Raw genomic sequence first — 71,096 nt, 5'->3', positions numbered from 1 at the left:
CAGCTCCAGTAAATGAACACAAAAACCGCTACCCGTCCCCAAAAGAAGAGATCCTGAAGGTGTTTTTGAACACATGATCTTTGTGATTTTAAAATTTCCAATGTTTTTATTATTCTTATATTTTTATTGAAGAAAATTTGGAAAGGATGAGACAGTATAAAGAAGAAAATTAAAGACCCATGCCCTCTTTGGAAGTGAATTCTTGGGACAGGTGTGCAGGAGCTGAATGGAGAACTGCACGCCCTCTTCTTTCACTGTTGACATTTTAGAGAATTTCCTTTTAATCTGTTTTTTTTTTTCTCCCCTTGCAGTTATTAGAATCTCCCTTGCAAAGTTGCATGGTGCTTCACTGAGAGACTGAGTGAAATTCTTAGCACAGGGTTGAGCACTAACAACAGTAGATACTGGGACTTCCCTGGTGGTACAGTGGTTAAGCCTTCGCCTTCCCATGCAGGGGTACAGGTTCAATTCCTGATCAGGGAGCTAAGATCCCACATCTTACAGCCCAAAATCCAAAACATAAAAGAAAAATCTGTATTGTAACAATTTTAATAAAGACCATTAAAATGGTCCACATCCAAAAAAACAGATATTGTGCATATTTATGTAGACATTGGATAAAACTGGAGTCATGCTGTTTTATAACCTCCCATCTCCAGTGTTTCCTCATATCTTTAATGTCCTTCAAGAGCATGATATTTAATTTCTGTGCAACCTTCCACCTATGAATGTAGTATCTATTTACCCAATTCTCTGTCACTGAACATTGAATTTCCCATTTTTCCCTGTTATAAATAAGATTGGGATGAAAAATCTTTAATTTTAAGGTACATCCTGCTAGTAGAATGGTTAAATCAAAGCATAACCCTTTTAAAAAGCTTTCGTGCAGACCCACACATACAAAAAAAAAAGTGCAAAAATTCCTGAAGAAACACAGTACAGTTTACTTCCTCAGTAGAGAAAAAGGCACTGACTTCCCCACGCTTTACCGACATCTGGTGTTTTCATTATTTTTTTTATCTTGACCAATTCTATAGGTAAGAAAAGCCGGAATCCTTTTCATTTGTACTTTGGGATTTCTAACATTTTCATAAGGTTTTTGTATTTCCTCGGCAAATTACGTTAATCATCCTTTGCTTCTGGTGTCCCAGGTCAGTTCCTTTCATTGTTACGAGTTTAGCAGGACTTGAAAGGGCTGCTGCAGATGAGGCCCCAAGAGCAGCTTCCTCCCCGCCCTACTGACCCTCCTCTCCCCACATTCCCACCCTCAGAGTGAGCTTTCCTCTGCCCCACCCCCCAGCCCCGGGGAATCTTTGTCATTCAGACTAGCCCATGCTTTTCCCAGGGCTCTGGGAAAGCAACTCCACCACCTTTTGCTGCCTCCCCCTCCCCCCTCAACCCCACATTCCTGCGGCTCCCACCTCCCTCTCACCACACCCTACACATTCACCCCTGAAATTCCTCAAGAAGGCCCCAAACCACAAGGGACCCAGACTGACCTAGTGCTAGAGCAAGCATCCCAGCCCTGCCCGGCTTAGGTCTGAAATGGGGGGGAAGGTGGTGACCTGGGGAGTGGTTCAGAGAAACAGTTGTCCCCAGAGGAAGGCCTGGGGGTGCCAGGCAACAGTGCAGGGTTGTAGAAAGCATGTTTGGCGTGTTGTTTGGTGTATGATGTCTTTCCAGCGCGAAGCTCAAACCCCAGGTCAGCCACTTGCAGGCTGTTCCCTCGCTCTCTCTTGCAGGGTCACCAGGAGGGGGAAATTCCACATGCTGGGCACAGCACCAGGCACACTAGTCGGGTGCGCCTATGACAAAGCCCCAGGGATCAGGTACTACTTCTGCTGGAGAGATGGGTCTTGGAAGGGTCGGATTTGCACTTGTGGCTGAGGGAGACAGAAGGAACAGCTTGAGCAAAGACTGGGAGACCAGAGGCATGGTTGAGCATGTCGTGTAAATGGGGGTACCGAGGAGGCCCCAGGGTCAGTGGTCAGGGCTGATAGGGAAGCTCGGACCTCAGCTCTGGCCATGGACGGGCCCACGCTGGGCTTGGGAAACCTCGATTCTCCTTCCTGCCCGCCTCCAGCTTCTCTCCCTCACTCCCTCGGGAAGACACTTGTGGGGACAGCGGTCAGGCCTGTGCGGGGCAATGCTCTGGGCCCCACCCTGGATCTTGAGAGCAGGCGAGCCTCGACTGGAGGGATCAGGGCTCTAGGGGCTCCCCGAGGACAGTGACTAACACTGAAGAGTCTGAGCGGGCTTCCCGGAAGCAGCGTTGGAGCCGGGCCTGGGGGGTGCGAGTTGGCTAAGCGCTGGGAGAGGGAGACGAGGCGGGCACCGCGTGCAGAAGGGTCGCTGGAACCCCGACTGGCCGGCAAAGCCTGGCTCAGGTGATGGTCTGCGAGCTCCACGAGAGTGGTGTGCGGGCGAGGAACGGAATACAGCTGGTACCCAGAGACGCCCTGGAGGCCCCAAGCCGGCGAGGTGGAGGAGGTGGGGTGAGGAAGGGGAGGTGGAGGGGGCCCGGCACCCCCCGCCCCGCCCCGGCGGGCTGCAGCACGTAGCGCTCGTAGCTCGGCGGCTGCTGGTCCCGGCAGGTACAAAGGAAGAGTGCAGAGGGGCGTGGCCTCCCCGCTACCTGCCGCGCCGCCGCCGCCTCCATTCCCTCCAGGGTTGGGGGGTGTGCCCCAAGAAACGAAGCGGGGGTGGGGTGGGCTGGGGCCCAAGGGCACCCTGTCATTGCCAGGGCGGTCTCCTCCACCCGCAGCTTCCCCTCCCTTCGGCCCGAGAAGGAGGCGGGGTCGCTGTGTGGCCGCCTGGAAGTCTAGGGCCCAGACAAAGGAAGGGGCTGCCCCAGTTCCACAGGGATTGGGGGCAAGGGGACTTACACAAAGTTCCATCCGGTGTTTTGCCGGAGAGAAGAGAGGCCAGGGTCCCCTTTGCACTTGGGCTGACCTCCCTCCTACCCCCGGTCTGAGGCCGGGGACTGTGCCCCAGGCCCTCTAAGGGAGCATTTGACGTACAAGAACCCTCAGGTACACAAGTCTGCGCTCCGGACTGTCTTATCTAGGAGTCAACCTGGATAGGCCTGTCTTTAAGCGGCTCTTTACCCAAGGTTGTCCAGTCCACATCAAAAGAAGCGAGAGGCGCCGATAGAGGTTAGAGGGAGACCAAAGTCTTCTCTAGCCATCCTTAGCTCCACTTCTGCACGTACCCATGCCCAGTGGATGCCCTCGTGGGGACTCACAATCCCGCAAATACGCAGATAACCACGCACGCGGATGCGCCGGTGTGTTGTTCCACAGACCCCGCGTTCCCATGATTTCATACATGCACGTGTGGGTTCCGGCTCCCCACGAGCCACTCAACAGATTCTGCCAGTCAGGGAGGGCTGCAGAATGAACCCTAACTGATACTTTGGGATTATCCTTCCTATTCACTTCCCCGCCCCTCACCTCGCAGCACTTTGTTCCTCCGTGCTGGGCAATTCTGGAACAGGTGGGGGAGGAGAATTGGGCCAGGCTTGTTGGAAATCAAAAGAGGGAAAGTCCTCTGGATGGGAGCGGCTGCCCTCCCCCACCACACCCTCAGACCAGCCCAGTGCAGAGGGACTTCGCATTCCTCATCAAAGCAGGCCAGGGGACCACCCAAGATAGGTGTGCAGGCCACGGGAGAGCAGGGAGCCAAGAGACTAGGGCCCCTGCCAGTTGGAGGGGCGGGGAGGGAGTGGCTGCCTCAGCTTTCTAATCACTACAGTGGGGGAAGCCAGCTGTTCCCCGTGATTGGGGCCCCTCCAGTTCTGCCCTTCTGCTCTGGAGTTGATCATCAGACCGCTCTTGTGCTCACACGCATCTCCACCCCCACCCCTGCAAGCTGGCCTAGAGCCCCTATTCCTGGAGGAGGAACCCTGGGAGCAGCAGACAGAAACTGAGCAAGGCGCCAACTAGCCCCGTACAGTCTCCCCTTTGTCAACTAGAGAGGAGTGAGACCAGGCCCCTGCCCTGCAGGTATCTAGACCAGGAGTAACAGTCACGTACACACAGGCAGGCACGGGACTGCAGTCCAGGTGCCGAGGGCTCAGGACTGGTGTTCAGAAAGGGAGGGAAGCCAGGGTTGGGAATGCAGATGTCCTCAATACTCTCTGGTTTCTTTTTTTTTTTTTTTTTCTCTCTGGTTTCTGAATGAAAAAACAAATGAGTGGATGCATTCAGTGGATAAATGAATGAATGTCCGAGGCCATGAGTGCATTTGGGTGGAAAATCCTCAGCCTGCCCAGGCTAGGAATTCTTGTGGATTGTCACTAGTGTGTGTCATCACCCCAGCAGGCTGCAGCTCCCCAAGAGCCAAGGCAAGGAACACCTGCAGCAACCAGAGGGTAGGAGCAGATTCTTCCCCAGAATCTGGGGTGAGGAAGTGGGTGGGGGTGGGGATGGGGGGTGGCCACAGTGGCAGTGGAGCCTGTTGACACCTTGCTTTCAGACTTCTAGTCTCCAAAACTGTGAGAGCACATTTCTGTTGTTTCAAGCTACCCAGCTTATGATAATCGCTTACAGCAGCCACAGGTTACTGCTGCTACTACTAGAATAGGTTTATTGGTTCTAGCTCCAACTTAGCCAGTCTCCTGCCTCTGTACCTCTCACCTCCTAGCCACATCTGGACTTGGACCCCCAGGCACTTGCACATTAAGCCATAAAGCCCAGTCCTAAGTGGGATGAGACACCTGCCACCCACAACCTAAGCAGAGTCATAACTGCCACCTGCCTCTGCTGGACTCAGCACCAGTCTCTCTGCCCCATTAGACCCCAGTGGGAATGGGAGGTGTTTTGCCTCCTGGGGTCAAGTACAGGTTAATAGGGAAAATATACCAACTTGGGAAAATCAGGAGGTCTATATTTAAATTTAGACCTCTCTATGAACTTGAGCAAGTCACCTGAGCTCTGCAGACCACAATTTTCTCACCTGCCAGATAAACTGCATGACTTTTCTGGGTACATGAAGGAGCAGAGAAAGGGGTAGGAGGGCTTGGGAGGGGGGAGGAAGATAACCAGTGCTGAGAATAAATGTGTTCGAGTCTATGAATGAGGTTTGGCTTCTTTCATGGATTGGATGAGAAGCAGTGTCACACAGGGATTCAAGGCATGGGGTTGGAGGTCTGCATGAGAAGAGTCCATCACAGGCCAACCCAGTCACACCCTTTTCCAGGGAGACTGCTCTGTCTCCAACCCCCCAGCCCAAGTGGGTACATTTAGATCATGGAACTTTGTCTCTTGTGGACAGAATCAACCTGAAGAATCAACTGGAAGAAAGGGGGACCTGCCTGGCAATCAATGACCTGGAGGGAAAAGATGAGATAGGCCACCGCATTTTCACACTTGACTGGAAAACATAATAAGAAAATAGAGACGAAGAAGTTCACAATATGGAGAAGAGCAGAGATCCAAGCCTGATCAAGCCAGTGACTGAAAAGAAAAATTAAAAGAAGTGAGTTAGTAGCTAGCTGGAGAAGGCAATGGCACCCCACTCCAGTACCTTTGCCTGGAAAATCCCATGGACAGAGGAGCCTGATAGGCTGCAGTCCATGGAGTCGCTAAGGGTCTGACACGACTGAGCGACTTCACTTTCACTTTTCACTCTCATGCACTGGAGAAGGAAATGGCAACCCACTCCAGTATTCTTGCCTCGAGAATCTCAGGGACAGAGGAGCCTAGTGGGCTGCCATCTATGGGGTCGCACAGAGTCGGACACAACTGAAGCGACATAGCAGCAGTAGCTAGCAGAATGAGGTGAGGCAGCCTAGGATGGTAGTCAAGTAGTGTTAATGTTGAGCTATAGAAGTCTATGCAGTCCCACTGCTGGAGGTCCTAACATGTCCTAAAGCATTTGCAGGGAAAGGCCCCAGACTTAGAATTAGTAAGCACTCAAAATTTATTAAAAATGCTCTGCAGGCAAGGAGGAAAAAATGCTCACCAACCAGGAACTAAGGACTACCATGCTAGCTTGTTTTTCTTCTTTCTTTGGTTGAGCCACTCAGCTTGTTGGTTCTTAGTTCTCCATCCAAGGAATGAACCTGGGCACTCGGCAGTGAGTATAATACAGTATAGTATAGTCAAAGCTATGGTTTTTCCAGTAGTCATGTACAGATGTGAGAGTTGTACCTTAAAGAAAGCTGAGTGCTGAAGAATTGATGCTTTTGAAATTTATTGCTGGAGAAGACTCTCAAGAGTCCCTTGGACAGCAGGAAGATCAAATCAGTCAATCCTAAAGGAAATCAATGCTGAATATTTATTGGAAGTACTGATGCTAAAGGTGAAGCTCCACTCTGGCCACCTGATGTGAAAAGCTGACTCACTGGAAAAGACCCTGATGCTGGGAAAGATTGAAAGCAGGAGGAGAAGGGAGCAACAGAGGATGAGATGATTGGACGGCATCATCAACTCAATGGATATGAGCTTGAGCCAACTCCAGGAGATAGTGAAGGGCAGGGAAGCCTGACATGGTGCAGTCCATGGGGTCACAAAGAGTCAGACACAACTAAGCAACTGAACAAGAACAACTTGGCAGTGAAAGTGCAGAGTCCTAACCACTGGACCATCAGGGAATTCCCATCCATGCTATTTTCTTAACCTATCAAATCTACAGACTTCTAAGTTCAGCAAGGTAACAGGATATAATATCAATGTTCTAAATTCAATTATACTACTATCGACTACCAATAAGCAATTGAAAACTGAAATTTTAAAAGCATCTTTTTAAATGACATCAAAAACCATTAAAGACTAGGTGATACATTTATCAAGACAGAAGTAAGACATGTGCGCATGCGTGCTCAGTCCTGTCCAACTCTGTGACCCCATGGACTGTAGCCCTCCAGCCTCCTCTGTACATGGAATTTTCCAGGCAAGAACACTAGAGTGAGTTGCTATTTCCTACTCCAGGGGATCTTCCCAGCCCAGGGATCAAACCCTCATCTCTTGTGTCTCCTGAATTGGCAGGGGGATTCTTTACCAACATGCCACCAGTTATCTATTGCTATATAACGAACTACTCCAAACTCAGTGGTTTAAAACACTAAACTTTTCCTATGTCAATTTCCAGAGATCAGTTTAGCTGCTGGATGATTCTGGCTAAGGGTCTCTCAGGAGGTTGCAACCTAGATGTTGGCCAGAGCTGCAGTCATCTGAAGGCTTGATATGGCTTTTAGCAGGAAGCCTCAGTTTTGCATCACATGAAACTCTCCACAGGATTGCTCACAACATGACAGATGGCTTCTTCCAGAATGAATAATCCAAGAGAGAAAGGGCAACCCAGTTAGAGAGCCACAGTGCTTTTTATGACCTACTCGCCAAAGTTCCACAGTCACTTCCGCTTTCTTCTCTTAGAGCAAGTCTAAGTCTAGCCCATTCTCCAGGAGAGGGACAGTCATCTCCACCTCTGAAAGGGAGGTACCTCAAATAATCCGTGAATGTATTTTTACAATGACCATAATCAGTACACTGGAAACAATAAAACATTGCTGAGAGAAATTTTTAAATGAAAAGATAAGGCAAGCTCATGGATGGGAAGAGAATATTGTTAAGACATCACTTCTCAGATTGATCCATAGATTCAACATAATCTCAATCAAAACACCAGCAGGATATTTTTATAGAAATTAACAAGCTAATTGCCAAATTTATATGAAAATGGGAAGGTCTTCACATAACCAAATGAATTTTGTAAAGGAAGAAAAGTTTGAGGATTAGGCTACTTGATTTCAAGACTTAATATAAAGCTACAGTGGTCACTTTGATCTAGGGATAGACGTTGATGGGATGTAAGGATAGATATGTAACTCAACGGACTGAAACAGAGTCCAGAAATAAATCCACACATATGTAGTCAATATGTTGTGTTTTTATAAAAGGTCCAAGGCTCCAAAACCACTGCAGATGGTGACTGTAGCCATGAAATTAAAAGACACTTGCTTCTTGGAAGAAAAGCTATGACAAACCTAGACAGTGTATTAAAAAGCAGAGACATCACTTTGCCAACAAAGATCCATATAGTCAAAGTTACGGTTTTTGCAGTAGTCATGTACAGATGGGAGAGCTGGACCATGAAGAATGCTGAGCACCAAAGAGTCGATCCTTTTGAATTGTGGTGCTGGAGAAGACTGTTGAGAGCTCCTTGGACAGCAAGGAAATCAAACCAGTTGATCCTAAAGGAGATCAGCCCTGAATATTCTTTGGAAGGACTAACGCTGAAGCTCCAAAACTGTGGCCACTTGATACAAAAAGCTCACTCATTGGAAAAGACCCTGATGCTGGGAAAGACTGAAGACAAAAGAAGAAGAGGGCAGCAGAGGATGAGATGGTTAGATAGCATCACCAACTCAATGAACATGAATCTGAGCAAACTCTGGAAGATAGTGGAGGACAGAGGAGCCTGGCAGCTGCAGTCCATGGAGTTGCAAAGAGTCAGACACGATTCAGCAGATGAACAAAAACAACAAGAGAATTCAATGGGGAAAGGATAGTCTTATCAACAAATGGGGCTAAAACAATTAAGTATCCACATTCAGCAAAACGAACCTCAACCGTCACGTCAAATGCAAAAATTAACTCAAAATATGTCACATAAGTCATATGAAGTTTCTAGAAAAAATGTAGGAGAATGTAGGAAATGTAGGATTCTAGAAGAAATGTAGGAAATGTAGGAGAAATGTAGGAAATGTTTTATCTTAGTTTATGCAACTGTTTCTTAACTTGGGGCAATTTCCCCCTGGGGGACACTTGGCAATGTCTAGAGACGTTTTTAATTGTCACAACTGGACAGGCGATGCTACTGAGTTAATGGGTAAAGGCCAGGAACGCTGCTAAACATTCTACAACACACAGGATAGCCTCCTACAACAAAACATTTTCTGGCCCAAAAATAACAACAGTATTGAAATTGAGAAACCTTGAGCTAAAGGAAAGATTTGTTTTAAGGCACAAAAGTCAGAAACCAGAGAATTTTTTAAATGCATAAATTAAACTTTACCTAAAAAGCCAACTTTGGCTCTTTGAAAGACACCATTAAAAAGGCAAAAGGCAAGTCACAGATGGGTGAAAGTATTTGCAAAACTTATTTCTGATAAAGGTCTTTTATCCAGAATATGCAAAGAACTCTTACAAATAGGCAAAGAACTCTTACGTAAGAAGACGACCAATTTTTTAATGGCTGAAAGATTTGAACAATACCTTGCCAAAGAAGCTGTATGAATGGCCGAGAAGTACACAAAAAGATATGAGTCATTAGAGAAATCCAAACTTAGATCACAATGAAATACCATTACACATCCATTGGCATGACTGACCTTTTCTAAAACTTGACCATACCAACATTGGCAAGGATGTGGAGCAACTGGAAGTCTCATACACTGCTGGTGGAGACATAAAATGACACAACTTTGGAAAACATTTTGGCAGTTGCCAGTAAAGATAAACTATACACGTACATTACAACCCAGGACTCCCGTTTTTAGGTATTTACACAAGAGCTACTTACCAAGAGAAGGATTTACCTAGACTTACAAGTGAATGTTGATAGTAACTTTACTCCTAACAGCCCAAAACTGAAAGTAACCTAAATGCCAATTAAGTGGGAAATAGCTTAACAATCTGTACTACGTCCATACGTTGAAATTTACTCAGCAATGAACAGAAACAAACTACTAATATACACACGAATATAAATGAATCTCAAAATCATTATGCTGGGTTAAAGAAACCAGACCCACACAAGAATGCGTATGGTATAATTCCATTTATAAGAAGTTCCAGGAAATTCAAAATTACAGTGATAGATTAGTAGTTGCCAGGGGCTGAGAAGAGGAAGAGAGAAGTAACTTCAAAGGGACACAGGAACATTTTTCTATATCTTGATTGTGGAAGGGTTACACAACCACACACATTTGTCAAGACATCATATTTTATACTTGAAACTAGGGACTTTTTATCTATATAAGTTTTATCTAAATAAAAACTGTTTTTTAAAACTACAGGCTTCTTTTTAATACCTTCTCCAGATTGGCCTTGTGGTCAGCAGTGGAGGAGGAGCTTTATAATACTGAGGTAGGAAAAATGACAACTTGGGAAATTTAGCTAAGAAAAAGAAAGTGTTTTTAGCACTTTATCAAAATTTTTACATATGAAAGTAGTTCTCTTATATTGTACATTTGAAAAAGTTTACTGTTTTTTTCCAGTAAAATATGTATTGGTTATAGTTATTTGTCCAGTGGAGATTACTTACTAAAGATCTATAGAGGGGATCATAGATCTTTTGTCCAGGGAATAAATCAACTAAGGATCTCTTTGTTCACTGAGATTTTGGACATTTACCACCTGACAGGAAGTTCTTCAATGAGAGAGGGCCTGCATTCCTCATCTTTAGGGGCCCACCTCCATGTAGATCGCCAGAAGCCCATACTATAGGGTCTTTGCAACAGTCATGGGATTTCACTTACTGCACCTTACATACTGTTATTATACAAATGCCCCCTTTGTCCTTTGTTTCTTGACACTAAAAGCTTGTCACTAGAAAAGGGATCAGAGTTCTAATCTATGACTAAGGGTCAGGTTAAGATTAAATTGAGGATTATGCTCATGGAAAATCTAATTGATGTTGCTCCTAAAACTGTGCTCAACACATAGTGCCAAGTATAAATGAGTCACATAAATAAATGAATGAAAACTGGTTTTAAAAAAAATCTGTTAGTTGGCTTTAGGTGACTCAAATAATATCACTAAGAATGAGGAAGGGTCTCTCCCTCTTTCTGCACTCATCTCTGTAGTGTCAGTCAACAAATCTTCCCACCACCCACCATCATTCTGCTAAAAGCCTCCTATGTGTGGGTGCTACGTTGCTTCAGTTGTGTCCAGCTCTTTGCGAACCCCATGAACAGAGCCTCTGTCCATGGGGATTCTCTGGGCAAGAATACTGGAGTGGGTTTTCATGCCCTTCTCCAGGAGATCTTCCTGACCCAGGGATCAAACCCACATCTCTTCCATCTCCTGCATTGGCAGGTGAGTTCTTTACCACTAGAGCCACCTGAGGTTAGTAAAAGTTGCACAGGGGTTGACTGAAAGTGGGCTTCCATTGTGGCTCAGCTGGTAAAGAATCCACCTGCAAGGCAAGAGACCTGGGTTCAGTCCCTGGGTTGGGAAGCTCCCCTTAAGAAGAGAACAGCTACCAACTCCAGTATTCTGGCCTGGAGAATTCCGTGGACCGTATAGTTCATGGGGTCACAACACGACTGAGCGGCTTTCACTTTTGCTTGACTGAAAGTAATTTAAATGTTTAAATTTTGTTTTGCACAAATATCAAATGTTGGTATAATTATATAAGAACCAAGCAGAACAGACTTTGAATTAGATTAGGAGTAAATAAATGCTGGGGCTTGGACTCAGTCAGATGATACGTCCTTGCAGAAATAGTTTAACCGCTCTGAGTTTCAGTTTCCTTTTACGTAGAACAGAGTTAGTGATAGTAGCATCACTTCACAAGACTATTGGGAGGATTAAATTAAAAATTCCATATAGGGGCTTCCCTGGTGACTCACTGGTAAAGAATCCACCTGCCGATGCAGGAGACGTGTCTTCGATCCCTGATCCAGGAAGATCCCACATGCTGCAGCCCACGTGCCCTAGAGTCTGTGCTCTGCAACAAGAGACGCCACCGCAAAGAGTAGCCCCCCTCGCTGCAACTAGAGGAAAGCCTGTGCAGCAAAGAAATCAAAAATAAATCAACATTTTAAAAATTCTGTATAGTGTTTAGCCACAGTACCTTGTACCTCATAGTAACCGTCCAATGTGCACTTGCAGTTACGATGAAGACATGGGGTGAGGGATGCTGTGTAAAGACCAGACTAGCCGTGACTACTCAGGACTGCCATCAGATTTTTTTAAACAGCGTCATCGAGGTATAATTGACGTACAATAAAGCAGGTTCAAATTATACAATTTGGCCAGCTTTAACACATGTATGCACACTTGAAACCATCACCACCACCACCAAGATAATGAACCTATCTGGCACCTCCAAAAGTGCCCTTTCTTCCCTCCACCACCCCGATCCCAGGGAACCCCTCATCTGCTTTCTGTCACTGGAGATTAGTTGGCATTTCCTAGAATTTCATATAAATCGAACACACACCTTACGTGCTCTGTTTTTTGTGTGTTTTTTTCGGTCTGACTTCTTTCATCCAGCTTGTTTTGAGGTCCATCTGTGTCACTGCAGGTATGAACAGCTCCTCCTTCTTCATTGCTGAGAAGTACCCCGTTACAACAGATATATCACAATGAATTTATCCAGTCAGTTGGTGAACACAAGGATTATCTCCAAGTTTTAGTTATTACAAATAGAGCTCTCAAGATTGCTTTAACATGTCTTAGGGAAATACGTATGAGTAGAATTGCTGAGTTATAATGTTAAGTAAATATCTCTATAAGAAAGCTCCCGGCAGTAAATGTGAAGTTTCTTTGGAGAGGGGTGGGAGGCTGGGGATCAGGGTCAGGGGTCTCTTACACCTCCTTCCCATCTTCTCAAGCTCTCTGCTCAAATCCAGTATTCCACTAGGGCCTTTCCCTGCTCAGAGACATGCTGTCCTAACAGCAGGAGTTCCCATACCTGAGTGAGCATCAGAATCTCCTGGGAAGCTTTAAACAGCATAGGTTCCAGGGTTCCACCTGAAACCTATCACTCAGAATATTGCCTGTTGGGACCAGGAATCTGTTTTTTTTATGGTTTTTTGTTTTAATCTCTCAGATAATTCTTCTGTGTAAACACGTCCAGGAACTTCCCTCCTACTGGAATGAGTTTAAACCTAGGACAAGACATTCATGCTTCGCCTCTCACCTAAGACACGCAGCCTAAAGAAGAGGGCCCCAGACATGCTCAGGCTCTCTTACCACCAAGCTTTCAAGCTTTCACTCAAGTTCACCTCTCTACCTTCCCCCTTCTCTACCCAGGGGACTTCTACTAGTCCTTGGAGACGCAGAGAAGACCATTTCCTCCTACCTCAAGCTTTCCACCCCCATCCCCTAGCCAGCCAGAAATTTCGTCATCTTCTTGAGTCTCCCAGCACCATCATGACCTATATATCACAGCATCTGTCCTTGTGCCCTGTAATTACAGTTAGCCTTCCAGTCCACGGACTCTGCATCCACGGCTCAACCAACCACGGATCAAAAATATTGGAAAATAAAAACTCCAGAAAAGTCCAAAAGGCAAAACTTGGATTTGTCATACACTGGCAACTATTTACATACATTCACATTGTATTAGGCATTATAAGTAATCCAGAGATGATTTAAAGTATACGGGAGGATGTGCAAATAGGTAATCTGCAAACGCTATGCTATTTTATAATACATAAGAGACTTGAGTAGGAAATAGATGGGGAAACAGTGGAAACAGTGTCAGACTTTATTTTGGGGGGCTCCAAAATCACTGCAGATGGTGATTGCAGCCATGAAATTAAAAGACGCTTACTCCTTGGAAGAAAAGTTATGACCAACCTAGATAGCATATTCAAAAGCAGAGACATTACTTTGCCAACAAAGAAGGTCCGTCTAGTCAAGGCTATGGTTTTTCCAGTGGTCATGTATGGATGTGAGAGTTGGATTGTGAAGAAAGCTGAGCACCGAAGAATTGATGCTTTTGAACTGTGGTGTTGGAGAAGACTCTTGAGAGTCCCTTGAACTGCAAGGAGATCCAACCAGTCCATTCTGAAGGAGATCAGTCCTGGTGTTCTTTGGAAGGAATGATGCTAAGGCTGAAACTCCAGTACTTTGGCCACCTCATGCGAAGAGTTGACTCATTGGAAAAGACTCTGATGCTGGGAGGGATTGGGGGCAGGAGGAGAAGGGGGCGACAGAGGATGAGATGGCTGGACGGCATCACTGACTCGATGGACATGAGTCTGAGTGAACTCTGGGAGTTGGTGATGGACAGGGAGGCCTGGCGTGCTGCAGGTCATGGGGTCACAAAGAGCCGGACATGACTGAGCAATTGAACTGAACTGAACTGAAGAGACTTGAGCATCCTCTGGTTTTGGTACCCACAAGGGTCCTGGAACCAATCTGCTGCTGATACCAAGGGAGGATGGCTCTAATAATGCCTCTGCCAGACAGTTGGCATCAGCAGCCTTGTTTAAACTTTCTAAGAATTCTTTGAAAGGTCATGGTGATGACGATGCAGAGACAGATTAGGTGAAAAGTCTGCTGCAATCCTTCTACATGTGTGCTAGGCTCTTAAACCCTCACAGCAGACAGGTGAGGTAGGTACTGTTATCATCAGATCCATGTTAAAATGAGGACACTGAGGCCCTGAGAGGCAAATGGTAGAGGATCTAACTCAGGAAATGCTCCAGCCCTTTCACAGAGAGGGCCACTGACACTTGGGGAAATAATTTGCCGCAATTCACCATTTTCTTAAGATGCACAGTCATGCTTTCCACCCAAGAGTCACTGATCCCACAAGGCCCCTGTTTAAACCTTCCACGAAACAATCCACAAGCCAAGCCCTTCTTCCTTGGCCTTGTGACAAGGATTGTTTTCAGTCTGGGGCTATTACAAACAGGGTTGTTACGAATATTCATGTACAAGTTCTTGCATTTCTCTTGAGCAAATAACTGAAAGAAGAATGGCTGGATTATATGGTAGGTGTAATTTTAACTTTTAAAGAAACTGTTTTTCCAAAGTGGTTAAATCATTCTACACTCCCACCAACAACAGAGAGTGTTCTAGTTGCTCGGCATCTTCACCGGCACTTGGTATGGTCAGTCTTCCTTAATTTATTTTTTAATTGGAGCATAATTGCCTTACAATGTTGTATTAGTTTCTGCTGAACAACAGTGTAGATCAGCTATAAGTATACATATGTTCCCCCCCATTCTTGGGAAGATACAAATATCCAGCCGCCTCCATCCCACCCCTCTAGGTCATCACAGAGCACCGATATGAGCTCCCTGTGCTCTTAAGAGATTCCCACTTGCTATGTGTTCATACAAGGCAGTATATACACGTCAGAGCTACGCTCTCAGTTCGTCCCAACCTCTCCTCCCTCCGCCTCCCGTCTGCAGTTCTGTTCTCTATGTCTGCATCTTTATTCCTGCCCTGCAAATAGGTCAGTCTTTTAAATTCTAGCCATTCTAAAAGATCTGTAGTGGTATCGTATTGTACTTCAATTTGCATTTTCCTAGTGACTGCGATATTGAGTTTCTTTTCAGATATTCATTAGCAATGACATATTTTATTTGGTGCAACGTCTGTCCAAATCTTTGCCCGTCTTTAAACTTTTGTTTTCTTGGTGCTGATTTGTGAGAGTTCTTTATATATTCTGCAAACAGGTCTCTTGCCAGATATGCAGTCTTGTTCTCACAGTCTGTGGGTTATCTTTTCATTTGCTTAACCGTGTCTTTCTAAGAGTGATGAAAGTGAGTGAAAGTGAAGTCACTCAGTCGAGTCCGACTCTTTGCGACCCCGTGGACTGTAGCCCACCAGCCTCTTTCCTCCATGGGATTCTCCAGGCAAGAATACTGGAGTGGGTTGCCATTTCCTTCTCCAGGGGAACTTCCTGACCCAGGGACCGAACCCTGGTCTCCCGCATTTCAGGCAGATGCTTTAACCTCTGAGCCACCAGGGAAGCCCCTCTAAGAGTGGTAAGTTTTAATTTTGATAAGTCAAATTTATCGATTTTTTAATGGATGGTACTAATTTATCTCAGCAATATTTTATCATTTTTAATGTATAGACCTTAACCTAAATATTCTCATATTTTGATTCCACTGCAATTTTTTAAATATCTATTTCAGACTACTTGTTGCTAGTATGTAGAAAAATAACTGATTTTCATATGTTGATATTGTAGCCTACATTCTAGCTAAACTCACTTATTAGTTTTAGTGCTTTTTTTTTTTTTGGTAGATTCATAGGATTTTTTACACAGGCAATCTTATTGTCTATAAACAGTTGTACTTCTTCCCTTCGATATTATTTGCTTTCTTTTTTTCTAACTTTATTTAAACTAGCTATTTGCCTGCTGAAGTTGTCCCACAGTTCGCCAAAATCTTGGGTTTTAAGTATTTCTTCTCTGCGTCTCATTTTGCCTAGTTTCTATAACTATGTCTTCAAGTTTACCAATCTGCTCTTCTGCAGTGACTAATCTGCCATTATTTCCTTCCAGTGTATTTTACATCTCTGACATTGTAGTTTCTATCTATAGAAGTTTTATTTGGATCTTTTTTAAAATTAAAAATTGCTTCATTTAAAATTAGAAGTGCTACCTTTTTGTTTTTGTTTTTTTAAGTTGATGCATGTCTCTACATAGTTAACCTTTCTTCTGGTTAAACACATGAAATACACCTGTAATAGCTACTTTGGTGTTATTCTCTATTAATTCTGCCGTCGTTGTCATTCTGGGTCAGTACCAATCGATTGATCATCTGTTCCTTATGGGTGGTGTTTTCCTGCTTCTTTGCATGCCTAGTAATTATTGACTGGATGCTAGACTTTTACCTTTTGGGATTCTGTGTATTTTTTTATTTCTAGAAATAATCTTAAGTTTGGTTCTTGGAAGTAATTATGTTACTTGGAAATAGTTTGATCTTTTTGTTAGGTGGGACCAGAAATGTGTTTTGTTAGGATTACTTTGTCCCCAGTACTTAGCCAAGACCCTTCTTAGTACTCTAAAATGGATGTCCTTAGAATTATGAGACTTTCCACTCAGGCTATCAGGCTACGAGGAACAGGCGCTATTTCCCAGGCTTGTGTGAGCTCTGAGCACTATTCCCTCTTATCCTTGTAGGTGGTTCTCTCCCCAGCCTCAGGCAGTATCTAGTTGATTAACACTCAGTTGAACAGTGGAGGGGTACCCTCTGCAGATTTCCAGAGCTCCTACTCTGCATCGCTCTTCTTACAAACTCTAGCCTCTTTGGCTTCCCCCAGATTCCCAGCTATGTCTCCTTAATTGAAGAGACTGCCAGGCTCTGCCTGAATTAGACCATACGTGTGTCGTGGCTTGGGAACTTTCTCCAAGCAGAATGTCGAGTCAGTCAAAGAACTCACCTTATTTTTCTTCCATTCTCTGTGATCACTGTTTGTCATCACCTGATGGGCAGTGTCTTGAGTGTCCCTTTTTGTGTGTGTTTTGTTGTTGTTATTTCAGATGGGAGGATAAATCTAGTCTCTGTTACTCCATCTTAACCAGAAGCGGAAATTCCTGTCATCAGAGTTGGCCCTGGAATCGGTCAGGGTCAGCTCTGAGCCGGATCTAGGAGGTTTTTCCTTCCTTACACCAGGTGAGACAGCTGGCCCCAGGGAAGGGCTAATCCTACTATGCTCGCCAGCTCTTGGGCCCTGGAGGCCAACCAGAGCAGTTAGCCAGAGAGAGGAGGTAACCAGCACGCCCCATGGGACGTCGAGCTGGGGTATCTCATTGTACTCTGTCAACAGAACGATTCCTCACTGAGAACTCCAGGGCCTTCCCTCCCTCTCACCATCCCAACCGTAGTCTCTGGCAACTCTGACCTCTTCTCTGGTTGCTGGCCTCACCTGGCCAGGGCAGGAAAGGATTGGCACCTGCAGCCTCCCAGCTGGCAACATTAACTACTACCTAGCAACAACAGGAAGAACTTCCTTTTTAGAGCAGCTGCCATTTTCCTGATCCAGGGCTGCTTAGTAAGAATGTGAGGCTGGAGGGGGTAAAGTGACTCCCCTAAGGTCCCAGAGCTGGAAGGGACAGAATTGGGGTTTAGCACTTGCTTCTAGAGACCTGATGTCTTCCCTGCTAGGAAAGAGCCCTGAGAACTTTCTTAGCCTCTGGGTCTCCCACTTCATTTTGGCTTGGGCTCCTGTGTCCAGTTCTGACTTGTGTCTGCCTCTGGTCCTGAAGCCCCATCTGGAATCTGCTTAGTTATGGAAGATGACATGGGGGGAAGTATGACCGGATACATACTGGCTTTGTAATCAGACATACCCAAGTTCAAATCCTACTTTCTAATGATGTGAACTTAAGGGAGTCACGTACTCTTGCTAAACCACAATAACGGCTTCTACAGAATCAAATAATGGTATTACTTCACAGTGTTGAGGTAAAGATTAAATGAGATCATATCTAAAAAGTACTTACTGGAGTTCCCTGGTGACCTAGTGGTTAAGATTTGGCCCTTTCACTGCCATGGCCCAGGTTCAATCCCTGGTTAGGAACTGAGATCCTGAAAGCCACAGTGTGGCCAAAAAAACAAAACAAAACAGATGTGCAATATATGCAGAGTTGGAATTCCTAAGAACCAAAGAAGCAATGCTAGAATCAAAACCACTATAACGAAAATGAAGAACGCCTTTGATGAGCTCATTAGCTGGCTCGGCATAGCTGAGGAAAGAATCTCTGAGCCTGAGAATATTTCCATAGAAACTTTAAAGACTGAAAGGCAAAATGAAAAGGGACTGGGAGAAAATGGGCAGAACAGCCAAGAACGCAAAGAGTCAGACACAACTGAGCGACTGAACTAACTAGCTAACTCAGAGACAACGACAAAAAGTATAACGTGCATGTACTAGGAATACCTGAGGGAGAAGGAGAGAGAGAAAAAGAAGCAGTAATAGAAGGACTAAGGATTGAGAGTTTTCCCAGATTAATGTCAGACACCAAGCCACAGATCCAGAAAGCTCAGAGAACACCAAGCCCAATAACTCGCCCCCCAACCCCGCCCCCTGCCCCCACCCCCAAATCCCTGCACCTATTGTATTCAAACTACAGAAAATCAAAAATAAAGGAAAAAGTCTTGAAAGAAGCCAAAGGAAAACAACACCCTATCTGCAGGGAAGCAAAGATAAGAATTACATCCAAATTCTCCCCAGAAACCAGACAAGGAAGAAGAGAATGAGGTGAAACAGAGGGCTGGGGGGAAAAACCCACACACTAGAATCTGTATCCTGTGAAATTTCCTTCAAAGCAAAGGAGAAATAATGACTTTCTTAGATAAACAAACACTGATAGTCTTTGTTGCCAGTAGACCTGTCCTGCAAAAAATGTTAAAAGAACTTCAGAGAAAAGGAAAACGATACAGGTTAGAAATTTGGACCTGCATTAAAAAAGGAAGAGTATCAGAGAAGGAATAAGTGAAAATTTAATTAAATTTAAATTTATCTCTTTTTAATTGATCTTAACAGGTAACAGTTTCAAAATAAAAACAGTAACAATGTATTTGATGATAATAACATGTATAGATGAAATGAATGACAGCAATGATACAAGGGATGGTAAGGAAGAATTAGGAATATTTGCTGTTATAAGGTACTTGCAGTACTGTAAAGTGTTATGTGAAGCAGTCTTGGATTAATTGTAAATGTATATTGCAAGCTCTAGGGCAACCACTAAGAATATTTTAAAAAATTATAATTGATATGCTAAGAAAGGAAAAGGCAGAAAAAGAGTGGAAGACAAAAATAGGAACAAAAGACAGGAAATAAATAAAAGTAACAAATATGGTAGATATTCATCCAACTATATCAATAATAACCTTAATATTAAAAGTCTAAATATATCAGTTGAAAGAGACTGTGAGAGTAGATCAAAAAAGAAGACCCAACTACACGCTGCCTTCAAGAAACCCACTTTAAGTATAAAGATATGTATAAATTAAAAGGTTAGAGAAAGATATTCCATGCTCACACTAATCAAAAGCAAGCTTGAGCAGTTATATTGATTTCAGCCAGAGGTGATTTTAGAGCAAGAAAAGTTATCAGGGATGAAGAGGGGCATTACATTGTGATAAAGGAGTCCATTCTCCAGGAAAACATAATAATCTTTCATGTGTACATACTTAACAACAGGGGCATCAAAATGCAGGAGGCAAAAACTGAAAGAACTGCAAAGAGAAATAGATAACTCCACTATTACAAATGATGACTCATCACCCCTCCATCAGAAATGGATGCATCCAGTACGCAGAGAACCAGGAAGGACAAAACTGAACTACAAAACATCATCAGTCAGCTGAATATAATTGATATCTATCAACGGCTTCATCCAACGAGAGTAGAATGCACATCCTCCCAAAACTCACACGGAGCATTCACCAATATAGTCCACACCCTGCCCCCGTGAAACATACCATCACAAATTTAAAGCAATAAAAGTCAAATAAGATCCACTCTCAGGCAACAATGGGATTAAACTAGCAACCAATAACAGAAAGGTAGCTGGAAAATCCCAAACTACTTGGATATTAAACAACACTTCTAAACAACACATGGGTCAAACAAGAAATCTTGAGCAAAATTTTAAAATATTTTGAAATAAGTGAAAATGCAACTTATCAATACGTGATAGTCATCAGCACTACGGTCATTCTCTGGCTGCAGCCCTGCGCCAGTCATAGCTGAGCTCACCGTGACTGTCATGCATTGGATCACTCAGGTGCCAGCTCCCAGGTCGAGCTAGTTTACTGCATCTTGGTCTTCTCAATTGTCCCTGCTTTCAAAACTCAGCACACCTCGGGCTGGAGTCCACCTGTGTTATCACAGGTGGAGAAGAAAGTTAAGGACCTCCTTACTGCAAGCGTTTCTACAGACAGTTGATGTCGTAATCTAACAATGTAACGGGCCACCTGGTCCAGAGAGTGAGCGCTGTGTTCTGGTAGAGGTGGCAGAGCAGTCTGAACAGCTGCCAGCCACTCAGTTAAGGAGGGGATGCGGCATTGAATAAGGCGTGGACTGTGATCTGTGGCTTTCCTTCCAATTGTAAGAAGCAGGGGGTTCTAAAATTCTCCATGATTCTTAGAATTTACCATCCTTACACTTGATTATTCCAAGAATCTTCTAAGATTATTAACTTTTAATGTTCTCTGAGTCTCGGGTTTCATAAGCGGTCCTAAATGAAATAAGGTATACAAAAATTATTACTTAACACGTGGCCCAGAATCCTTCTTGGGAAGAGGAGGAACTATGTTTCTGGGGAAATGATTTAATAAGGGCTTTGAGGAGAGACCCCATAGAGAGCCTGGACTTCTGAGGAATGAACTGGAAGGAAGCAAGGGAGGGAGAGAGGGTGGGGGAGAGAGATGTCAGGTGGGTGGGGAAGCACATAACCCATAGTACTCTCTAGACGCCAGTGGGCTGAGCTCCATATGATGTGGAAGATTCCAAATCCTCTGTAGTTGGGAAGAGTGATTTTATTTTTCATACGAAACCTAAATAAAATTCTGGGTCTCATCACATTCCAGTTAGTGTTGTCCAGGACAAAGCCAGCATGCTTTGCTGGAGGCAGAGATAACAGGGGTGAGTGTGAACGCCCTGGAGTTTAGCAGGTCTCTCTAGAGAAGGTGGGGCCTCTCTGTGTGGTGGGGTAGCCCTCTAGGGGACTCTGTTCCTATCAAAGATTATGTGGACATCTCTCTCTAGAAGCACAGAGTGCACAGCCTGAACAGCTGAATGTGACGGCCCTGGCCGGAGACATTAAAGGAAATTTCACCTCCATCTAAAGAAACAAAGAGACCGGCCCAGCTAGTATTCAGGCTCTATGTTTTCTTTGGAACTTTCCTGGTGGCTCAGCAGTAAAGAATCCACCTGCAATGCAGGAGACATGGGTTCGATTCCTGGGTCTGGCAGATCCCCTGGAGAAGGAAGTGGCAACCCACTCCAGTACTCTGGCCTGGGAAATCACGTGGACAGAGGAGCCTGGAAGGCTACAGTCCATGGGATTTTAAAAGAGCTGGAGAGGACTTAGCGACTAAACACCACCACCACTACCAACAGGTTTTCTTCAGGCTCTATTTTTAAGGTTGTCAGATCCTGCGGTTCTATGACTCCAAGAATCTGAGAATACAATACAGTTTACAATTCTAAGGCAACAACCACTTACCACCACAACCAGGGCTACCATGCTGTTGTTCTGTCGCTCAGATGTATCTGACTCTTTGTGACCCCATGGACTGCAGCACTCCAGGCTTCCATGTCTTTCTTTGCTCAGATTCATGTTCATTGAGTCTGTGATACCATCCAACCATCTCATCCTCTGTCGTCCCTTTCTCCTCCCGCCTTCGATCTTTCCCAGCATCAGGGTCTTTTCCAATGAGTCGGCTCTTTGAATCAGGTGGCCAAAGTAGTGGAGTTTCAGCTTCATCATGAGTCCTTCCGATCATTATTCAAGGTTAATTCCTTTAGGATTGACTGGTTTGATTTCCTTGCAGGGGGACTCTCAAGAGTCTTCTCCAGACAATGTGCCAAGCACTTAATCTGCATTGTCTCAATTAACCCTCAAACCCTATGAGATACACATTACTGTCTCCAATTTGCAGATGTGGCAACTGAAGCACAGAGTTAAGTCATCAGTCCTGGGCCACAGTGGCAGGACTGAAGCCAGGTATTCTGACCATGGAGCCACCTTACCTCTCTGCCCTCTACTGCTAGCATTACTACAGGTACCTTTTGTCCCCCACAGCCCTTTTGTCTGTGAGGTGAGCTTTTTTCCAGGTCTTGCCCCAGAGATCTGGAACACAGACCTGAGGTCTGAAGCATGTTGTGTTGAGCTGAGTCCTATTGAGTTGTGTTGTCGTGTTGTGATAGGTGGCATTGCATTGAATGTGTTTGTCCCCATTGGACTTTGACCCCTCCAGGACAAAGACTGAATCTGGTTCAGTTTGGGGACTGGTGCTTAGGTAAATGTCCATAATACGAGTGACTAATTAGCTCAGTAGGCTCTGGAAGTGAATGCTTCCGGCCAATTACCCTGAGATCATCGTCCTGTGAGCGTATCTGGACAGGGGCTGGTGAGGTGGGTGCACTCCCAAAGGCACCTGAACGGGTGAAGCCAAGCCAGAATTCATCCTCAAAGGACCTTGGAAAAAGAGGCAGGACAGACCCTTGAAGACTTCGCATCTCCAGGTCAGGAGTAGATAGAGGGGAACTGGAATCAAGTTGAGGAGGGAGCTCACTGAGCCTTCCCTGGCAGTCCAGTAGACTGAGCTCCATGTCTCCACTGCAGTGGTACAGGTTGCATATCTGGTTGAGGAACTAAGATCCCTCTTGCCACATGCTGTGACAAGGAGCCTGAGGGGAGCCTCATGTCAGGGGAGGTTGGGCAAGAAAACAGCCCCAAGTGCCCCCGTAGCCCATCTTTGCAGATAGCCAGAGAAAGGAGGTTTCCAGAATGTGAAGGTGCTGGAGCCAGTTGCCCTCTCTTCCTTCCCTGTAGCTTCATCTCCCTTTAGGGCCAGGGGACCATCTAACGCCCAGCCTGGCTCATGGGAACTCTTCTCTAGGGCTGGACTGGCCCTGACTCCTCTGCGTGGGCTGGAGTCCTGCCATGGACCTCCTGAGTCTCTAGACACACCCTAGTTGCATCTGCTGAACTTCAGCCTGCTCCAGATCAAAACCCAGGAGCTCCTGAAGTTCCTGCCTGCCTCAGCCTCTCTTTCACCTTGAGTCCTGGAAATGCCCAGCTGCCCTGAGTGGAGCCAGCTCTGCAGCCCAGCTGCCCTGTGCCCACCTCAGTTCTTCTACCCAAAGATGCTCGCAGCTGCCGAGCCACCTGCTCTTGCCCTAGGTTCAGTTCAGTTCAGTTCAGTCGCTCAGTCGTGAGGCAACTCCTCCCTGGACTATGTCTGGACCTCTTCACTGGACGCTCTGCCTGGCCTCTCCGACACCAGCGCATTCCCCCACACCAGCTTCCACACCATGTACTCAGATGCAGCTCTGACCATGTCCCTCTCCTGCTCACTTCCCAATGGCTCCCCATTACCTATGACAGAAAGTTCTATTTCCTTAGCCCAGCATTCCAGGCCCTCCATTCTCTCTGTCCCTTGACCCTTCTCGGTGCTACAGCCATTGCGAACATCTTTTCACGCCTTCTTTACACTTGTTCTCACTGCCTGGCACATTTTTCTGAAGTTCCTACTCATTCATTAAGCATCAGTCCTACCCTGGTTCCCCCCTGAGTTTACAACACCTGCACACAACTCCGCAGCGGCCATAATCGCATTGTATTAGAGCTTTTCATCGTGTTTGCTTCCCCAAGCACTGGGAGTTCTATGGGAAGCCCTATTTTGCCAACAGCTTCACCCTTGCTGTCTGGCACCTGGTACGCACATGCTGAATGAATGAGGGAAGAAATGAATGGATGGCAGTGAGTGACAGTGACACCCGCAGCACCCACCCTGGTGATGGTGTGGGTGGGATGGAGTGAGCAAGGGAGAGTGGTGAAACAAAAGGACAGGACCAAAGCATGAAGCCAAGGAGGTCGTGGCGACACCAGCACCGTTCTGAATCCATCTCTCTGCAGGGGTCCCTCCTGTATGGGTAGCTGTGAGCTCTGAAATCCCGGGAATCCCTGTAATTTCCTCCTGTTTGTTATTTCTGCTGCCCCTGTGAGGAGATGCCCAGGCCTTACCCAAGGATGTTGCCTTCTTTGTGGGCGGCAGGGTGGGATGCAGGGGGACATCACATAGATTCCTCCTCTCCTCAGCACCAGGACCCTCCTAGCAGGGGCCACCCAGGGACGGCTGGGAGATGGGCAAGCAGGGTCTGAGCCACATAGGAGAGGAGACTGGGCCTGTGGGACAGGGGGCACCAGGAAGCTGATGGGATTTGGAGGATGCAACCACTGCTGCTTCTGTCTAGGCCCATGGGTGGGTCTCCTGTCCAAGCTCTCTTGTAGTTAGCCACATTCCCAATGCACTCTAAGCTCCGTAAACTGAGGGAGTCAGAACAGATGGAAAGTTCTCTAGGAGGACACAGAGTGTCCACTTTATTCCCTATATCTCCAGGACCCAGCATCATACCTGGCAAATGGTAGGGTTCAGTTCAGTTCAGTCACTCAGTCGTGTCTGACTGCAACCCCATGAACCACAGCATGCCAGGCCTCCCTGTTCATCACTAACTCCCGGAGTCCACCCAAACCCATGTCCATCGAGTCAGTGATGCCATCCAACTATCTCATCCTCTATTGTCCCCTTCTCCTCCTGCCCTCAATCTTTCCCAGCATCAGGGTCTTTTCAAATGAGTCAGCTCTTCTCATGAGGTGGCCAAAGTATTGCAGTTTCAGCTTCAATATTAGTCCTTCCAATGAACACCCAGGACTGATCTCCTTTAGCATGGACTGGTTGGATCTCCTTACAGTTCAAGGGACTCTGAAGAGTCTTCTCCAACACCACAGTTCAAAAGCATCAATTCTTTGGCACTCAGCTTTCTTTACAGTCCAACTCTCACATCTATACATGACCACTGGAAAAACCACAGCCTTGACTAGACAGACCTTTGTTGGCCAAGTAATGTCTCTGCTTTTTAATATGCTGTCTAGGTTGGTCATAACTTTCCTTCCAAGGAGGAAGCGTCTTTTAATTTCATGTTTGCAGTCACCATCTGCAGTGATTTTGGAGCCCCCCAAAATAAAGTCTGACACTGTTTCCACTGTTTCCCCATCTATTTGCCATGAAGTGATGGGACCAGATGCCATGATCTTCGTTTTCTGAATGTTGAGCTTGAAGCCAACTTTTTCACTCTCCTCTTTCGCTTTCATCAAGAGGCTCTTTAGTTCTTCTTCACTTTCTGCTATAAGGGTGGTGTCATCTGCATATCTGAGGTGATTGATATTTCTCCCAGCAATCTTGATTCCAGCTTGCGCTTTCTCCAGCCCAGCGTTTCTCATGATGTACTCTGCACAGAAGTTAAATAAGCAGGGTGACAATATACAGCCTTGATGTACTCCTTTTCCTATTTGGAACCAGTCTGTTGTTCCATGTCCAGTTCTAACTGTTGCTTTCCTGAGCTGCATATAGGTTTCTCAAGAGGCAGGTCAGGTGGTCTGGTATTCCCATCTCTCTCAGAATTTTCCACAGTTTATAGTGATCCACACAGTCAAAGGCTTTGGCATAGTCAATAAAGCAGAGATAGATGTTTTTCTGGAACTCTCTTGCTTTTTCCATGATCCAGTGGATGTTGGCAATTTGATCTCTGGTTCCTCTGCCTTTTCTAAAACCGGCTTAAACATCTGGAAGTTCATGGTTCACATATTGCTGAAGCCTGGCTTGGAGAATTTTAAGTATTACTTTACTAGCATGTGAGATGAGTGCAATTGAAGGGTGGGAAGCTCAAATACTGTGTTGAACGGGTGGATGGATGGACAGATAAATGAATGGACAGAGAGAAGGAAGGTTGTCTTTCCTGAAGCCAGAGGGCTATAGGGCAGTGGCATCTCCAAGGTCCATCTCTGGTTGCAAATGTGAGCATCAGAGCGTGGATGTCCTTGGGAAGGAGTGAAAGGCTGGGGATCAAAGTCAGGGGTCGCTTGCACACACACACACACACACACACACACACACACACCATCCTCTCAAGTTCTCTGCTCAAATCTAGCATTCCAATAGTGCCTTTACATGCTTGGAGACACCTCTTTCCTTGGCTGGGGTTCCCATAACTGGGTGGGCATTAGAATTTCCTGAGGAGCTTTAAACAGTACAGATTTCTGAGCCCCACCTGAAACCTACCACTCAGAATATTGCCTGGTGGGACCAGGAATCTGTTTGTTTGGTTTTTGTTTGTTTGCTTGTTTGGCCATGCCTCAAGACTTGCAGGATCTTAGTTCCCCAAACAGAGATTGACCCTGGGCCTTTGGCAGTGAAAGCACAGAGCCCTAGCTACTAGCCAGCCAGGGAATTTCTGGATTCTGTGCTTTTAAAACATCTCAGGTGATTCTGCCAAGTAGACAGGTATAGGAACTTCCCAGCTACTGGTGTGAGTTTAAACCCCAGGCAAGGCATCCTGCACCTGGCACCTCCCCTCCCCCAGGGCAGCCTCATGCCTTGCCCTCCACCCCAGATATGCAGCCTAATGAAAAGGCTTCACATTCCCAGGCATACTCAGGTTCTCTCACCACCAACCTTTCACTCAAGTTCATCTCTCTGCCTTTCCCTTCCTCCACCTGAGAACTTCTACACATCTTCCTTTGAGGTTCAGAAAATGCCACTTCTCCCCGGAAGCCTTCCACACCTATTTTCCAGCCAGTCAGAACTTTCATCTTTAAAAAAAAAAAAAAAAAAAAGAACTTTCATCTTCTTCCTGAGTCTCACAGCACCACCCACACCATCAGAGCACTGTCACTCTGCCCCGGAATTATAGTCAACCCTCCAATCCACGGGTTACACATCCATGGCTCAACCAATGTATTTCAGGGAAAAAAAAGAAAATGGCAGAAAGTTCCAAAAAGCAAAATTAGAATTTGCCACATGCTAGCAACTATTTGCATAGCGTTTACATTGTATTAGGTATTATAAGTAATGTAGAGATGATTTACTACATCTGGGAAGACATGCGTAAGTCATATGCAAATATTATGCCAGTTTATATAAGGTACTTGAGCATCCTCTGATTTTGGAATCCACAGGGATCCTGGAACCAATCCCCTGTGGATACTGAGGGATGTTGTATCCAATAATGCTCCTGGAAAACTGTTTGCATCTATAGCCTTGATGAAGCCTCCCAGGAACCCTTTGAGGTAGATGATGACAATGACGACGGCAGCAAAAACTGATTTTGTGAAATGCTTAGCACCTTCTACATATGCGGCTAGACCTTTGAAGTTTCACAACAACTGGGTGAGCAGCTACCATTATTATCAGGCCCATCTTACAGATCGGGGAACAGAGGCCCAGAGAGGTGAATCCACTTGCCCTGGGTCACACTGGTAAGTGGTGGAACCAGGATCTAACCCAGGAAATGCTCCAACCCTTTTACAAATGAGGACACTGGCACTCAGGGAACTATTTGCCCAAACACACCATTCTCATAAGTGGTGCCAAGTTGCTTCAGTCGTGTCCAACTCTGTGCGACCCCATGGACTATAGCTCTGTCCATAAGATTCTCCAGGCAAGAATACCAGAGTGGGTTGCCGTGTCTTCCTCCAGGGAATCTTCCCGACCCAGGGATCAAACCTGTGACTCTTAAGTATCTCCTGCATTAGCAGGTGGGTTATTTACCACTAGCGCTGCCTGCACAGTCATAATTTGCACCCAGTAGCCTCTGATCCCAGAGCTCCACAATCCCATGTGGCCCCAGTTTAAACTCTGCTAAGCCATCCCCAGATCAACCCTAATCTTGGCCTGTTCCAGGCTCCCTTCCTCTTTCCACAACCCCTCACCCTTGAGACCTGCCCTCTCCTCTTCCCGGCCTGATCTGCCCTTTGATCTCATTTCTAGCCAGCCTGCCCCACCTCGAGTTCTCTGGAAGGAACACCCAGCCCTTGCAAAGGCCACAGCTCAGCTGGCAGGCACAAGTCCAGTGCCGCTAGCAAGCTTTTCCCTGTCACTTCCCCCTCCACATTCCAGCTGGGGAAGGCTGAGGCAGGTGTGGGGAGTAAGCATCCTCCTCTCCCTGGGTCTCAGTTTCTCCATCTGTCGGGCAGATAATGGCAGGGCTAAAAGAAGACCAATGACCACGGGGTAAAAGGCATTGTAAACTCTGGTGGTCTAGGCCTGAGCATCTCTCTCCCAGGGCCTGGTCAGGAGGGAGGGATCCTCAGTCTGCCTGGAACCCAACTTGGCCACCCTGGCTGGCTGTTACCTGCCCACCTAACGTCACCGCAGCCTGCGTAACAAACAGGATCACAACCAAAGCATAAACATAAAACATACTTTGCAAAGTAATACTCCATAAGTAAATTATAGCAGTTACTAAATGAAGGGCCCTGCCTCCCTCTGGGGAGACAGCAGACTAAAGCCGACGTGTAGCTGTACAATCAGGTACCTTTCTGGTGGGAAACTTGGCTCTCTCAGGTAGGTCTCCAGCATAGCCATCCCGCCCACTGAGAAGGACCCAAACCATCTAGAGGGCGACTGCTGGTTGTAACTGTAGCTATTCTGGACACAGGTTGCAAAACTCTTTCCCATACATGTTTCTCCTCCAGCCCTTTACAAAATCTATAAAAGTTGCTGACATGGGCTTTGTTTTCAGGCTGGCTTGAGCTCATTTCCAGCTCTGCCACTTATTTGCTGCGTGATCTTGGGCAAGTCATTTCTTTCCTCTCTGCCCCACTTACATCTGCAAAGTGGGCAGAATACACATTTATACTTATTTAATACCCATAATACTGCAAAGTGGGCATAATACATAATATACATAATAACCTTTGAGGGTTCCATGAGAGTTACAAGGATCAGACATAGAGGAAGTAAATTATAATCCTTAAAGCTCTATTACCCTCATGTTCTAGATGAAGAATCTGAGGCTCCGAAGCCCTATTACTTGCTCCACAGCTAGTAAGAAGCAGGGCTGCCTTAGAGTCCAGGACCCCTGTTTCCACACAGGAAGGTGTGCCTCAGTTCATGAATTTTTGAGGCCAGGAGGTAAGGCTCGGGATGCTCCAGGCCAAGGACTGATCTCTTTATACACCTTTCCTTACAACCCTCCTTAGTCATAGCTGGCCAGGTCCCAGATCTCAGCTTCAGGTCCTCCAGAGTGGGTCAGAGTGGACAGGGTCAGAGTCAGGATGGGCTAGGCAGGTGCAGTGGGTGGGGCCCTGTGCCCTGTGTGCACCGGAAACCCTGCAGACACAGGACAGGAAAGCAGCAGGCTTGTTGCAATTGATCTGCCCGTGATGATGCAGCAAACTCACCTCCACGGTCGGGAGCTCAGCTGTCAGCCCTGTGTTCCTTTTTACAGCCTGAGTCAGCAGGCAGAGACACACCGCATGGCCCTGCCTTCGAGCCTGTGGATTTATTAGGGCTGCTTCCCAGAGAAAGATAAGAACTCTTCCTAAGGATCTGGCTCTGGGCGATTTACTTTTAATTTTCGCTTTGAAGACAATGATGAGATACCATTTCTCACTCATCCAACTGACAGAGATTAGAAAGATAAACCACACCCAGGATTGACCACAGGATGGTGAAGAGACTGGTGCTTTACAGTCAATGGAAATGCAACATGTACTACATTTTTGAGTTAGACAAGGCTGTGGTCCTAGTGTGATTAGATTGACTAGTTTTCTGTGAGTATGGTTTCAGTGTGTCTGCCCTCTGATGCCCTCTTGCAACACCTACCATCTTACTTGGGTTTCTCTTACCTTGGGCGTGGGGTATCACTTCACGGCTGCTCCAGCAAAGTGCAGCCGCTGCTCCTTACCTTGGACGAAGGGTATCTCCTCACCGCCACCCTTCCTGACCTTCAACGTGGGATGGCTCCTCTAGGCCCTCCTGCACCAGAGCAGCCACTGCTCCTTGGGCATGGGTTGATCTTCCCGGCCGCCGCCCCTGGCCTCAGGCGCGGGGTGGCTCCTCCAGACCATTGCCCCTGACCTCAGACGCGGGGTGGCTCCTCTCCTGCCACGGCCTGCGCACTCAGCGCTAGCGGCTGCGACGGCCGGCGCACTGGAAAAGGTCAGTTTTCATTCCAATCCCAAAGAAAGGCAATGCCAAAGAATGCTCAAACTACTGCACAATTGCACTCATCTCACATGCTAGTAAAGTAATGCTCAAAATTCTCCACGCCAGGCTTCAACAATATGTGAACCGTGAACTTCCTGATGTTCAAGCTGGTTTTAGAAAAGGCAGAGGAACCAGAGATCAAATTGTCAACATCCGCTGGATCATTGAAAAAGCAAGAGTTCCAGAAAAACATCTATTTCTGCTTTATTGGCTATGCCAAAGCCTTTGACTGTGTGGATCACAATAAAGTGTGGAAAATTCTGAGAGAAATGGGAATACCAGACCATCTGACCTGCCTCTTGAGAAATCTGTATGCAGGTCAGGAAGCAACAGTTAGAACTAGACATGGAACAACAGACTGGTTCCAAATAGGAAAAGGAGTGCGTCAAGGCTGTATATTGTCACCCTGCTTATTTAACTTCTATGCAGAGTACATCATGAGAAACGCTGGACTGGAAGAAACACAAGCTGGAATCAAGATTGCCAGGAGAAATATCTATAACCTCAGATATGCAGATGACACCACCCTTACAGCAGAAAGTGAAGAGGAACAAAAAAGCCTCTTGATGAAAGTGAAAGAGGACAGTGAAAAAGTTGGCTTCAAGCTCAACATTCAGAAAACGAAGATCATGGCATCTGGTCCCATCACTTCATGGCAAATAGATGGGGAAACAGTGTCAGACTTTATTTTGGGGGGCTCCAAAATCACTGCAGATGGTGACTGCAGCCATGAAATTAAAAGACGCTTACTCCTTGGAAGGAAAGTTATGACCAACCTAGACAGCATATTCAAAAGCAGAGACATTACTTTGCCAGCTAAGGTCCATCTAGTCAAGGCCATGGTTTTTCCAGTGGTCATGTATGGATGTGAGAGTTGGACTGTGAAGAAAGCTGAGCGCTGAAGAATTGATGCTTTTGAACTGTGGTGTTGGAAAAGACTCTTGAGAGTCCCTTGGACTGCAAGGAGATCCAACCAGTCCATTCTGAAGGAGATCAGCCCTAAGATTTCTTTGGAAGGAATGATGCTAAAGCTGAAGCTCCAGTACTTTGGCCACCTCATGTGAAGAGTTGACTCACTGGAGAAGACTCTGATGCTGGGAGGGATTGGGGGCAGGAGGATAAGGGGACGACAGAGGATGAGATGGCTGGATGGCATCACTGACTCAATGGACGTGAGTCTGAGTGAACTCTGGGAGTTGGTGATGGACAGGGAGGCCTGGCGTGCTGCGATTCATGGGGTTGCAAAGAGTTGGACACGACTGAGCGACTGAACTGAACTGAACTACATTTTTGAAGGGCAATTTGGCAAAACTTGAAAAATTTCCCCCTCCTTTGACCCTGTAATCCCCTTCCTACAAGGATTTGTACCTAGTTTTTGGTACTAAGTCGACCTTCACAGAGATGTTTATAACTGCTCCCAAAATGAAAGCAATTAAATATTCATCAGTTGGGGATTGGTTAAATCAATGATGGGCTATCAGTGAGTCATTAAAAATCAGGCTGGGGAAAATATTTACTCACAGAGAAAATGCTCATTACAGATTAAGAGACAAAGCAAGTCATATCCAGAATGATTTGCACTGATATGAGCAGGCATGGTAAATTTTTCTACACCTGGACATGCTCTTTCAAAATGCTCCCTCTTGGCCCCGGCCGTCATGCTGTAAAGGAAGTCCAGGTTATCCTGCTGGATACGGAGAATGCAACACTGTGTGTGAAGAATGGGCCTAGCCAAGTACCCCACTGAATGCAACTGCATGAATAATCTCGGCTGGTCATGGGGAACAGAAGTGCCCAATTCCCTGTATCAAGAGAGATAACACATCATTGCTGTTTTATGCCACTGTGTTTTGGGGTGCTAATTCTATAGCAACAGATAGCTGAAACACCCTGTCTTTCATTTCTTAGATTTTCAAAATGTGTACAAATCGCTAGAACAGAAGCACCTGTGTCTGAGCACCCAGACTATTGTGCAAACTTTGAAGGCAGAGCCTTAGGGGACCCCAATGACTGAACCTCTACTGCTGGCCAGTCACCTGCAGCTTTCACAAGCATGGTCACGCACTAGGTGCTTAATAAATATTTATTAAATAAGTCAATAAATGTCTTAGTTAACACACACTGCAGCCAAGTGCGGTAAGAATGATCGTTTTATTATTACTCAACTGATACTCATTCATGAGAGAAAAATCAGAAAAACGCAGATATTACAAAAGAAGAAACGAAAAATTACCCCTAATTCTCCTACCCATAATTTCAATGAACATTTATCATCTCTGTAGGAAAGTCAGTCACATTACATGTGCATGTTTACTTTTTAAACTGTGATACACATACTCTTTTGTGACCCACTTTTTCCATTCAAAAATATCTTGACTGTCTTTCCATGTCAATGAACATATATCCCTGTTTCACAGCATTTTAAACAGATGCCTGTGTTTGCCTGTGGGAGTCACACACCCTTCCTCTGCCCCACCCTCCCACAGACCTGAGTCCTGCCAGCCTCGTACATTCCCTACGGCGCCATCACCTAACCATAGCCAACAGGACCCAGGACGAACATCTCATCCAAACTGACCCCGTCTACTTTCCTTGTCTAGAAACTCAGAATCAAGACCAGGAGAGAGTTGAGCCAGCCTTGAAATCGTCCCAGGTAAATTCTGGCATTGTGTGGTGGTCATATTCTGCCATGTGGGACAGGACACGCCTGTCTGTGAAGAGAAAGAGAAAGAAAGCAATAAGGAGGGATGCCGACCATCCTGGCAGCGGTATACTCTGAGTCCCAATCTCAGTCAGCATCTGACTGCACCCCACCACTGTTTGTGGGACACCTCTGTATCCCTTAATAAAGTCTCCTTTATTACCTGAAGTTGCCTTAAATATATTAACTCTGGCAACCAAAAAATTCCTAGCAATCATTACTCTAAGGAAACAAGGAAGAGGGGACTCTCAGCCACAAGACCAGGTCTCTGGAAACCAATAAAAAGAATACACAAGACAGAAGACGATTGCCCCAGCACCTTCTATAAGCCACTTTTCAAGTGGGGGGACCAGACTGGAATGCCAACTGCTCGAGGGGAGGGCTCCATAGCCGAGCAGTCAGGGCCTCCACTGAGACCACGGCCCCCACCTTCCAACCTCAGCAGCTAGCATCTGTTGGGCACCTTCCATATGCAGGGCGTGTGCGCGTGGGACATAGATGCACGTGGATGTGTCAAGTTCCATAGGTGGCTTTAGGCAAGTCACAACCACCTCTCCAGCTTCAGTCTTCTCATCTGTGAAAGGGTTGAACAGCACAACTCTAAAATCTCTCCAGCTCTCACATCTACTGATCTAAGCCCATCCCAGCACTCCAGGAAGAGGGCATATATAACAAGCCGCAGAAGTGGCATCAGACTTTCCAAACACCTATCCACTGTCTTCTGTGAGCCTGCCAACAGCCCTGCAGGGCTGGACTCAGCAGGCCACTCGTTGGGATGTGGAAATGAAGAGGCAGAGAGGTTAAGCAATCTTCCTGAGGATATACAGCCGTTGAATGGAAGAACTGGAACTTAAAATCCAATTCAAAGCCAGCTGCCCACAAATGAAGGATTATTTGACCTTTGTTCTCATGGTTTTGTTGTTGTCATAATTTTAAAGACAAGGAAAGCTTATATTTGGTACCGAGAGTCGTCAAATTCATAGTGACAGAAAGGAGAATGGTGTTTGCCAGAGGGCTGGGGAGATGGACAGTGGAGAGTTATTGCTTAATGAATAAGGAATTTGGGCTTGGAAAGATGAAAATTTTTCATAGATGGACGGTGGTGATGGTTACACAACAGTGTGAATGGATCTCATGCCACTGAATTACTATATGCTTAAAAATGGTTAAAATGGTAAATTTCACGTTATATATACTTTGCCACAATTTTTTAAATGAGGAAACCGAGCTCTAGCAGGATAAAATAAGTAAGAATAAACCCACTAATGCGAGTTCTGTGGACAGACAGGGTTAAATTCTCAGATCTGCTATTGGCTTATTTGCTTGACCTGGGGCAAATTTCTCTGAAACTGTGCCTTGGTTTCCTCCTTTATGAAGTGGGATAAAGGCAATATTTCTAGGACTTGTGATGAGGGTTAAAAGTGACAATTTTACATCAGTCACTCAGCTCTGCCCCTGGCACACAGCAAACTATTGACACACACCACTTATCATGACAAGGCTTCTCAACCCAGAGCTAGAAGGGCCTTGGAAGTCACCTGTTGCAACCCCTTCATTATGAAACCAAAGAGACTGAGGCTTAGAAAAGGACAATGACTTGCCTGAAGTCACCCAGCAAGCCTGTAACCTCCCAGAGTGGAGTGAACCACTGCCCCCTGAGTTCAGGGATGTCCGCCTCCAGGCAGACCACAGTGCTTTTTCTTTCTTAAGAGCTAAACTGCCATGGGTTTGGGACATTAATTTAAAGCCTCATGAGGAAGGGAGAGCTTCTCCAGGTTTTCAGGTTCTCACTTTCCATGTTCTAAAGTGTGAGTCAGCTCCGGTATAATAGGGTGAGTCAGCCAGCTCCTCGGTGATGAATGTACGTGTGACTGCCAGGTGGCATCCAGGTGGGGCTGGGGGTGGGGAAAGCGGGCACAGCCATACGTCAGTCGGGCCATAGCCGCTCACTCAGGAGGTGAGCTCTCTGCCTTCTTTTGAATCCAAATTGCTGCATGGTGGTGGTGAAGAGGTCCAGGTCTCACGCCTTCCATTTGCTACCCAATTCCTCCTTTGGTGTAATTTCAAGCAAATGGCTTTAACCTTGGTATGCCTCAGTCTATTCACCTTGCCATGGGTACATGAGTAAATCTGTTCTTGACCTCCCCATGAGGTGTGAGGAGGACCCAAGGAATGACATTCGAGAAGGTGTTTGGCACAGTTGAAAAGTTGCACCAGCATAAATGGTATTATTTCACTGGGAGTAATAAGGTTCTAAGACCAAAACAGCGCCCAGCCAGGCTATTTGTTTTTCCCATCAGTCCTTAGAGAATCTCGAAGAGCCTCCAGTCTCCTCGCTCTTCCCCAGGGTGCCAACCTTAAAGGAATATGTACTGTGGGCTAGACTTAGAGACTCTGGGGAATCCTCCCCAGAGCCCCACAAGGTAAAGATGATTCTGAGTCCCATTTGACAGAGAGGGAAGTGAGGCTCACAAAGAAGCAACTCATCACAGATGACACCACCAGCAGGATGGAGCTGGGCTACCAGACTTCTGGACAATTTCAGCACTGGTCTTCTCTGTGGGCTCAAGGAGGAAAGCTCCTGGGGAACTGCATCAGGTCCCCTCCTTCCAACTCCAGAGACCCCCAAGAAAGTAATACATGGAAATCGAAAGAGGTAGATCCCTGACACCCTGCAGTAAATCAGACTTTGAGAATGTGAACCACTGGAAAGAATACTACTGCAGTTACATTATCCATGTGTTATATACCAGTCGCCCCCACGATCATTTCCTCATTTCATATTTTCATTACATTTTTGAGGTAAGTACTGATATTATTCCCATTTTTACAGTTGGGGTAACTGGTGCTCAGAAAGACTGAGTAACAAGCCCAAAGACACACAGCTAGCAGATTTTCCTCCCCAACCTGTGCTCCACTCACTGCCTATCACTGTCCGCCTCCTCATTCATTTATTCTTTGCTCTGCTCATTTATTAAATATTCAGAGCCTCTTCCCTGTCCTAAGTAACTAGCTGGACAGAGAGAAGACAGGTATGCCTGAGCCCTTATCCCAAGGAGGTCATCATCTGCAGAGAGATACGGCTCAAAGAATTTAATCTCAGGGATAAAAGCCAGGCCCTGGCGCACCACTTGTGCCCGTGCTGGATCAGGTGCCCGAGCAGGTGCTACAGGTCGGAGTTTTTGTTGATTTTTTTTTTAATCGAGGTGCTAGAACTCACACCTACTACCTATGTCAACTTGAGCCAATCATTTCACTTCCCTTAAGTCTCAGTTCTCTCCTTTAGAAAATGGAGTGAAAAAAAGATTCATTTCACTGAATTCTTGTTGGGATTAAATTAACTGGAAGAATATTGTACTCATTCATTCAACAACTATGTATCACATCCCAGAGTGTGTCAGGTATCATCTTGGGTCCTGGGGATGCTAGAAGAAGCAGAAAACAGTCATTTCCTTGGAATCACGGAAAGGTCTTTTTAAGCTAAAAAAAAATTTTTTTTAATTGAAGCATAATGTGCATAATGTAAAAATTGGAACTGTCCAACCTGATGAGTTGTCACAAACTGAACACACACATGGAACCAGCACTCATTGCAAAACACCACCGGCAGGGTCAGGACTAGGGCAAGTGAGACACTTACCTCCTGAGTAAAATCTAAGGGGGTGCCAAAAAGCTCAGTCATCAAGACAAATAACGTTTTAATGCAATATTTTTTAAAAATCAAAACTAATGCCAAAAAAATTCATGATGACAGAATATCAAAATGTTAGGTAAAGACAGGATTAGTAACAATGCCGTGATGAGTCACATGAAAGCTTAGGGCAAAGGGAAATATCTGTAAGGCCGATCCTGCCTCATTTGCCTCACCATAGCCCCAGCCCTGATCACCAGCCCCGCTCGTGGTCACTACCATCCCTCCAAGGGTACCTATTATCCAGACGTCTAATCCACGGATAAGTTTTGCCTGTTTTTGAACTTTGCATGCACTAAACCGCACTTATTTGCATTTGGCTTCTTTCACATCTGTGAGCTGTAGCCACATTCTTGCATGCCAGGGAAAGATGCTTAAAAAGGGAAATGATGCGCTGGCTGAGTGTTTGAGAGACCAGAGAGGTGGCAGGTGGGAGGACGAACAAGCAGAGCTATAGCCAGGCCAGTGGTATGAAAGAAGGGGATGGAGTCCAGTGCCTGTTTTGGAAGGGTTGAGTCCACAGGGTTACTGGGTATTGAGGAGGAGGGAGAAAGAAGTGTCCAGGAAGATGTCAGATCTCTGGCTTGGCTATTTGGTGAGTAGAGGAAACGTCTCTGCGGTGGGGACCGGGAGAGATGGGAGAGGGTGATGATTTTAGACTTAATCATGGTGAAGGCTAGGAACCTGTGGGGCATTCAAAGGGCTGTCTTGGAGGCATCTGGACAGACAAGCCTGGTGCGGGAGACAATGGGGGGAGTGTTCCCTCAATATCCCCCAGCACTGGGGGATAGGGTGGTGGCCCTGCCGAGAGCAGAGGGCTGGGGAGAGGCACGTGAAAGGATAGAGAAGGAGGAGCTGCAAAGTGCTCTGCGAGCAGGCGGTCTGAACAGGTGCGCAAGTCAGAATGAAAATAGTAAACACGCCAGACGGTCCTGCCTGGCGCATCAGGCCTTCCAGGAGTCCAGCACAGTGTTTACCTGCAGCCTGGGAGGATCGGGGTTGCAGGACATCCCGCGGATTGGGGGCTCTCCCGTCCCAGCCCCTGGCAGCCCCACTTGCGTCAGCGGCAGCTGACTCAGCAAAAGCCGCCAAGGACGCTTGCCTTTAAAGGCAAAAAAAAAAAAAAGCGTCTTTCCCCGGGCAGCCTTACTCACTCCTGACTCCGGAGTTGCTAAGACCGCCCCCGCACAGCGGCCGGCGCGGCTGCGGCCCCGGAGCGCGCTAGCGTGCTCGCAGGCACGCACTAGGCCGCCCCGCCAGTCTCAGGGAGCCTTTTTCCTCCGACTGGCTAGGACTAGAACTGCCTGGAATCCAAAAGTTCGAGTTCCTTCCAGGGCTAAATGCACCCTCCTGCGAACAAAGCTGCCAGTGTGAGAGTAGTTTGGGGAGGGGTTACTTGGTCCTTCCAAGCGAAGCCCTAGGGCTTCACCGCCTCCTTACACTCCCCTTTAAATCTTTGGAGTAGGCTTGAGAAAGGGCTGAGACTTCCTCAGGTCCTTCCCTGCTCAAAAACCCTCGATGGCTCCCCACTCCCCGCTGAATAAAGCCCTAACTCCTATGCCTAGCATTTGACCCCGCCTCTTCAGCTTCTCCCACTCAGATTCCGCGAACTTCATCCCCTTCTCGCTCCCAACCTTCTGCACGCCCGCCGCAGGGGCTGCTTAGCCTGGCCCCTCTGCCCTAAGCTGCACCTCCAGGACCATTTGCTCGGTCTCCCCCGGCAACCCATCCCTCCAGGCTCACTTTCTTAGGCTTTCTCTGATGTTCCCTCCTTAGCTGGAGTTAAATCTGGTCGCGGAGGACTCAGCCATCCAAAAACTGAACTAGTCTACCTGCGAATCTAATATCTGGCCAGCGTCAATAGCGTCTGATGAGTTCACCTCTACACAGTACCTTCTAGGGATCATAAAGCTTTTACAATGAGAACATTTAGAAATGGAATTTCAAGCAAATGATAGGGCAAGTATGATGGGGTAGGGTGAAGGCAAAGCTGTTTTTCTAGCTACTCTGCTCTGTCTTCAAGTTCCACCCTGACCATAGCAAGGCAGTTTGATTGAATTTCTGACACCACAAATTGTGTGTGTGTGTGTGTCAGTCACTCAGTCATGTCCGACTCTTTGCTACCCCATGAACTGTAGCCCGCCAGGCTTCTCTCTCCATGGAATTCTCCAGGCAAGAATACTGGAGTGGACTGCCATTTCCTTCTCCAGAGAAACTTCCCAACCCAGGGATCGAACCCTGGTCTCCTGCCTCGCAGGCAGATTCTTTATCGTTTGAGCTACAGGGCAGTCATACATTATTTGGATAAACTTTTGTACATAATCTGTTTTTCCTCTGGCCAACTCAGGAGGGGATTGTTACGCTCATTTTACAGATGTAGGTCTTGAGGTTACAGAGAGAAGGGATTTGTTCAGTGATGTTTGGCAGGTAAACAGCAGAACTGGGACTCAGGAAACCGAATCCAGGGCTCCACCACCAGGCATGTGGTCAAGAGATTCTTTCTTCCCTTTAGCATTTATCCTTTGTCTGTCTCCTCTCTTTGCAGGTGATTTTCCCCTTGCCAAAAATGGCCTTCCCTCTGACCCACCTGCTGAACTCATATTTAGCCTACTAAACCTTGCTCAGCCTGCCTTCTCCCTATCCTGAAGCTCTCTCTACTCCCTCTCCTTCCTTTGTGGTACAAGATCTGCTCCAATACACATTCTCAGCCATGCACACCCAACTCAGTATTGTTGCTATGCACCTCCCCTCTTCATTCTCTCCAGTCTGGGGAATCCATAAGGTTAGCAACTCTCCCTGGAGAAGCAGGTTAGCAACTTCTCCCTGGAGAAGCAGCCACCACAGACAGGGCTGGACTGGAGAAGGAAAGAGAGCTTGATAGTGAGGGCACCCCGTGAGCTAGATGGGGCACAGCCACAGCTGGGAAGAGGTATACACAGTAGACTGAATGTATTCGGCAACAGGGAGCAGTGGAGAGACTTGGAGCAGGGAAATGGCAAAACCCAAAAGGTACTTCAGGGAACACTTGTGTTGGCAAGAAACAAGCAGACTAGCTGCTCATGTGTTCATTCATTTCTGCCTTCTTTCTTCACCTCTGTGTCTCAGCTATAGAAGCCATCCTCAAGGTGCTTAGTCTGGAAGAAGAGAAAAAGCACAGCAGCACACTAAGAAACATCAAAAGGTAAAAGGGAGAACAACTCCCTCGTGGAGGACTCAGGCACGCCTCCTGTAAGGGGCCCCTTCTAGAGGTGCTTTGTGCCATCTGAAGCACTTTGGCTTGATGAGGTGGGGGTGGAGGGAGTCAGGCAGAGGAAACAATCAGCAAAGGTACAGATGTGGTGAGTGCAAGTGTGAGGGGTGAGGCTAAGCCTGTAAACTAATGCCCTGAAGGCCGTGCTAGCCAGGCTGGACCTTGCTGCCTCTACGGAAACATGGGACATACAAACAGAAGAATGAGGGTCAGCACTAGAGGATGAGGACCAGAGGTGCCGGAGGCCCTGCAGGCAGCAGAAGGGAAGGAGGATGAGGTGGTACAGAAAGGTGAAATCGATGGGACTTAGGGGCTTGGGCACCAGATGAAGAGAGAGGTGGCCCCAAGCTTTCCAGGCTGCGCAACTGGGAGACCACAGAAATAGGAGCCACGGGCAGAGGTGTACCGATGGGGCCTGCCTTCCCTGCCAGGGCTTCTCCAGACAGGGAGCCCCCTCCCTTGGCCAGCACTGGACCCACAGCCCAGACAAAGGACTCCAGGGGTCATGCCCAGGCTCCTCCTTCCCAACAGAAAATAGCCCCTGCTGACCCCTTTCCTAGCGAAAGGGACCCTCAGGTTAACCTCAGGATTTCGTCCAGACCTTTGTCCAGACCTTTGGACTAGGGGTCTTTCCCTTCACTGTGTCTCAAGTAAGACACGAGTCCAGAAGAAGAAATAAGGTGAAATCAGATGAAATAAGGTGAAAAAAATACCATTACTACTAAAGGGGGCCTTATGTGCAAGTCAACATGTGCTAAGTACTTCATGGGCAGATCTGGACATTGTATGTCTCATGTTAGCACCTGAAGTTGGTGGTCATGTTCATTCCGGGTTAACCAGAAGAAAGCAGAGCCTCACAGGGTTGCACCTTGCCTAGGATCATACCGGGGCTGGTCTACAGCGGAGTTGGTTCAAATCCAAGTTCTCCTATGTTCTTATCACTCATATTTTTCACACTTACCTGTCACCATAGAGTCACATGTACTGTCAGGAGTAGAGAAAAGCTTCACAGAGGAGGTGATATTAAAGTCCTAAGATGAGGTAGGCATAGATTTTCAGGCAGAGGGCCCAGCCTGTGCTAAAGCCAGGCTTGGTTTACAAACAGGAATGTGGGGTTGGAGAAGGGAAGGGAGAAAATCACAGAGCGAGACCTCCTGTAGTCTAACAAACACTTAAATACCACTTACCACATAACAGAGGCTGCTCTAAACACTTCTCAAATATTAACTCACTTAATCTTCATAACAAACCTATGAGGTGGTACAATCATTACAACTAGTTTCCTGAAGTTATCCCTTGGCGGAGTGAGGACTCCAGTCCTCACTCTCACGCGCGACCTTGTGCGGCTCGGCTCCGAGTTTGGTCTCACAGCCGGTAATAGCTCCTCCATTTTGCTACTGGCCGCTGAAGCCCAGAGAGGTGCGCACACTTGCAGAGAGTCACACAGCCAGAGAATTCTCAGGACTCAGGGAGAAGTGGAGATCCGCAGCCAGAACAAGGTACCCAGCGGGCGCCCTCCCTCCCCACCCCCTCACTCGCCTGGACCGCGACCTGGGCCCCCTCCTCGGGGAACCCCGCCCCGGACATGCCTCAGTCCCCGCCCCCGGGCTCTGCCCACCCCTCCGCCCCGCCCCCCCAGCTTCGCTAGCCAATGGCTGGGGTCCTATAAAGGCGACAGTCGGAGTGCTCAAAGGTAACCAAAGCGAGAATTCAGACAGTGGGCCGCAGGTCTCAGCAACTAGCTCGCTAGGCAGAGGGAGGCCAAGCGAGTCGCAGACGGGGTCTCGAGACCAAAACCGAAGCGGGTTCCACACAGCGCAGCCCGCCCGCGCACCCGGTGCCGCGAAAGCCTCCGGCGCAGCGCGGCCATGGAGCCCACCAGCAAGGTGAGTCCGCGCGCCTGCGGGCCCTCCCTGCCGGGAACAAAGGCGCGGACCCCCGCTGATCGCTCCGCCGGCCTGGGCCTCTCCCCCGGGCCGGGGGACAGTGCCAGGGATGGGCTCGGGATCTGGCGGGCGCGAGGGCGCCGCGTGCGTAGGTGGCGCCCCCGCTGAGTAATTGGCTTCCTTCCGGGGAACCGCGAGGTCCACGCGGCCCGGCGGGGCCGGGGGATCCAGGGCCCGGGCGCGGCACGTCGCTCACGATCCTCCCCGGCGGCGGCCCCGCGCCGGCTCCTCCCGGGGCGGGGGAGGGGTCCGAGCGCGGCACCCATTGGCTGAGCGGGCCGAGCCCCCGGCCGGGCCCCGGCCCTTGAGCGCGGAGGAGGAGGGACCCGCCCCCGCTCGGCAGGCTGGGAACCGCTGCTCTCATTTCCCGGGCGCCACACTGGGCGCGCGGCCTGGTGTTGGGCGTTTTCTGCCGCCCCGCGCGGTCCCCGCGCCAGCCCTCTGGGGCTCCGAGGCAGAGGGCAGTCTGTTAAGGCCCGGGCTTCAACCCCAGGATGTCTAGCTGCAGGGCTGAGACGAAAAGCCCGCATACGAGGCTCTTTCCGCGTAGGGCAGGCCCCAGAGCTTTAGCCAAGTGGGGCGATGTGCTCCGAGGTGGCACGTTTCCCTGTTCAGGAGGGGCTGATGAGGGCCGCGCGGAGAGTGTACACCGGGGGCCGCCACCGCGATCCCGGGGGGGACAGGGGTTCGGGAAGGGGGCCCGGGCTTGAGTGGAAGGAGCTCGCGCCAGGGAGCTGCGGGACACGGGACTGTGAATAGTTTGCTTCCCGCGGGAGCAAACTGCCTCGATACGATCTCTTTTTTTTCCCCCTGTAGGACTTGCCCTACAGGGGATCTTTGTGACTTTCCCAGAATGACTCCTTTCCAACAAGTATTTACTGGGCCCCACCTTTTGTGTAGAGCCTTATTTCTTTCCTCCCTCCTTCCCCCTTCTATAGGATATTTCAAGTCCCTTTTTTTCGGGCAGGGAAGGCGCGAGTGTGTTTTTTCACCTGGTAAGGGTTAGCACTGAATTGCGCACTACCTTTCCTATGGGCGCTGGAGGTGTCCGGTGGAACTGAGCAAGGTTTTGACTGGGCAGAGAGGTGCGTGACAGTGTGGCCAAGCTGTACCCTCAGCGGGAAAAGGCGCCTTTGTGCCTGAGGAATCCAGACTTGCTTCACCAGCCCGCCCTGGCCTGAAGGGAGACCCTGAGCCCAGAACACATTTCCCGACAGTCATAGGTGAGCCGTTATGCTGCGGTATAACAAAATACAAATGAAATGAGAAGTTCTTTTAGCTAATGGTAAGCTTGCTATGTTAGCTCAGGGCTCTAGCAGGTCACTTAACCTCTCTGGGCTTCAGTTTCACTGTCTGTAAGAGAAGGATAACTTTTTCACTCCTTCAAGGGAAAGAAATGTCTGTTCAGCATATGATGCAGGACCTGGGTGTTTATTTGTTGAGTGGATAAGTGAATATTCTGAGTGGAGAAAAAAGTGGAGGAGAAATTCAACAGCTGCTTAATAGTTTACTAGGCTCTGGGCTCAAATGCTTTTCAGTATCACTGACCCTCCATATGGTTCAGGGAGGGAGCTCAGAGAAGAGAAGTAACTTTCCTGAATTCAAACATCTAGTAAGTGGCTGAACTGGATTTGAACCCCAGCTAATCAGAAAGGGCTTTCAGTCTACACTGTCCCTTTTCACCATGAGCCTTTCTTGAATTTTGAATGGAGGGGAGAGAGTTTAACTGACTTCCAGGGCTGTCCATGTGCCAGCCAGTTCTAAATGCTGTAGCAGGTGGGTGTTTTTTATGCAGTACCCTCCAAACTCTTGATTACCTGCTCCATCAGTAAATAAATTTGGAGTGCCTCCTTTCCAGTGGTTTGTCTGCATTTATTCTTGCCTGGGAAATCCCATGGATAGAGGATCTTGGCGGGCTATAGACCATGGGGTCACAAAGAGTCAGACGTGACTGAGCATGCACACATAAATTCATATACGGGCACTGTTATAATAATTGATTATATGAGTACGTAAAGTAGAAATTTCAAAAGGCAAATTACAGATAGCAGTTATAGTAAAAAAAATTTTTTTCTTTCTTTTTTTTTTTTTTCGCTAAACCTTCTACAGACCATCCTGTATACATTCTAGAAAAAAGCCCTTCCCTTTGGACCTGTTGACTCAATCAGCACGCCCCATCCTTTTGTGCAGGAGGTTAAACTGAGGCCTGGAGAGGTTATATCACTTGCCCAAGGTCTTAAAACCAGGGGTGTCTGATTCTGAAGTTTGCTTTGCTATGTTCCTCCTCATCTCCTTAGAACTGGGAAATGACTCATCTGACTTCCTTGCACTTTGTGGTGCTTCTCTGTGGCTCATTGTGATGTTTACCTGAGTGAAAAGTAGGGAGGAGACAAGTTGAAGACCCTCTTATTCCAGCCGGGGGAGTTTGCTCACACTCCCTACTGGGCAGCAGACAAGGGTGAGTCCTGCCCCGAGATGTCTTGCCCAGCCCTTTGTGAAGACTCCTCAACTAGTCCTTCCTGGCACCCTAATCACACCCCAGGACCTCTGCCAACTCCATCCTCCATACAAAGGAGAAATGAGAAATCTGCGGGGTTCCTCAACCCTTCAGTGGTACAAAGAGCATAGGCTTTTGAAGTCCTGCACTTGTGGTTTTGAATTCCAGCTTTAGCTCAGTTACCGCGTCCGCAGAATGATGTCATTTTCATCATTAGAGTGTCTGCAGGAACTCGGAAATAAATGTGTCTGTCTGTCCCCATGGATGCTCCATAAATATCCCTTGCTTCTCTGGACTCCCATGATGCATTGCACTTACCTGGGCCCTAGGTGACCTGGGGTTACCTAGGTTGCAGCCTCTATACAGAAGTCTGGCAGTCTGGCAATGGGAGCCTTTGGGGAGCCCCAGCATACCAGGGCTGTATCACTTGTTCAGGCAAATCCTTAAAGTTCCAACTGGCCAGTTCTCCACTTGGGATTTGTCAGGAAGCTGGTTTGCAGAGCAGAACATGGGTGAGAGTGCCAAGCCCCTAAATGGGTCCACTGATGGGGCTGCCCTGCCTTCCCTGTGAGGGTGATACCAAGACATGATGACATCACGGTTCAATGGAAAATGACTTTTCCAAGGTCATAAACTAGCCTCCCAGCACAAAACACACTGCCACCCTTTCTGGGATGGCCCAAGAAGATGATAAAGGAAAGTCCCCAGCAGGGACCTTCCAGTGCATGGCCCAACCCTCCGTTTGACAGATGAAAACAGAGGCCGGAGAAGGAAAAAAGCTTAACCAAGATACAGCTGTCCAAAAATTTGAAATGTTTTTCGCTATTTTCTTTAAATACTTCCTCTTCCACACCACTTTTCTGTGTCACCCTCCGTTCACCCCAAATGAGCAGGAATTCTCAGACTCTAGGACTTTCCAGGCTCTTTCTGGGTGCAGTCTAGTAGTTGGGTTAGATATCATTTGACCTGAAAGCCTTCTGTGAAAGGAAACAAGACATCCTCACAACACTATGCCTTGGGGATGTGACTCTCCTCAGCCTTGGTTTTCTTCTCCATAAAATGGAGGTTCACTCCCCATGGTGCTTGTGGTGAGACCGGTCCTGTGCCCTAAACCAGGGTGGTGGCTGTTTTAAATGGAAGGGCCCTTTGCACGTTCAGTTTGGGTGTGCAGACATTGTAAACATCTCTATAATGATCCTTGTCCCATGCTGAGCTGTTTCGGGACCAACCCTAACTGGCCTGGAGCTGGGTCAACCCCAAATCCCCCCATAATCAGCTTGTGACTCCAAGGAGCTCAGCTTTACCCAGTCCCTCCTGATCAGGCACTGACAGGATGTCAGGGCCTAGAGCTCTGCTCCAGCTCCAGGGATACAGTCGTCCAGTTCTCCCCCAACCCACCCCACCCTAGCTGGCAGAGCTGGGGAGGCCTAGGACAAAGGAGAACTGTGCAGCATTGGCTTGGGACCTGCAACCTCACCCTTCCCCCACCTCACTCCTGGGCAGAGAGGTAACAGAGTCACTCAGCGTCCCCAGGATTGTGGAGGCTGAGAAGCCTCCTGGTTGGACTTCTGGGCTTAGAGAGGCTGTGTCTAGGCCTGGCCACCACAACAAACCTCCAACTGTTACCCACCTCATCCATGGGAGGAGTGGAGTGGAGCCTAAGGCTCTACTGTCTGACCTCCAGGCCAGGGAGGCAGTAGGTAGTGCATAAACACTGGGGTTCTGCAGTAACTGGGCAGGGCTCCCATACCTTGAACTCTGGTAGACTGAGGACAGTTGACCCTTTCTAAGACTTCAGCACCAACACTTTGCTGGCTTTTGCTTCCCAAGGGCCTTGGCACCCTGGAAGGGGAGAGAGCTCTTGCCAGACCCCAGCTTAGAGAACCTTTGGCTACTGAGGCCTCTGCTGGACAGGACATCTGCCCAAATCACCTAGCCCAGAGCTCACTGGGGAGTGAGGAGGAAAGGGCTCCACTGGAAACAGCTCCACCATTTCACCCCAGGCCAGCCATGCCTCTTGCTGGAGCTTTTTTCCCCAACTGTAACTGGCTCAGTGATAAAGAATCTGCCCACCAATACAGGACTCACGGGTTCAATCCCTGGGTCAGGAAGATCCCCCAGAGAAGGATATGGCAACCCACTGCCGTATTCTTGCCTGGGAAATCCCATGGACAGAGGAGCCTGGTGGGCTACAGTTCGTGGGGTCTCAAAGAACTGGACACAACTTGGCGACTAAACAACAGAAATAATACCTACCTCTCTAGGTCAGGTTGCAAGGTTTTTTTTTAAGTTACAGAAGTAATGGAGCCAAATATAGAGAAGCATGCAAGGTAAGAGTGAACATCTTCTCCCAGTTGTAATTATTGGATATTTACCCCTCACAGACCTCTTTTTGTGCATGTGTATATATGTGCCTATAAATGGAGTTTAGAGTAATTGGATCACACTTTCTACATAGTTCTGTGCAGCCCTGTGCATTCCCTCCTGCTCACCCACCAATACCTATGGTGTTTGTCTCTGCACGTTTAAGCACTTGCCGTGATGTAAAGTGATTGTCTCCTCCTTCCTTACACACAGTGTGCGTTCTATACATTGCTTACTGCTTTTCTTTTCTCCCTGGCACTCTTTTCATATCAAGTACATATAGGTGTGTTTTATTCTTTCCAACAGGTGCATAATATTCCATTACAAGATGTCCTGCCCGATTAAGAATTAAGTGATTGTCCCCATCACTCTCTTTCTTCATGCCACTCACCACCTGATATATTTTAGGTATATCAAGGTTCTACCTTCCCACTCCCCACACTGCTGCCCCATCTAAAATGTCAAGTTCCATGAAGCAGGGATTCAGTTTAGTTTGTTGCTGAATCTCCATTGACCAGAACGGTGTTGGGGACCTGCACTCAAGTACTGCCTTTCCTTAGTAATATAACTTCTTATTCTTAGGAAGCCTCTTTTATGGAGAACAGGAGATCTTAGGGGAAGGAATTTTTCCAAGGTCGTACAAGTAGGGGAGCTGGGACTTAACCTTGTCAGCTGAGAGGGTTGGGGTTGCATATTCCCATAGTCTTATCAAGTTAATCTTTTCATAGTCAAATAGGGGCGTACCTCCCCACTGAACAGATCCCTCTCTGGGGTGTTGGCTTCTCCACATGCCCAGGTGCTGGCTCAAGGAGTCAGTTGTTTGTTTGCAATTAACATCTTTTTGAAAGGTGATTTGGTTTTGCCTGGAAGGCTTTGAAAAATCCTGTGCAGCTATTATATGTTGGGTTTGCACGCCGCCATTCAGAGCACCTGGGACTTAAAGTAGAGACTGGCAAATTTTTTCTGTAATGGGCCAAATAGTAAGTAAATATTGTCAGCTCTGTGGGCCGCATGGCCTGCTGTTGTAGCACAAGGGGAACCGTAACAATACAGTCTTCACAAACAAGTGTGGCTGTGTTACAATCAAATGTTATTAACGGTAACTGAAATTTGAACTTTTTTTTTTGGTTGTGCCATGTGGCTTGCAGAATCTTGTTCTCCAGCCAGGGATTGAACCCCAGGTGCACAGCAGTGAAAGTGCTGAGTCCTAAGCACTGGACCACCAGAGAACTCCCCTGAAATTTGAATTTAATATAATTTTCATGTATCACAAAGTTTTGGTCTTCTCTCCCCGCCCCCCACCCCCAGCCACTTAAAAATGTAAAACCCATTCTTAGCTGGCAGGCTGGATTTGACCATGACCACGGGCCATAGTTGACTAACCTGGGCTTAGAGCAAAATCAACCCAAGTGGCCAAGAGGTTTCTGAGTGTGGGTCTGGGCTGTCCTGGCTCAGACAGAGCAAGGCACAGCAAGTTGCTGGGATGAAATGTGACCTACATAGGAAGGAAGTACCAGGTAGAAACCTTGTTTCCTTTCGGGCACCAGTACCCGGAAGCAGAGGGAAGACATGAGCAGGAAGGATTTGGCAGCAGAAACCCCTCGAAATGAGGCTTCGCAGCAGCCAAAGGCCTTCTGGCCATCCACTTTTCCCTCTCTGAGCCTCCAGGCTCTCCTCCGAAGCGAGAGCAATCTCTCCCCCAAAGCCTGGTGGTGGTGGTTAAATCAGGATGTGGAAGCAGCCCTGGCATGCTGCCCGGGGCCTGGCTGGTGCTGCCAACGCTGATAAAAGTGGCAGCTCCCTCCTCTACTCTCTGCTTTAAAGATTGACGTGCACCTTCTTGCTTCTAGGGCCACCGCGGGGTGCAGGGGTGGCTCAGCTATGCAGAAGTCCTGACGTCCCTGGAAGGTTTGAAGAAAAGGGCTTGGAGAAGAGTAAATAAATGCCTCAGGTCACCTGAAGGTGATGCTTCCCAGGGTTATCACACTTCTTGAAAAGACCTGGAAGGCTGGAAGAGTTCAAAGAGTAAAATGTCTGTCCAGGAATCCAAAGAACTCAAGTCCCAGGACTGGCTTCTGTTTGCTGAGTATCCTGGCCCCTATCTTCTGGCCTTAGCCTCCCCATCTATCATGGGAGAGCATTACAGCAATTCTGCAGTTTCTTCGGCTTCTTTTTGTACTGACCAGAATTTTGTTCAAATGAAATCTTAGAAAAGAAATGTACACAAAATAAATTAAAAAGGAGCTGTCATCGATCCGATAAGCCCCTGCCCCATCCTTCTTAGAACTGGGGGCCATGCAGTCCTTGTTCCTTGTTCCGACGTACCCCAGGGCCATGTCGGAGCTGTGGAAGGAGGAAGGGATGCGAGCCACCTGTGGCTCATCCCAGCTCAGGGACCCTCCCCCCAGACCCTCCTCCCACAGGGAGTGACCTACCCCAATGGTGTGGCCATATGCCCTCCCTCTGCCAGTACTGACCAGGAGAGCCCAGGGCTAGAGTGTCAAAAGGCTACGCATGATGTTTGGCAAGTTATGTGACCTGGCCAGGCCCCCCAGCATCTCCATGTGTGGGAGGAGAGGTCCCAAAGCTGGCAGGTACCTCATGGGTGGCTTCCTGGGAGAGGGAGAGCTCTCAGTGGGCCTCAGGACCCCCACAATTGGGGTGGGGGTGGCAAGGGATGGGGGCGTGAGAGCCGCCTCTGTGCAGGGCCCTGAGCCCAGGCATTTGCCTGGGGCACCCCTCAGAGAATCAGGGTTTGAACTCAGAGGCCTTTACCTCCCTGTGGGGTGGGGTGGAGGCTGGAGAGTTACTATTAGGCTTTTTTCAGCCCTCAGAGCTGATGTTCCAGTCCTCATCAGGGGTTTGTTACATGACCAAGTTGGAATCTGTTAGGATGAGTGCTGGGCTGGGGGGGATACTCACAGAGCCAATTTTGCCCGAAACACTAATTTCGAAAGTGACCGGTTACCTTTGTACAAACATTCAGCGCTGCATCCTACTCTGGGCACTCTAGGTCCCATTCAGTTCCCAGTGTGGTGGGGGAACAGCAGTTGGGTATTCCCCAACTGCTTGGAGCAGAAGCTGAGACTATAGAGGACACGGCAAGGGCAAAGGTCTGGAATGGCAAGGGGTGTTCTAGAAGGTAGCCCCACCCCCAGAGGTGGTCATAGGTGGCCAGGGCTCTCAGATTCTGGGCTCTCCATTGCTCCTCCACCTGTATAAAAGGCTTCCATGAGAAAGCCATGAGCTGTGAAACTTGGAACCCTTCTCATCAACTAGTCCATCAGCTTGGCACATAAATAAATACACTCTGAATGAATGGACTGCATTGCTGCCTTTCAGTTCCAGCCACAGGGCTGGTGGAGGCAGATAGCTTCCCATCCCTCCCTGATTCAGCAGACACCTGTCAAGTGAACTCTGCCGGCTCCTTGATGGGCATTGACCCAGAACTCAGCAAGCCTTCAGGGAAGACACTCTTGCCCCATTTCCCATGTGAGGAAACTGAGACCCAGAGTCAAAGCCACCACAAAGACCAATCTCAAGGTGAAGGGAAACAGCACTCTGCCTTTCGGTCTGGGTCTCCTGGTTCCTAGTCCAGTAGTGATCACGCTGGGTGTGGTGGGAGCAACAGGGGCAGAGATGGGCGCTGTGTGCCTACCCAGGAGCAGGGCCATGCTCCTCCCCTGCATCAAGCATCCAGCCACACTGAGCATGAATCCGACTGTGCTGGGCCCCCCACCCTCCCCCTGCACATACTGTTCTATCTACCTGGAATGCAGTCTTGCCGCCGCTTCTCCCTTTGGCAGACTCCCTGCATGTCCTTCACGGCCCAACTCCAGTGTCACCTCCCAGGAACCCACCTTTGATTGATCATCCCAGGTGAAATTAGAAGTTTGTCCCTGCAGGGCTCCCATAGTGCCCTGGATGAAGCTCAGATCACACCAGTTTCCCCCTTCCCAATGGACCGAATGCTTTCCCTTGATGTCAGGAAAGGGCTGGGAGCATGAATCACTAAGCCTTTTAGTAGGTCGTGATGCAACAGCCTGCCTGGGTGGAGTGCATATAACCCCGTGGCTGGGTGGGCAGGTTTTCTAAAGCAGAGTTTGACCTTGACAGGTGGCAGCCCCCACTCCCAGAGGCACAGCTGCTCAGCAGGGCCCCCAAGACTGACTTCAGAGGCCCAGAGACCCCTGGTACATCAGAGCCAGACTGAGACAGAGCCTGTAGTAATAGTACTGATCCCCCACACAGCCCCTCCTGCGGTGTCATTCGGGCAAGGGTGCGATTTTTAGCAGATCCGCATATCATTTGTATCATTTTTCACTTATGTTTGTTTAAATTGCTGTGTTCTAAATAATATGAAACCACAAGACTTGTAAAAAATATTTTTGAACAGGTGATACATTCATGTGATACAAAATGACAAAATGTACAGAAGGATGGAAAATGATATTTTTTCCATCTACCCTGCCTCTGCCACCCAGATCCCCAAGGTACACTGCTACCTTTCTTGTACATTCTTTTAAGTAAATAGGTATGTATATTCTCCCCAACCCCAGCCTTTTTTTCCTCCACACAAAAGGTAGCATACAACACACAACGTTCTGAAGCCTTGGTTCTTACTTAATTATAACAGGAGGATTATGCCAAATCTCTACCTAAAGAGCTTTCTATTTTAGGCACCCTATTATATAGCCATGCCACATTTCTTCAAATCATAGGTTTGCGTTGCTAGTTTTCTGTTTATTCTTGTGTGTACCAGGAAAATACATATCTTGAATACCATTAGTATCAGATGATGGCCAACCCCAAGGCCAGCCCCAAGCTGACGCCTGTGACTCAGAGGCAGAAAGCTCCCGTGTGTGGGGCTCAACAGCCACTGTCAAGCCCGCCTGTCCTTGGGATATCTTCCTCTTACTTGGTCCTAGTGGTCGCCCTGGGAGTTGGGCTAGGCCAGGCCTCTTCCCAGAGGAGGTCTGTTGGGCACTCACCACCCACCTGGAACCGACAGTCCGGGGTCTGAAGACTCCCCAGGCAGTTGCAAGGAGGTTCTGGGAGTGCTAGGGTATGCTGGGCAGGGTGGGCCGTGAGGGGCCGGATTGAAAAGGAGTACAGCCTGCCGGGAGGAAAGCCCCACGGTCTAGGATGAGTGGCCAGAGTTTGGCCAGAAAGGGGCCACGGGGAGGAAGGACCCAGCTTCTCCCCTGCTGCCCCAACAAGAAATGGGCTCTGAACTCCGGCCGGCTGAAACCTCCTTCCTCTTTCTCAGCCTCTGACGTGAGAACCTTGGCTTTTGCAATCGTTGGTCTGACAGCTTCTAGAGAATGAAAAGACCATACTAGGAACGTGTCTAATTAACACCTAAACCCAGCAATACCTGTGAGGATCTTGAAGTCAGGGCTGCTTCTGGGTTCTGGGCCGAGGAAGGAGGGGAGGCCGAGGCCCATAGCAAGGCCGTGGCCAAGCTGAGGTTCTCCCCACCACGGGCAGGTGTGGCTCCAGACCCACGCCTCTACCCCTCCCCTCCAGTGCCAAGTTTGGTGTGTGATGCACCTGGTGAATACCTGTTGTTTCTTCGGCGTCCCACCCCCAGGCTCCATTCTCTCAGTCAGTTAAGAGCCTGCCTTAACTGGCTTCTTCATTTTACAGGGGAAAAAAAGAGTTCTCTCCCTTTCTCTAGCAAGGCACCTCACTCACCCAGGCCCTCTGCCGGCTGGCCTCCTCCCTGCCTGCTGCCTTCCTGTCCTTGCCTTCCAGGAGACACAAACCCCCGCCCTTTTTCTGCCCCAGCCCCAAACAACCCGGGAAGCTCATGGTCTCGGGATGGTTGTCTTGAGCTTCAGCCTGGTTCTCTGCAACCCCCTGAGTGAGTTGGAACTGCTCTCCACCTTGGTGTCCGCCCTGTGACTGGAGGCAAGGGTTTGCAGCAAACAGGGCCCCGGAGGAACAGGGACAGGGATCTACCTGGTGGAATTCACAGCGCAAGGAAGTCAGGGGGCTGGAAGTAGAAGCTGGCATCCTCATCTCCAGATCCAGGGTACTTCCCCCACCCATCTATGCTGCTCTTCCCACATCATACGGCACCCCCTTGCATTGGTTCCTGGGCCTCCTAATCAGAATCTGGGTCCACCTCAACCCCAGGATTCACCAGGGCAATGAGGTGAATGCCAGGCCCTGGCTACAGAGAGGGAGAAGACCCTAATTCCCCTCTCCCCAGGAATGAGTCTGGCCAGCCCCGTGTCTAGAAGTTGGCAGGGCTGGTTTGGGCACCTGAGGTCAGGAAGTGGCCAAGTTTCTTGGGAGAAGAGCTGGTGTGGTGCCAGGAGGCAGGCAAGATAACTGAATGGGAACCTGCCAGCCAAGCCCTGCCCTCTAGTAACCTGGGCCCCGACATGCCTGTAACAGTGTGGGTTTTTTTTTTGCTCTGTAGAAGCTGACGGGCCGCCTCATGCTGGCCGTGGGAGGGGCAGTGCTCGGCTCCCTGCAGTTTGGCTACAACACTGGCGTCATCAACGCCCCCCAGAAGGTGAGTGCCGTCCCGTCCTTGGCTTCTCAACACCAGCAGACTCTGCTGTGCACCCTCACCACACCCTACCCACATACATGCTCACCCCGCCTCTCGGATGTTGGAGACATCACCAGCAAATACTCCAACCCTGATCGGGTTAGACACTCGTAGCTCTGGCCTTGGAATCTTAAGGCCCACAGAGTTGCGGGATCGTTACAGATCACCTCGACCAACCTCCCACCCGGCACAGCCATGCTCCGCGTAGTGCTGCATTCATGCGGCCTTTGGGTTACAGAGGCTGCCTTCTCTCACCTGCTGCTCACACCACACTGTAAGGCAGGCAGGCGGGTAGCCATGCCCACTCCTACTCTGCAGGTGTGGGGAATGGCCAGAGCCTGCCCGGCATCACCAGCTACTAAGAGATGGAGCCAGGAGGCAACATCAGTCTGCCTCGGTGGCCTCCACGCCAGATGGTCCCTGAACCCATGCTCTCACCCATCCATACGTGGCACACTCCCTTGTAAGGGAGCCCACTCTAGGCTGAAACTGCCTGTCTCCTTGCAGGCCCTAGGGCCAGGCAAAGCAAAAATGGCTTCTTGTCCTAGGAACCAGGGCGGGGTACATATCTGTTTACTCCCTTCTCCCCACAACACACCCCAGATCTGTTCTCACTTGTTCTTCTGAGTGTCTGGACAGGGAGGGACCCCAGTGAGCACCTCCAGCCTAGCCAGCCCACTGCTTTAGGGAGAAGGGGAAAGGAAGGAGGCAGGAGAGGAGACTGCGGCAAGTTCCTCCTCTATACCAGGCCTGCTGTGTGCATTCATAACATTGGGCTGTGGTTTTCACTTTATAGACCTGAACATCTCGGCTCAGGGCAGATGAAATGACCAGCAGGCTCAAGGTCACATAGCTAGGGGATGTGGAGTCAGAAGCCAAACTCTCTTGTTTACACAATCTCGGGCCTTCTTCCTGACCAACCACCTTGTCAGCTTAAAAGTCCATACCTTCCCCAGGCAGGACAAAGTGAGAGTGGACAGGTCCAGACGGGTGAGGCCAGAAAGTGAGTGTGGCTGGCTCCCGAGGATCCGGGCCTGTCTCGGGGAGTGGGGTGGCAACCAGCAGTCAGAGTGGGGCCTCCTCCAAAGAGCCGGAGGGTGGCAGTGGGGGCCACGCCCAAAGCTGGGGAGCAGGTCACCAGGAATCTGGGCCTGCTGAGTCACGCTCAGCTGCAGTGGAAGTGATGGGGCTTTTCCATGGGCAACCTTGGGCCCATGCTTGGAACAGTCCCAAGCCTGCTTTTGCTAAGTGCTCTGAGCAGATCTGCCGAGGTTTGTGCCCCAGAGTCAGCTCCCTTTGGGAATCCTTTCAGATACAAAGTGTGTACTGTCTTAAGAGGGAGGTTGAGTTCTTCACTTGACTGCACACTGGAGTCCCCTGACACTCACCGTCTGATCTCACTGGTCTGGGACGCTGTCTGGGCATCAGATTTTTAAAGCTCCCCAGCTGTTTCTTGTGTACAGTCAGAGATGGGCAGTACTGGGTTAAGTGGTCACACTATGTCAGGAGTGATCACTTGACTGTGATCACACAGGGAGTTACATGGAGTGACAGAACTAGGGCTCTGGGAGCAGGATAGACGAGTTTTCCAGAAACAGAACAGGGTTGTAGTAAGCAGGGGCCCACAAAGGTGGGAAGAAAGTGCCCAGAGGAGAGAAAGTCTGTGTGTCACTAGGGTAGAATGAGAGGAGGCAGAAAGATGGGAGGCTGACGAGGTGAGCCAGAAGCAGACCACAGAGGGCCCTTGTGGTCGGCAGTTTCATATGCAGAATCTCCAGCCCCCGGCAGGGCAGGGCGCAGTGAGAATGGGCCTGTGGGCACCAGCGCAGAGGCCGAGCTGGGAGGATGGCCTTCAGGGTGAGAACAATAGGGTCCCATTGAAGAGGACAGAGCGGGTCAGATTTGCATTTTAGGGAAATGATTGAGGCGTCTGGTGCAGTGGGCTGGGTCTGAGAATGTGAGGCTGGAGACGAGGGAACAGTGAGAAGGCAGCTGTTGTAAGAAGGTTAAAAAAACAAACACTGAGTAGGAGCTGGTCATCGGTTCAGCCTGAGGATGAGACAGTGGGGTTTAAAACTAGCTTCGAGTTTTGACTGACATTGGGGCTGGAGAAAGAGAAGGTAGGGGCTGTGGGACATGCAGGAACTGAGGTTTGGTGACACAGCATTCAAACACCTGGACACGGGGGTCTGCTTCTTCGGAGGGTAGCCAGGGGAAGAAAGCCAACAGCTGGGTCACTGGTATCCAACTAGTGGTAGACAAGGATCTCCTGGAGAGACTGTTAGTAGAAAAGAGAAGTGAAGGTCAAGCCCTGAATAGCACCCCCACTGATAGAAGGTCCTGGGAAGGAGGAGGAAGAGCGCGGGCCCCTCTAAGCTGGGAGACAAGACCCTCCTGAGCCAGAGAAAGAATGGAAGCGCCTGAGGGCGAGGGTCCATGGTCCCTAGAGCAGTACCCATCGGTAAGAACAGGCACTCGGATGTGGACTACTGAAGGAATACTGTCGGACTCCAGAGGCTGACCCGGGCACAGAAGCCCAGTATGGCTGAATTTAGAAGACCCGATGGTGACCGTGCATTGCCAAGGCTGATAGAGCGGAGTCCTGTGGGTAGAAGCCCCCTGCAATGGGCTGAAGAGGGAGAAGGGAGTTGGGAAGAGCAGAGACGGCCCTTCCCAGGGACTGGTGGAGAAGGAGGAAGGGAGCGGTCGCCAGAGGGTTGTGGGGCTAGGAATTTTTTCTTTTTTAATACAAAAACTTCATTTTTAAAGGGGTTGTCAGGAATCGGCAGAGGAGAGGGTGAAGCTGGGGCAGGGGTTGGGGAGTCCTTAAGGAGGCAGGTGGTGGTGGAGCAGAGGCTGTGGGGACAAACTTCCGAGGGTGCAGGCGTGGACAAACCCAGAGTGACGACCTCCAGTTCTCGGGGCCGCCCGTCTAATCAGCTACTGGTGAAAGGTGAGAATTTCACCGGCAGATGGGCGGGGAATCTGGAAGCCTAATGGGCAGCACAGAGGCCCAGTTGTAAACGTTCAGAGGAGCATTTGCGGGCACCTGTCCAAAGGTCACTTGGGCAGCCAACCTCTGGGGACCCAGGAGAGAGACCTGCATGGTGTTTCCAGGGGGCGTGCTCTTGGGCATTCTGCCTATTTACTCTCGCGCTTTACAAACAACTTCTCATAAGCCTGGCCATAGGTTTTCTCAACCAGGAGCAAATGTGATAAACTTAACAAGTGAAGAGGGGAGAGGATGACACCAGAGTGAGAGACGACAGTGGGGCTCAGAGGCAATGGTCCCGCTTCAGGAGGCACCAAAGCCATCATCCTAGGATGGCACAGTGCTTCTGCCAACATCTTCATTCCACAGGGACGAACCAGGCAGTGTTCTAGACTTGAGGCGGGATGAGCTGTGAACACAGCAGAGACCTCCCAGCCCTCAGGAAGCTGCCTGACACACGGTCAGAGCTGGGCCCTGTCCTGCCCTCCAAAACCATCCAGAGGGCGGGGGTGGGGTGGGGAGGGGAGACTCCTCGGGAACAGCGAGAGTATTAATAGTGGAGGGCTCCTCGGTGCTATGGGAACAGAAAAGAATGACTAATGCTGGGAGTAGGGCTGACGGGAGAGACAGGAAGGGCTTAGCCAAGGAGTTGGCAGCTGTGCTAGGCCTTGGAGGGCAAACCAGCCCCAGGGGACAGATGGGCGGAATCGCAGGCCTGTGCAGAGATGCGGCGGCTGAGGTGTCCGGCTGACGGCCCACGCCACGAGGCCGGCCACTCGTTGCAGAAGCGCCTCTCTTAGGAAACTGCTGCGCTGGCCGGGCTGGCCTGCTCACCAGAGGAGACCTTGCCCCAGCAGAGGTGAAAGTGCCAGGGCTGCTGTCAATTACCAGGAGCTCCGTCTCCCCCATAAAACAGGCCCCAGAGGGCTTCCTCCTGGAAGTGGTTAATTAATCATAACATTATCTTAAATGTTTACAAAGCACCTCCTCATAAATTATCTCCCCACAGAAGCCCTACATGGTGGGTGGGGCCAAGGTTATCTTCTTGCTCATAAAGGAGGCCTGGAGGCTGGGTTGAAGGCACCCAGGGAGTGAGAGGCTGAGCTACAGATGGACGCCAGGCCTCCTGTCTCTGCCGGGGCAGAGGGGAGCGCAGCCACACAGAGAGCAAACAAACGAGCAAGGGCATCCTGACCACCGCGCTGGGTGGAAAGAACCGCCTCTCGCCTCCCCACATGGCTGAGCTGCCAACAGGGGTGACTAAGGGCCATTGAGGAGCCTCGAGTTCCTGGGGAGGAACTGTCTCCAGGGGACAGTGTCAGGCAGTCTGAGGCACCCTCAGAAACCAGACCGTTTGGGCTGGAAGGGGCCTGACAGGCCGTTGGCTCAACGTTCCTTGTTTGCCAAAGGAGGAACTTGGTCTAGAGAGCAGGCGAGGTCTGCCCAGGACAGCCCAGCTTGGTGAGTGAAAGTACTTGGAGGCAAGATGGGCTTCCCAGCCCAGGCCCCAGGCAGCATCTCCTCCCGGATCCAAAGAGCTCTGGGCCCCTCTCCCCTCCACTCATCTCCACTTACACAGACTCTCACAGCTTACAGCTCACTTACCATGTGCCAAGTGTTGTTCCAAATGCATTAGAAATAGTAATTTAATTGTTACTTACAATAATCCCATTAGGTAGACACAGTAATCCCTGTTTTATAAGAAACTGGGAAACAGAGATGTTAAGCAATTTAACCAAGGACACACAGCTAGCAACAGAGCTGGAATTTAAATCCAGGAAGCCTGGCTCCAGCCTGCGTTCTTGACCACCCATAGAAGAAAAGGCATTTGCACTCACAGATGCCGAAACACTCTTACATGCTAACAACTGCTACCCAGCTGCTCCTTCCTGCTCCGACCTCAGGCCGAGTCAAGCGTAGTCACGCACAGACGTCTCAGTTTCCCACACACAGCTGCACAGCCTCTTACACCATGGCACCCTGTCACAGCTCCGTCATCTCTTAAGTCGCTCAGATTCATGCCTTGTTTTTCAATCAGCGGCAGTGCTTTCAACCTCTAGCCCTGTGCTGGGAGCCAGATGAATCAGGCCGTGCCCATGTATAGAGGGAGCGCACAGGGCACCTGTCCTAGTTAGCTGTCCAGCGTAGCGATGGAAATGCAGACGGACTGGTGGAAGCAGACAAGGGGGAGGGAGAGGGCACCTGGGCCTGGGAGCAGGGTTTTCCTCAATACCGTAGACATTTGGGGCCAGATAGTTCTTTGGCATTACAGGGGCTGTCCCATGCATTGTAGGATGTTTAGCAGCATCCCTGGCCTCTATCCCCACCAGGGTGACAACCCAAAATGTCTCCGAACATCACCCCCTCCCAGGGCGGAGGGGGACCAAGTTGCCCCTGTTTGGGAACCGCTACAGTAATGAGGAGGTGATTATGAAGGCTCTCCAGAGGAGGGAAAGTGCCCAACAGCTTACCAGGCAGAAGGCAAAGTAGAGGCGAGGTGAAGGTGCAGAGGTGTGGGGTGCTCAGATGGCACTGCCATGTGGGGGTGGGATGGGAAGAGACACTTCGTCCTGAGGGTGTGAGCTGTGAGCAGGGGAGATGAAGATTTTTTTGCAGGGGAGACCCTAGAGGCCAAGGACCGGTGAGGAGGTCAGAGCGAAGGCTTGGAGAGAAGCCAGGTCAGGACTCTTCCAGAAAAGCAACCTGGGTGGTCCAGTCATCTGCTCTGGGGGTGGGGCCCAGCTTCTAGCTCCATCTGGCTGCCTGGGCCTCTTCCCCAGGCCCCAGGGAGAGGCCCTGGGGGACCCAGAAGCTATCTGTCCAGCCCCATATGGAGCATCTGTCTCTGAACTCCCAGCTGACCCTGGGGCGTGGCTGAGCCGGCTGTGGAGACATCCCCTCTGGGCTGAGAGGTGGGGGCAGCCCCAGATGTGGGGGAGAGGTAGGGAAGGCATGGGAAATCGGGACTGAACTGGACAAGCCAGCCCTTTCTTCTAACTGGAGCTCAAAGACTGAGTGGCTGTTTAACCCCCTCATCCTGACAGTATGTCTAAAAGAGAGAAGAAAGGGGTGAGAGAGCACTGATTTCCCTCTCCGGGTGATCTAGAAGACCAGGCCTCTCCAGGGAAAAGTTGAGACCAGCCAGAAGTTCCAAAACATGTACCCCTTCTCTTGGCAGGAGTCTGGAATTCTAGAACACGGGTTGGCAAGGGGGACAGATCCCGCCAGCAGCCTGTTTTTGGAGGGCCTGTGAGCTAAGAATGATTTTTCCCATGTTTAGAAGTTTGAAGAGAAAAGGAAGAAAAATAAGCTACAGAGGAGAGGCTGTATGTGGTCAGCAGACCCTAATATTTTCTATCTAGCCTTTTATATGAGTTGTTTATGCCAATCCCTGATTCAAATTTTGATTTGTATGCTCCCTGCTGACAGGGGACTTGCTACCTGAAAATGGGTAATCTTATCTGAAGCTCTCCTCACCCTCCCCCCACCCCACCCCCTGATGAAGTCTGTGCCCTGGGGCTCTGCGGACCTGCTGGGTCTCTCAGCCTGGGGCTGCCAGCAAGGTCTGAAGATAGAGCTTCACTCCCCAAGGCAAGCGCCTAGCTATTCAAGTTCCTTCTCGTACTGTGCGTTCCTCAGGATAATGCTTTGTTTTTCAGCAATTTAAAAACGGAAAACTCTGTCCCTAATGCTCCTCTCAAGGAGGTGTCTTCTCTCTTTGAGACAACAGTGACACGAAGAACAGCTTACTCCAAGTGCCAGACAGTGGGTTCTGCCTCACGCCCAGAGCCTCACTACAGACTCTACCCTGACACAGAAGTCAGCTTCCACTCTAGACGGGCACACGTGTGGTCCTTCACCCACAGTTACTCAGGCATGGAAGGGAGGGCGTGTCAGACGTGATACCAACCTCTTCCCACCCCCTCCCCTAGGAGAAGGGCTGGAATGAGGAAAAGCTTGTTACTGGAAAGGGATGGCAGCTGCCCAGGGCATCCTGCTTCTCCACGCTGGCCCCAACAGTATTGCTGAGTGAGCCCCTGCCCTCTGGCTCCAATGAGGGGATGCCTGGACAGAGAGTCTGGTGCCAGGGCCGACCAGGACCCACCCTTTCTTCTCAGCACAAAGCGGGAAAGGACTGGGAACAAGCTGGGACGGGGAGCAGAGACAAGGAGGGCTGAGCCTGGTCCACTTGATGTCCAGGGCTTGACTGCCAAGTCTGGGAGTAATGGTGGGAATCGGAATCTGGCTTCAGTGGGTAGGAGGAGTCAGGAGCGGAATCCAGGTGAGACCTAGGACAGGTGCTGCGTGGGTAGAGAGGAGGACAGGTTAGGAGGTGAATTTGAGGGACGGGACCTGCTGAATGACTGGATGTGGGGCAGTGGCAGGCCCAAGGGTATCTCCCTGGCTCATAACCAGAATGTGAGGCTGGAGCATTCAGAAGATGTACACGTGGGCCAGGGCTGAGGAGGCTGCCAGAAGCCTCAATGTGGAGACTGGGTCTGTGGGATCCAGTTAAGGAAGCAGTAAGGAGGCTCTCAGACAGCAAAGAATCTGCCTGCAATGCAGGAGACCCAGGTTCAATCCCTGGGTTGGGAAAGATTCCCCTGGAGAAGGAAATGGCAACCCTCTCCAGTATTCTTGCCTGGAGAATTCCATGGACAGAGGAGCCTGGTAGGCTACTGTCCATGGGGTTGCAAAGAGTCAGATAGAACTGAGTGATTAACGCTGAGGAGGCTCTTCCCTGAGGGCCACCCAGCCATTGCTGGATGATGCTGAGGGCAGTGGCTGGGTGGGAGAGGTGACCCTAGAACTTCTCCCCATGTAGGGTTCTTCTGTTCTTGAGGGATCCTCTGCCTGTCCTGAGCCAAGGGTCAGCCTCACCCCCGACACAGGGCATGGACCCCCAGCAGGGGAGGAAGAGAGCCTACACACCATTTGTAGGAAAGGGAATCCTCACTTGGCTTCTTCCCACAAATCTCAAGCACCGGGTCCAGAGGCAAAAACCTGCCAGGCAGCCTCCACTCGGCCAAGAGGCGCTACTGGGGGTGAAGAGGATGAACCTGGGCCCAGGGTGGAGGGGACTGGCTGCTCAGCCTCCCTCAACCCCATACAGTGGTCAAAGCAGCAAGGGGCTCAAGAGCCAAGGAAGAGCAAGCCGGGACAGGGCTTGGTCCCTCTGACTTGTCACCACGTTCGAGAGATGTAACTGGGGAGACTCTGGCGACACCTCACTTACACATGGGTCCTCAACATCTCCAGCCAAACCCCAAGAAGGTTAAAGACCTCAGCCTCATGCCCTTAAACCCATTTAGGTAGTAAGCACTCAGTACTCAAATACTATACATATTCATTCTTTACACACAATTCAAATGAGCTTCATTAACTGGCTTGGCAGATTTTAAGCCAGATGTGTGGAGAGCTCTGTGAGACAAACATCTGAACCACAGAGGTTGGGGGTAAACTACAGAATGCAAAAATTAAACGCCCCCTGGAGCAAACATCTCACCTTGGCCCTGCAGAGCCGCAGGTCAGGAGTGCCCTCGAGCCCTGCTTGTACGTCCCTCAGGGCAGCAGAGGGTAAGGGATAGGAGGGAGAAAGATTTCCACCCAGACAATGGGCCCCCCCAAGGGGTGAGGGTCACTTATCTGGGCAGTTCCCTTATCCAGGACAGCTTGCTCTCTGCAGAGCCTGATAAATGGAGCGTTGCTGTGCCCAGCAGTCCTCCTCTGGGGTTGGCTTTGTCCCTTGAAGAATACAAGCACTTTGTGTGTGTTTGGTTGAAATCTGCTTTCTGTGCCCCTGGTGGAAGTAAGGGCTTCTAGCAGGAGAGCCTGAGCCCTTTCATGGCTTCCTTCATCCTGCGTGAGCCCTGGGACAGGCCCTGGGAAGAATCCACTGGGGTCCCTGCCCTCAGGGAGGACGGACTCCTGCAACCCTCTGAGCTGGATTTCAAAAGGTTTCCGTGTGGTGAGGCAGGGCAGGCGCTCAGGGGGAGTAACCGCGGAAGGTGGGGAAACAGCGCATAGGCCAAAGGCAGAGCCACCACCAGGAGCCGTGAGTCTGACCCATGGGCAGGCTCCGTCAGCCTGTCAGTGGCCTGCGCTGCCCTTGAGTCAGAACCGAAACGTGGCGGGCTCCTCGGCTCCACGGTGGTCCCAAGCACGGTGAGAGCACTGCAAGTGTGTTTCATTCATTCCCCACAGCACTATGAAGTGGGTATTGCTAATGTCATCATTCGAGGTACAGACACTTGCCCTGGAGATGAGGGGTAGAGCTGAGTCTGAACTTGGTTGAGTCCAGCTTCCCTGGACAGACAAATAGATCACTGAGTGGGCATTCCTGGGACCGTGGGGCTTGGGAATGTTAGGGACAGTCAAAGAGCAGTGTCGACGGGAATCGTACTGTGTGAGAGACTGCATACTGCCCAGTGTACCCGAACTTGAGGTGGGAAAGGGTGTGCCTGGCATGGGCTGGTGTGGAGTTGAGTTTGAGCTGCAGGTGGTGAGGGCCACAGGGGTATGCAGGTTTGTGACTTGCTGAAGCCAGGAATACTCAGATCATGTGAGCATGAGTGTGTGTGTGTGTGTGTGATGGCATCGGTACACAGGAAGTTGTTTCTGGGTACACTGGGTCTGTGCCCAGCTCCACACGTGGCTGGGCGGGTCTGGCCTGTCTTGAGGCACTGGGCACGTATCTGCGTCAGCTGAGAGTAGAGTGAGTGAGCGCAGGCGGAACCGGTGCTGCCCGCCTGCCATATCCTGGGCCTGAGCGGCCAGGCCCTCCCCTTGGTGGCGGCAGGGCCAGCGGGCGGGCCTGCTCTAGGACAGGTGTCTCCAGTTCCTGGAACTGCTTCCTTGTTTGTAGCTTTTCCCTGAACCTCCCAGCTGCTCAGCTGGGAGAGGACGAGGCCGTGGGTCCTTCGGGGGGGATCTCCCAGGCCAGCCGGGAGGGGCTGGGCCTGGTGGATAGAAAGCAGCAGCTGGGTGTCATGAGCATTTGGGTGCAAGGTGCTCACACCAGGCCCTGAGTGCAAAGTGAGCCTGCTCTTCCCTTCCTCCCAGGGCCTCTGTTCAGCTGTATTTCCTCCCCAGGAAGGGGGGTTGGGGAGAGAGCCAGAGTGGCCAGTGGCCTTAGGCACCTTGAAGGAAAAGGGGGCATGCAGGCAGAAGCGCTGTCTCTGAGCCCCTCTGCACTGCCTGAACTCCCAGTGCTGGTCACCTGCCATCGTCCCCAGAAAGTCCTGTTGAGCACCAGAAACTACAGGGCCCTGGAACCTGCACCTGGGGGAGGTGTGAGAGCTGGCACCACTCTCCCTGGCAAGCAGAGTCCAGCCCCTTGTTTCTCATGAGGAGGTGGGGGTGGGGGACCGAAGCCCACAGAAGGGGAGGGACCAGGGGCTGGGCCTGGTGCTGGGGCCCTGGGCCCCTTCCAGCATCCTGGGGTAAAATGGTCCTCTTTTAGGAGGCGTGTGAGAGAAGAGGACGCCTGGGTCCTGACCTCACCCACCAGTCTGCTGCTTCTCCTGCAGGTGATTGAAGAGTTCTACAACCAGACGTGGATGCAGCGCTATGGGGAGCCCATCCCACCCGCCACACTGACCACACTCTGGTCCCTGTCCGTGGCCATCTTCTCGGTGGGAGGCATGATTGGTTCCTTCTCCGTGGGCCTTTTTGTTAACCGTTTCGGCCGGTGAGCAGAAGGGGTTCTGGCCCTGCCCATGGAGTCCCAGCTTGGAGTTGGGGTGAGGGGGCCCTCCCTGCCTGTCCTAGGGAATTATCTACGACCCAGCCCCTGGGGTTTCCAGGGACCTGCCTGACCTGTGGCCTCCTCCACTCCAGGCGAAATTCAATGCTGATGATGAACCTGCTGGCCTTCGTGTCCGCTGTGCTCATGGGCTTCTCAAAACTGGGCAAGTCCTTTGAGATGCTGATCCTGGGTCGCTTCATCATCGGTGTGTACTGCGGCCTGACCACTGGCTTTGTGCCCATGTATGTGGGGGAGGTGTCCCCCACGGAGCTTCGGGGGGCCCTGGGCACCCTGCACCAGCTAGGCATCGTCGTCGGCATCCTCATCGCCCAGGTAAGCACCCACCCATGGCTCCGTCCCCTGGGTGTGTGTACAGATTCGACTCCTTGCCCAGCCTTCCACAGCCCTGCAGAGCACAGCCTCGTGGACACATCCGAGGCACAGGTCCCAAGAACACACCACGTTCATCACTCTCCCCGCTTCCCCATTCCTGGTGGGAGAGCAAGTCCAGTTGCCTTGGCCCTTCTCATCCCCGCCCAGGCAGCCTTGCATCCTTTCTTCTCACCCTGGGGACCCAAGCACAGGGCAGCCTACTGGTTTCTCAACATGCCATCTCTCTCACACCGCCGGGCCCTGATCCCTGTATATATGTACGCACTCCCCTCTCTCAGGGCTCTCCCTTCTCCATCCCCAAATCATCTTGTGGCAGAGTAGCAGTCCCCCTGCCCCCTGCCAGACACATTTGCCATCCTGCTATCTTATCCCACCAGGCTCCCCCCCACCCCCACCCCCCCACCCCACCCCCACCCCCCCCACCCCACCCCCACCCCCAATGCTGTTAAGCAGGTCCTGCTTCCCCCTTGTCACAGATGAGGAAACCAAGGTCCAGAGATGTTAAGTGAAAGTCACTCATTTGGGTCCGACTCCTTGCGACCCCATGGTCTACGCAGTCCATGGAATTCTCCAGGCCCAAATACTGGAGTGGGTAGCCTTTTCCTTCTCCTGGGGATCTTCCCAACCCAGGGATCAAACCCAGGTCTCCTGCATTGCAGGCAGATTCTTTACCAGCTGAGCCACAAGGGAAGCCCAAGAATACTGGAGTGGGTAGCCTATCCCTTCTCCAGCAGATCTTCCCGACCCAGGAATCAAACCGGGGTCTCCTGCATTGCAGGCGGATTCTTTACCAACTGAGCTATGAGGGAATCCCCTCAGAGAGGTTAAGCCTCACATTAGTTGCACAGCTAGACTCAGAACTAGAGCCCTCTCTCTAAAGCAGGGAAAGGCCCCTGGGCGAGCGGAGCAGGAGCGAACCCTGAGCCGATGCCTCACAGCCGCTGCTCTGGCCCTGCCTCCCCCAGGTGTTCGGCCTGGACTCCATCATGGGCAACCAGGAACTGTGGCCCCTGCTGCTGAGCGTCATCTTCATCCCGGCCCTGTTGCAGTGCATCCTGCTGCCCTTCTGCCCCGAGAGCCCCCGCTTCCTGCTCATTAACCGCAACGAGGAGAACCGGGCCAAGAGCGGTACGGCGGGCCCTGCCCCTCCCCGCCCCCGGCCCCGACCTCCTCCCCGCGCTGAGCCGCCCCCGCCTTCCCTCCGGCCCCCTCAGTGCTGAAGAAGCTGCGTGGGACCGCGGACGTGACCCGCGACCTGCAGGAGATGAAGGAGGAGAGCCGGCAGATGATGCGAGAGAAGAAGGTCACCATCCTGGAGCTGTTCCGCTCGGCCGCCTACCGCCAGCCCATCCTCATTGCCGTGGTGCTGCAGCTGTCCCAGCAGCTGTCCGGCATCAACGCTGTGAGTGCCCCGTACCCACCCTCTCCTGTGCCCCCCGCCAATCCCTGGAGCCCGAGGCGTGCTGTGGACAGATCCCACACCTGAAACAGCAGACGGACCCCTGCCAGAGGAGCAGCTCTCCTTTAGAGCCCAAACTCAGAAGGGCCCTGGGGCAGTGTCCTCTTCATGCTTTACTGACCGTGTGTCCTGCCCCCACTGGGACAGAGGCGGGGGAAGAGCCATAGCACCCCGCTGAGCCCCGACTGCCTCTGTGTCCTGTAGGTTTTCTATTACTCCACAAGCATCTTCGAGAAGGCGGGGGTGCAGCAGCCCGTGTACGCCACCATCGGCTCCGGCATCGTCAACACAGCCTTCACTGTCGTGTCGGTGAGTCTTCCGTGTCATTGCCCACAGCCAGCCAGCAGCTGGGGTCCAGCCTGTGGTCTCAGGGCCTCGGGGCCTCGTGACCAGACAGCAGTCTTTACTGCGAGCTAGGCAGGCATCACGTGCTCCCTAAGTGCTCTCTCATTTCATCTTCAACAACTTGTCAAGTTCATTACTGGGATCAAACAGTTGACACTGATGTTCAGAGAAGTGCGGCGGCTGGCCCAAGGCCACAGCCGGAATGCTCAGCTGTCTGACTCTCGCAGGCAGCTCTCACCCCCTGGGATCCTATGTAGTCCCCGAACCCTGCCCCAGGGAAGAGGCGATCCATCTGCCACTCCATCTCTGCAGGGCCCTGTGGCTTTCCCAGCACTTGGGGGGACCCTCCTGGAGGAAGGGGTGTGTTCAGAGGGGCACCAGGAGGGGAGGCACTGACGCACCCTGTGCCCACAGCTGTTTGTGGTGGAGCGAGCCGGCCGGCGGACCCTGCACCTCATAGGCCTGGCCGGCATGGCTGGCTGTGCGGTGCTCATGACCATCGCGCTGGCGCTGCTGGTGAGTTGCCGTGCTCTGGGGGTGAGGGGGGGCGGGGGGGCAGGGGGGAGGGGGAGAGGAGGGGGAAGGGGGAGCTCATGTGGGCATCCCAAGGTGCTCATCTCAGCCCCAGGCTGGCCGGCGGCATCCAGACCCCAGGTGGGGCTGCCCTCCCCCTCGTTCTGCCCCACCCACAGCCCCAGGCTTGGGCCAGACCCTCAGCTTCCTTGGGCTGTCTCTTTCCACTCTTATCTGAACCAGCTCCTCCCTGCCGGGTGCTTTCTCACCACCACACCTCCAGCCCTGCAAGTTCCCTTGCTCCTGGAGCTGCTCTGCAAAGTCTTCCTCCGCAGCCCCAATTCTTCTTGTAAACAGCCCTAGAAAGCGATGCCCTCCTTACCACAGAGGCGTGGAAACATGCATTATCTCACTCAGTCCTCAGGACGCACAGGAGTAGTGCAGTCAATATTTCTACTTCTCCAGTGAGGAAACGTCCCCCCACCCCCTTTCCTGGTGAGGTTCATAATGCAGCAGAAAAAGCCAGGAATCAACCTCAGGTCTGCTGGCCCCAAGCCTGTGACTATAACCTCTATGATAACCTTATCCCAGGCACTTCACACACCACTCGCTTATCCAGTGTTTGGGCAAGGAGAACACCAGGACACTCATTTTACAGCTGCACCAAGGCTTAGAGAGTACATTGACGACTGAGAGGCCCAGCATGCCCCAGGTGATAAGCAGGGGATCTGGGATCTGGAACAAAACCATATAACTCTTCTGCTGTGGTCTCCTCGAGAATGGCTCTCTGTGGAACTTCATGCCTGCCCAATGCTGGTCCTGAGCTGGGTACCTTACAAGCCTCTGACAGCCACCCCCAGGAATTTTCTTCCACATCCTCCAGCCATAAGCAGACTGCTCCACAGCCAAAGCCAGGGGACCCCAGGGACCTCTTTTTAGCACCTCCTGCGTGCAACTACGTGACCGTTCCTGGAGGCAGTTGCAAGCTCACAACCACCATGCAGGGCTTCACCTGTTTTGTTCAGATGAGAACACTGAGACCTGGCCCCGGTACCTAAGTCACAGAGCAAATCCAGGGCCAGCCCGAGGCCTCCTGCCTGCCAGAGTTCTTAGCCTGCCCTGGGCTACCCCTGGAGTTGGTTTCCTCTGAGGACCCAGCACAGCCCAGCCTAACTTTCCTTCCCTCTCTCATCCTCAACAGGAGCAACTGCCCTGGATGTCCTACCTGAGCATCGTGGCCATCTTTGGCTTTGTGGCCTTTTTCGAAGTGGGCCCAGGCCCCATCCCATGGTTCATTGTGGCTGAACTTTTCAGCCAGGGCCCTCGCCCCGCTGCCATTGCTGTTGCCGGTTTCTCCAACTGGACCTCGAATTTCATTGTGGGCATGTGCTTCCAGTATGTGGAGGTAAGAACCCCAGAGTCCCCACACTTCAGCGTTTCTCTCCTGCACACAGGACCCCATAGCGCTGTGCAAAATGCTGTCCCTGGTGTTCTTACTGGAATCACACTGGGGAGGAAACAGGCTCAGAAGGCCAGGTTATGGGCTCAGAACCCTGACCTCCTCTCCAGGGTTCTTCCCTTAGCTTTGAATTGTCTATTCTGTTCTGCCATCAGAATCTGCTTCTACCACATGCCAGGTGCAGCAGAGTCCTGGGTTGTAGGTGGGTGTTCCCTTTTTCAGATCAAGGACCCAAAGGTAAAGAGATCGTCCATCCTAAGGGCAGGATGTAGGGTCAGGTCTCCAACCAAGTGTTTCTATGTGTCTTTCAGCAACTGTGCGGACCCTATGTCTTCATCATCTTCACTGTGCTTCTGGTTCTGTTCTTCATCTTCACCTACTTCAAAGTTCCCGAGACAAAAGGCCGGACCTTCGATGAGATTGCTTCTGGCTTCCGACAGGGAGGAGCAAGCCAAAGTGACAAGACACCTGAGGAGCTGTTCCACCCCTTGGGAGCTGATTCCCAAGTGTGAGGTGCCCCACACCGCCAGCCCGGTCTGCTCCCAGTGGCCCAAGGATCTCTCAGAGCGCAGGCAGCTGGATGAGACTCTCAAACTGATAGATCTCAGCAGACCCGGGCCTGGGGCTCCTTCCTTCAGCCAGCAGTGATGTCCAGAAGAATATTCAGGACATTAACGGCTCCAGGATTTTAACAAAAGACTGTTGCTCAGATCTATTCAGACAAGCAACAGGTTTTATAATTTTTTATTACTGATTTTGTTATTATTTTTTTATCAGCCAGAGTCTCCTTCACCCACATCCCTGGCTTCACCCTAAATGGCTCAGTGCCTGAGGGTGGGGACCAAGCCCTGCCTAGACACTTGCCTTCTTTGCCAAGCTAATCTGTAGGGCCGGACCTATGACCTAAGGACACACTAATCAAACTGCAAACTATGAGTCTTCTACCCCAAGAGGTGGCTATGGCCACCCCTTCTGTGGGCCTGGGTCTCCCAAACCTAGGGGTCAGGCTCCGTTAGGTTTTGCCTATTCCCGTCTCTTCCTACCCAACCACTCAAATTAATCTTCCCTTGCCTGAGACCAGTTGGGAGCACTGGAGTGCAGGGAGGAGAGGGGAAGGGCCAGACTGCGCTGCCAGGTGCTAGTCTCCTTTGCACTGAGGGCCAGATGATCACCATGAGAGGAGGAGGGCCATGGGAAACTGAGAACTCACTATTCAAGAAGACCTGGGCACTCCTGCCCTGCTGTGTATAGTTAGAAGATATTTATATATATTTTTTGGTTGTCAATATTAAATACAGACACTAAGTTATAGTATATCTGGACAAACCAACTTGTAAATACACCACCTTACTCCCTCTGTAACTTACCTAAGCAGATATAAATGGCTGGTTTTTAGAAACGTGGTTTTGAAATGTGTGTGGATTGAGGGTAGGCAGATTTGGATGGGAGAGAAGCCACTCTTAGAACAGCTTCAGACTCTCTGACTCCAAGATCCAGTTATTTCCAAGCACCGTTGGTAAACACCCTCTACTGCTTAAAAAATCTATTTGATCTCTATTACCTAGAGATTACCTGAAAATTGTGGCATTTGTGGCATTCCCATTTTTCTTCACAAATGATAGCTGGTATTCAAAAGAATGACAGCTATGTGCTGACCTTGATGCTCAGGCCTTGATATGCATTATCTTGAAAGTGAGGTAGGTACTATCTCTATGTTTGACAGGCTCAAAGAGGTTAAGGTGCCTGAAGTTTCACAGTAAATATGCTAAAACCCTTGCTTTTAAGTTATACTGCAGGAATTCCCTGATGCTTTCACTGTGGTGGCCCAGGTTCAGTCCTCGGTCAGGGGAACCAAGATCCTGCAAGCCACACGGTGTGGCAAAAAAAAAAAAAAAAATTATACTGCACACCCCCTACGCTATACCTCAGTCCTCCCCTCAAACTCCCATCCCCTTCAATGAACCATGTTCACTGCATGGGCCGAGTGAGCTGTTAAGCTGCCTTTTTCCATCTATTTAATTCAGAATGCCCTGTATGATACAGCTTATAGGCTACTGCACACTCTGAAAAGATTTTTCATGCCCTTCTCCCAATCCCTGAATTTCAAGAGCACTTTGTTTCTTTCCTGTGGCACCATATCTTTATCACAAGTTCCTATTTCGTCCACTAGCCTCAATTTCACAGAAAGAAATCAATTTGATTCTTCTGGGTCTCCAGTACTAAATACAGTCCTTGGCACAAAGCAGGTAGTCAGAAGACAGTTAATGAAACAGAAGCACCAAAGATATTTGTCCCTAGAGGTTCATCTGACAAAATCTTGTGGGGAGTTGGGGGTGGGGGGGGGGCAGATATAGCTGTGGAAGCTTTCATAACTGCACACAGGTGAAACAAATCTGCTTGGCATGAAGAGGGGTTGTAAGGAGTGGGCAAGAAGGGAAAAAGTACATCCTAGTTGGCCGTGCCTATCTGTATTATCATTAGGTATAAAGAATCTGAAGAGTTAGCCATCATCTCACAAAGAGGGAAGTTCAGAGAAGGGGTGTGCTTTGCCTGAGCAGGGGGACAGGGTGGTGAACCTATGAAGGGCAGGGGCCAGGTGCGTTGAAGGAGGACTTATCACATGTCCATGTCCTCAAAAGTCTTCTGTTGAAAGGAGTTAGTTCGCAGGGGTGACCCCTGCTGCCAGGTGTGCACTCAGGGCTCTTAAAAACCTATGGTGACACTGGCTGTCCCACCAGATG

At 49.9% G+C, this 71,096-nt stretch overlaps 1 protein-coding gene and 1 long non-coding RNA gene across 2 annotated transcripts; both read left to right on the top strand.

Moving 5' to 3' along the window:
* The first annotated feature begins 41,699 nt into the window (after positions 1 to 41,699).
* Positions 41,700 to 69,754, top strand: SLC2A1 (solute carrier family 2 member 1). The gene is made up of 10 exons (XM_069588294.1): positions 41,700 to 41,961; positions 53,313 to 53,408; positions 63,969 to 64,129; positions 64,279 to 64,519; positions 65,545 to 65,707; positions 65,794 to 65,981; positions 66,243 to 66,347; positions 66,798 to 66,899; positions 68,098 to 68,301; positions 68,667 to 69,754. The coding sequence occupies exons 1-10, from the start codon at positions 41,944 to 41,946 to the stop codon at positions 68,865 to 68,867; spliced, it is 1,479 nt and encodes a 492-aa protein (XP_069444395.1). The 5' UTR covers positions 41,700 to 41,943; the 3' UTR covers positions 68,868 to 69,754.
* LOC138439633 (uncharacterized) lies at positions 42,960 to 49,136 on the top strand. The gene is made up of 2 exons (XR_011256784.1): positions 42,960 to 43,244; positions 48,733 to 49,136. It is a non-coding gene; the product is annotated as an uncharacterized lncRNA (long non-coding RNA).
* Positions 69,755 to 71,096: the final 1,342 nt, after the last annotated feature.

Source organism: Ovis canadensis, chromosome 1, assembly GCF_042477335.2.
Source record: "Ovis canadensis isolate MfBH-ARS-UI-01 breed Bighorn chromosome 1, ARS-UI_OviCan_v2, whole genome shotgun sequence".
Taxonomy (NCBI): domain Eukaryota; kingdom Metazoa; phylum Chordata; class Mammalia; order Artiodactyla; family Bovidae; genus Ovis; species Ovis canadensis.
This window is presented reverse-complemented; position numbering and strand designations above follow the sequence as displayed.

Coding starts and splice junctions, on each gene's coding strand:
- SLC2A1 (XM_069588294.1), top strand. Junction 66,900..68,097: donor CCATCGCGCTGGCGCTGCTG/GTGAGTTGCCGT, acceptor CATCCTCAACAG/GAGCAACTGCCCTGGATGTC. Junction 68,302..68,666: donor TGTGCTTCCAGTATGTGGAG/GTAAGAACCCCA, acceptor TGTGTCTTTCAG/CAACTGTGCGGACCCTATGT.